This window comes from Embiotoca jacksoni, unplaced genomic scaffold (assembly GCF_022577435.1).
Source record: "Embiotoca jacksoni isolate LCO1_2020_lvr unplaced genomic scaffold, fEmbJac1.0.p SCAF_6, whole genome shotgun sequence".
Classification (NCBI taxonomy): domain Eukaryota; kingdom Metazoa; phylum Chordata; class Actinopteri; family Embiotocidae; genus Embiotoca; species Embiotoca jacksoni.
Genome location: NW_027185414.1, coordinates 7,846,128 through 7,918,216, shown reverse-complemented (window position 1 = coordinate 7,918,216; position 72,089 = coordinate 7,846,128). Strand labels below are relative to the sequence as shown.

Sequence of the window (72,089 nt, the reverse complement as noted above, 5' to 3'; positions counted from 1 at the left end):
AAACCAAACCAATCACCAGGTTAATTTGCTTAATATTTCAGTACTTTCAATAAGTATATACTTTTCGTTGTTATTGAGAGCCACCGTTTCAATGTCTCAACTGGATGACATCACTGCAGGGATACATGAGTAACACTTCTGACCAGACCTAACCAGGGGCTCATTTATAAAACATTGTGTGAGATCCATACTAAAAGTGTTCATGAGCACAAAAGCAGAAAATGGCGTGCGCAAAAAATATTCGGATTTATATAACCGTGCGCACACACACCTTCACGCAATGTTCCCTTTATAAATCACAATCCACCTGTAAATGTGTGCAGGTAGATCAGCCTCACATACCGCCTTCAACACACCCACATTAAACCATAAATGGTCAATGCAAAGCATATTATAAAGGTTGATGAATATAAAACTAGCCATGTGGATCAGTGGTTCTTTGGTGAATCGTGTAAACAACGGAGGAAAACCAGGGAATAGAATTTTTCCGACAGAACTCGAGGTGTTTGTGGACGGGGTGGAGGGTATGAGGCACATATTTGTTCAGTGGTTACAGCTGTGGGGTCATAAACGAAAGAAAATGCATGCTGCTACCATCCAAGTAAGGCAAGAAGGACACTGACTCACTGAGTGGGGTTGTAAGGCAGGCTCTTTGTCGACTGTAGTTGTGTCATCTTCGTATCATGTATTTGGACACAGAAGGAAAACGGATGCAGGGTCCACTTAGTGCAGTTCACAACAAACAACAGCCATTTTTCCTACAGTCTGTATAACAGAAACAAACCCAGACTCATTTGGAAAATCGCACCTTATCTTAAGTTTTACTGTAATGTAAGTCCATAAACAGATCCCAACATACATTTTTTTTAAATAAATATTACTCAGAGGTTGTCATAGGTGTATTGATGGTTTGACAGCAGCACTTCTCCCAGACAGTGGCTGTCAGTCTGTCAGTTGAACTATGCTTTTACAGGTCTGATTAGGTTGACAGTTCTCTCTGATCATTTTCTGTAACGACTGGTGGTGTGGCTTCCTGCACTGAACATGTTTCTACCTTCCCTGCCTGTAAATTAATGTAATGTTACTGGATAGGAAAGGTAGCTGGGGGGCATCGTAGATTATATGTGAAGTTGGAGCTACAATTTTTTCCTTGCCATTAAATGTCAACTATGAGATGTAGGTGTGGAAAAAATTCAAATGAGAAAAATAAACCTAAAGGTAATGAAGGCAAAAATAACTATCTGAATCATTTGTTTGTTGTTCTTTTGATTATGTACCGTATAGCATAATAAAATGAGACGTGCTTGCATAATGTTTAAGATGAGTGCCAAGTTTGATGATGATGATGATGATGATGATGAACCTATACAGCAGAGCATTTTTTGTGTGTTAGAGAGAGGAAGAAAGAGAGCAATAAAAGATAAAGAAAACAAGTCAGACAAAGAGAGTGAGTGCAGGGTGTATATTTTAATTTTTCCTTCCATTTCAGAACAGACTATTGTAAGCCTGATTGGAGTGTTAACAAAGCAGACTGGTTTTTGCTTTTCTCTCTGAGCCATCAGATCAACATGAGAAGGAACAAAAGACCAGGGGACGGCTTTGGTACTTTCTATTCTGCAAGCTATTTCTAGATAGATACATCAAAAAGACATGCAGACAAGCAAGGAGAAAGAGTCAGACAATAGATAGATAGCTAGATTTAAATAGAGTGTGTGCTCAACCAAAAAGTTTTTGTTAGACAGAGAATTATAGCGTATGTAAAACACGTCTTTTCTGCATTCAAAAGGCTGCAAGTCAAGAAACAATTGTGTATTGGCTGACTGCGCATAGTAGTCTACGTTGAGGTTAGATACCAGTCAAGTACTGAAAGACGGCCTGGTGGTCTGGAAACAACAGGATGTTAAAAAGGCGCTGATATTAAATCATTATGGTCAACTTTCCTGTGCAATCAGAGGATCCACTTTAGAATGCCAAACTAATTAGCACCGACGTTTTGGTGAACTTATGGGACTCCACATTGTTGACCAACATCAAGTTGCCTTGACAGTGCTGACCTATCGAGAACTATTGCGGCTTTTTGCTGTGTTGCACCATTTACTATTTTTTAACTCCCTTTGTACAAAAGTTGCCACCAAAAAGCAATGGTTTGTAGACATTATGAAACAGGAGCTGATTTGTCCCGTTAGCAAACAAACTAAGCTTATAGGCTCCTTTTCCCCCCCTTAAATAACTATTTATTGAACAAAATGGGGTGCAAAGGTGAACAGCAGGGGGAGGGGAAAGAAACAGTGCAGTAGAGAGAGCCTATAGTGAACCTGCGGGTGCTATTGGGAGTGATTATAGCACTAGTGCTAAACAGGTCGACTAGAAAATGAATGGTTAGGTCTTCTGCTGCAACAGTTAAACAACTAACCGTGCGAGTGGTCACCACGTCACCAAGAATGTGACTTAGTGAGGTGACAACACTTTACTCAATGATATATTATTACAAATAATAATAACAGCTTACTAAACTGCACATAGGACTACTCTTATTACAAGACAACTATTGCGTTTCCAACATTTGTTTTCGAGGAAATGATAAAACGTTTGAAAGTAGTGCTGCTGGGAAAGTTTCCCTGAGATACTACTAATCCAAGGACAAGAGACTCCTCATCACTGAAGCCTTTTCTCTCACTTAAGTGAAACATGGTTGGAATGTGATAATATATAAAACCCACATTTGTGTGGCTTGTCTATCAGTCACAGACTCAGACTCTGCTCTGTCAGGCTCTTAGAAGCGGTCAAAATCATTTTCTCTGACAGTTCGTATTTTTCAGACAGCCTTTTTGAACTCATCATCTGTGACAGCCATAATTCTTGGCCGTTTCACAGATTTCCTTCCTGGTTCTTTTCTGCAGTAAAGACGATGAACGATGCTCTGAACTTATTTTCAGTCGTCATGCACTCATTACTACCATGAGGAAAACACGTTAGCCTACACAGAGACAGCTGCAGGTTAAAGTGGGCTTACAAAACTATTCTGGGGTTGACCAATATGATAGTATACATTATAATATTAAGAAAATAACCGTAGACCTAATATCTTAATCATTTTTATCAAGACTTTTGGAAAATCCAGTTTGAGGCAGCTTTTTCTGTTATTTCTGTCCGTATAATTAGTAAACATTATCTTAGCAGCCAAACTAAGACAACATGATCATTTTCAATATCTGATATTGTCAGCTTTAATTGTCAGACATTACTTACCACTATTCTTTAGCAGACAACTACTTAACATTCACCAGTAATGTGATTCCACTTTTGAATGTGACAATTAAAATAATGAAAATGTATTGCCGTTATTATCAATAAATATGAGCCTCTGGTCATTTTAGATCAGAGCAGCCCAATTTGGGGTCCAGAACGTTGTTTGTTTTGTCCCACCATGACATTTGACAAGCTCATGCATATTTTCCTGTATCTTAACCCTAACTGTAATGACTACAAACAGGCAATTTTGTGCATCTAGCAATACATACGTTTTATGGAAATATATAGCATAGTGCTGTTAAGCTTCTCCATTAAATTACATTGGTCTATGTCCTCTTTATGAAGATTTATGATATTTTCTTTCTCTCCTGCTAATGCTCATGTGCTATTATTGAGTACTACGTCACTGATTTTGGTTTATTTTTGGCCCGCGGCCCTCCATCCAGATACATTTCTGGCCCTTCTTATGGGCATCTCTGGTTTAGATAAATGAATGATGAATTTCTAGTTGTTTGAAGTTAACTTCAAGCAAAATACTGATTAAAACATTAGTCGGTGGCACAGTTAAACTCTGGTAAAACTAAGAACTGTACTTGTGGTGGATGGCTATATCTACAAGTGACAGGAAAGTAGAGGTGTCAGTGAAAAATGAGTTCTACCCACTCAAATATAAAACTTGGCTATTACCACAACAGCGATCCACTGATTGGGCACATTTGTCATTCTCTTAAAGAGCCAAAATAACATATAATCAGCTTTCAGACACATTTTAGTCAAAACCAAAACTGACTGAACTTTTGCTGGGATCGTTTTTATGTGTCAGTATAAAGACTGATTGATTGAGGCAATAACTCCTCCACCAAGGTTAACCACTCTACATCGGTGCAAAGTTTCCTAAACTCAAACACTCTCTGCGTGTGATTTTAGCTGCATCCCTCAGAGCTCTGTCAGTTTGTGTCTGGAGGTTTGGCTGAGAAAAAAAAAAAGCTGTTTCCAGACGGACAGGGATGATATAGTCACTTCTTCTAGGCCCCCAGTGCTCTAATCGGCTTTGAGAAGAGAGACGGATAGAGGACATCATTGTATGTTGCTTGGTGTTTCAGCCCTCGAGGCCCCATCTCCTGTGTACCAAGGCCAAGCATCTCTCTGGCCTCACACAATTCAGCTTGTGTGAGGCGCGATCTGCTTTGTGCCCCGGGGAGCTAGCCGCTGCTGGAGCTCACCAAAGTTTGTGAAGCATCCAGACTCACAACTTTCATGTCTGGATGTGTCAGTGTCTCAGCAAGATCCAGTATAGCCATCTGTGAAGGGGGGTCCCTTCTTAAGGCTGTTGTCTTTGTTCACCATAAAGATTAGCATTTATTTTTTTCCCTCGTTTCACCTGAATCTAAAAAATGAAGCCCCGGTATTAGAGCACAATTCTCCTGCAGTAAAAGGTCGGCTCTTTTTATTGAATCTACTGAACTGCCCATACCGCTCAAATTAAGTGTCTTATAAAGCCGCCACTTAAATTGTCCTCAAAAGTGTATGCAAAGGTACTGCAGATTCCGCTATTAAAACCTGTATCACCAACTCCTCTGGCTTTTAAAATTTGCACTGGCTTTTAGAAGTACACAATTCAGCTATAATGAGGGAGAAAAATGACTAAGTCAAAGTCCCATTTCACCACCAGAAACAAAAGTCTGCATCCATTATTAATTAGTGATTTTACTGCATTTTGCTCACCAGATTGCCTGTTATGTCACCTCGTATTTAGTAGTACTAGCACTAAATCTGACAAATGTGAGGTTTGCACTTTTCCTCCAATTGCTTAAACAAGATCTGTGTTGTCTTTTTAATAATGCATGCTGTATGAGCTTGTTCAATGTAGAAGAGGTTTCTTTCACGCATGCATTTTTAATATGACCAACCTTGTCTTCGAATGACCCATAGCACTGTCTCATTAGGAATAAGATGTAGTTTCATTAGTTTCACTTTGGCACCTGGGAGACTCACAATATTCACCTCAACTCTTGTTTTAGCCCAAAGTAATAGGAAGGATGTATTTGATCAATAATGCATCATCAAGATAAATGCAGAGCACTCCTGTTGTTTATTTCAATGCATACAAATGCTTTCACTTTTAAGAGCACTTTAATAGTCATATTATGTTAAGTTGAATTATTATCATATCTGTTTCACTAAAAGCATTAGGAGTAGATTACTGCCATTATTAAAGAAACATGTTATCTGTCAAACGTTCTGGTTTTACATGAAAAAACAGAAGCCTGATGATTGAAGAGATTTTACATTTCTGTTGTCATAGAAATTCGCAGATGTTTGATGCAAAGTTCAACTTGTCAGAAGTAGAACTGTGCACAGCACATTGTGCATTAAGTTGTAATTATCAAGTCCCCCATTGTCATTTGTGACACTGTCTCCCACTTCTGCCTGGTTAACCCATTCAACAGTGTGATTGTTTGCAGTTGTGTTCAGATAAAGTGAAACAAGCACAATGTTGTTGTTTTTTTTCCAAATTTCTATGAAAATGGTGGGCACAAGACTTTACTGTCTGAATTATTGTCTGAATTCTATTTATTGTTTTTGAGATTAACTAAAAACAAACCAACATGAAGCATGCAAAATGTTGACATCTCTGCAATTGTTCAACATGTTACAATAATGTGAATACTTTAACTTTTTACTAAATATCAATAATGAATATTAGTAAGGAGGTCATGTTCATGTCTTGTTATTTTTCCTGGAGTTGAATGGATGCTGATATTGATGTCATCTGTATGCATTCAGTGGAGAAACTGGTCTGAGATCTGTTACTATGGGGCAGGAGCTGGAGATGCACAGAGGCAATTAGCTTCTACTGAAAGCAGAAATGGCCTGTTTTTATGTAGGAGGGTGTGTGAACCTTACTTTACTCCAAGGGCAGGATTTCTGGAGGGCTGTCACCTGGCCAGTGTATCTTCAAAACAAGGGCTGGTTTTCTTGCTAAAATGACAACTTTCTATTTCCTCATGCATTAAATACAAAAATTGTGGCACAAATGTATGGAGTTAAGCAATTATAAGTAAGACAACTTATAATATAAATACTTTTTTCAATGAGCTGTATGCAATCTATATCAATGAATGCAAATTAATTTCATTTTTCAAGTATCTTGCCCAACACTAGTACATGCAGACACACTTTGACTGAAAAACATTAACATCAATTTTGCAACATGAGTTTATTAGAAAGTTCTGAATGCGCAGACCTCATGTACACATGCCTGTCTGTGAAAATGTACATCTGGATGTCTCAGTCTGTGTGCATGCGTGCGATTGTGGCAGCACTGCTATTTTGCATGGTAACTCAATTCCAAGGCTGTGGCTGAGCACAGGGTTGTCTTTGGCTGTCACTTCTCATTATATGCTGGTCAGTGAGACAGCTGAGCAGAGGGCAGCGTATGAGCAGTGTGGAGATGGAGGGACTCCTGGTGATGAGTGACAGACTCTGGCATTGAGTGACTCCGTCCTGTTAGGAACCCTGCTGTCTTCATGGGGAGCCTGACCCTCACGTATAAAGGATGAAGAATAATGCTACATATCTCCACCCTCACACGCACACATACATATAGACATACCAGCAGATGCAGAGGTATTGAAATAAGTTGGAATCCATGCAGAGACTTACACAGTCACACATGTGCAGGAAAAGATAGAAGTGGATGTATTCACTTTGCAATAACCTCATGAAGAGACGCACACCTCCAGTGCACACACACAGGCTGACAAACAATCACACCGTTGTCTCCCTGCTATTGATATTCCTCACAGCTGCGGCCTTCATGCACTTACAAGTCATCATAGGCTGCTTTCAGCCACCACATATAATGGAACTCTGCAGCACTTCATTCCTCTATTTCTCTTTTCCCTCTCATGAAGGAATGTGAATGCATATATGAGCGCAGTGGTACATTTAGAAATGCAAAGCAACTCACAATATCAGCCAGAAGTACACATCCAGAGAGTTGTGCATTTAGCAACTCAGCAACACAATAAAGCATCTTTAAACTGAGAGGACCTTCAGCCAGAGAGGTCTGTGATTAATGTAAAGCATATATAAAATTCAGAGGGCGCTATAATAAATGGTCCCTCCTTGGGATTATTAGACAGAAGAAAAACTGGTTTTACTCTGCGTGTCAGCAAGATTCCCTTATAGCCCAATGTCTCTCCACAGAAAAACCATCAGCATCATCACTGAGCAAGCTGTAATACACAGAGGACCGTGAGCAGGAAAGGAAGCGGTGCCTGTCAGAGGTTTGGCTGTTAGTTTAGAAGACTGACAACAAAGTAACAGCAAGAACATTTCAGGCTTTCACATTCACTGCATGATCCAGTTTCGGATAACACTGTGGTGCTGCTCTTAAAATTTAATGATCCCCAATTGGTAAACTGTTACGTGTAGGAGAATTTCAATGAGACAAGGTGGTGGATATTCTAGATGTGGGAAAAAGGGGTCAACAGATTAAAAAAAAAAAGGGATTTCCACATTCTGCTCCTTTTTTATTTTGGCAGCAATCTCTATCAGTGGAAAACAGAGGAGTGAAAAGTTCACCATAACCCTGAGCCCGTTTTACATACATACAAGGGAAATTATGCAGCCATGGTGACAACGATAGCACCCTCTGAAAGGCAACATAATGGTGCAATTCTGTCATGTGGGAAAGTATGTATGGACTTGTGTGTGTCTGTGTGTATGCTGCCATCCTCGGCATTCAAGATTTAATTGTTTTTTTCTTCATTCTTTATAAGAAATGCACCATCGCTCCAAACCCAAACTGGGATCTGTGACAGTGTTGGTTGAGCTTTCAGCCATTTTGCAAAAAACATCTTGATAAGTCACTTAATTTTGCATCTTGCCTTGAAATATGATTTATAAGTAAATAAGCACACTGCCAGTGGGATGGGGTAATGTCAACTTTTTCAATGCCATCTCAGTCGCCTCGAGAGTTTTCAAGAATATCTGCTTTCAAAAATAAATCAAGGCTGCAAGATTAATTTTAAGCAGAACACTGATAAGGTGTTCGTGTTTTATACAGCTGTCATTGTGCAAGTGGCACGGATATTTTTTGTGGCTGAAAAATTTCTCCTCTTCCCTTCATTTCTCCAACCCCCTATCTCTATATCTTCCTTGGCAATCTTTACTGTAGGCAGAGATTAATCAAATTGTGATATATTCCACTCAAGCAAAAAGGCTTTATTTATCAACTTTGGTCAGGTCACAGCAGAAAGGTACGAGCCTTAAAAAATGACTTGATCACAATCTTACTTTCACCACTACACCAACACTTTATACATGAACAAAATTCATTGTGCTACACTGGCTTGGTCATTGAAAGTGACTTGAGAACAGCCAAGAGTTTGATGTTGACTCCATATCAGCTTGTTATCAACGAACCTACATTTTGGATCCTGTTAGAGATAAAAAAAAAAAAAAAATTAGGAAAAGTGCATCTATGTTTTCTTTTTTTTAAAATTATTATTATTATTCTTTTACCTATCCTCGGCTTAAACCATCCCTCAGCACAAACAGTGCCATTCAGCAGACATGCCACAGCCCCGTACTTGTCCTATGCTCCTTGTCATTGTCCATGTTATTCACGCTCTCATTAACACCGTGGATGTAGGCATTAATGTCTGTTCCATGCGTTATGATATTTTACATCTCGAATCCCAAAAGACAACACACAGTGGGGACTAATATTTTTGTCGTTTTTCGCTCTGGTTACCTGCTGAGATACTGTGTATGAGCTTTGCATGTGTGTGACAGAAAAAGAGAGAGAGAGAGAGAGAGAGAGAGAGAGAGAGAGAGAGAGAGAGAGAGAGAGAGAGAGAGTGAGAGACATAACATCAGAGAAAGGTGGTAGCGCATGGCGTGAGACGCATTTTGTTTTCTGCAATTGAGTTTTCTCAGTGAGTAAAGTGTGAAAGAAAAACCCATCTGAGTCAGATTAAAGTTGTTGCTGAGTTAGTCATATAGCCAAAGGTGTGTTGCAACTGTCGCATGCTTAAAAATCGACATTAATAAAGGTAATGAACAAGATAGTGAGATAAGGATGCCTGACCTGTATTCAACGTCACCAGCATGCTATGTATTTGTGGTACTGTGCAGTTTGCATGGCTTATCAGAATCTACAGAATGTACAATGTATAAATAATTCTATGTCATGTTAGTGTGCGTATGTATATGTGCATATGCTATATTTACATATACTGTACAGTTTGCTTGCGTGTGTGGGACCATATGCACTTCTTTGAGCTTGTTTATGTTTGTTCTTCTAAGCCCACCACCATGTCAGCATGTGGCTCAGGATGACAAATCTCCTCTCACTATCTACAGCCATGCAGCTCTCCAACGCGTGGCCGAGACCATGTTTCCCAGCCTCTCTGACACACAGGCAAGCGGCCTGCTTGCTAAACTACCCCTGCTCCCCCAAATGGAGTTCTCATTTTCAAGGGGAACGGCTGCATGGCATAACGCACTTTGTCTTGGGAATTACTTTTTCTCTGCCTGTGTGGCTCTCTGGGATGGACATGGCTGGCTGGCTCTAGGGGAGACAGATGGAGGCCGCTGGCTAGCCTGACACATGTTGAGCGGCTGTGATGAGTCAGTGAAGAGGGGCGGGCGGAATAGGGGGGCATAGCACTCCGTCTATGTGATGTGTTGATGAGAGCGGGGAGAATCGGAGGGTGGCGGCCCCACTGCCTGAATTCTGCTGTACCCAGACTCTGGAGCTTAGCTTCACCAACCCGTTCAGTGAGCGTGATTTGGATAGGAATGACGACATCTCATCACCACTGGGCACTTAGGGAAATCATGAACTCTTAGAATATTTCAAAGAAATTATTTTTAAAATGGATGAAAATCTGAATGAGCCAGTTTGACATGGATGGCCTCCTTTGATCGTTCCTCTGATATTCATGATCTCCTAGTTGATGATCATAACTTCTTTCAAGTAGATCTTGTGCCCATCATTGAACTGGTGCTCCTTGACACCAGGTGAGGATTGTTTCTAGTTCCCCATCTCTTCCCCACAGCTGATACTGTCTTCTTGTCCTTCTACCAGCCTTTAAGGTGTTTTAAGTTTTGCTGTAGATTCGGGGTCCTTATGCTTTAAAGAATATGGTGATGAGATTTTCAGACATTCCTGACAGATTCAGCAGGCTAACTAAGATAGATTGTTGTTTGGTGTTTTTGTCCCTCGTGGTGTGGCTTTTGGACAAGCTCATAAAACACCCATCTCTTGTGACCATAAACCAGTAGGATGCTGTTAATATGCTGTAATTTCAACTGGAGACTGTAAAGATCAGAAGAAACATCAAAGTGGCCAGCCTACAATTTATAACCACTTCTTTTCACAAGACTGAGTTTAGTTGTGACACATTACGTCACATATCCTGAGCCTGAAACAATTGCACTCACTGAATGAAGACTGATATACAGTTAAAAGTGGTTGAAATCTAGTACTAGTAAGTGAACATGCAGTGCACTATGAGCACCAGGATGGTATATTCAGAATAATCAAAATTTTGTATGGAACATTTGACTGGTCATGGCTACATAGCAAAAAAGAAGGGACCACCAACGTATTTTCAAACTGCAGTGGCAAGAGGAAGCCACAGCTGTTAAGTAACTCTACTGCTGTTGGACCGAAGCCATCAGTATGCCTATTGTGTGGAATAAACAGGGGATGGAAAACAGGTTCATTCCTAAAAGATCAAACAAAGCCAGCAGATATGTTGGCGGGTGATTCACTCAAATGCCAGGACTATTTCTGGTAAATGCACAAGGGCTGTGTGCGATTTGAAACAATATACCTGGCTGAAATTTACGTACGATAGAAGTAATAATAATAACTTTATTTCTCTAGCGCTTTTCAAAAACAAGGAACAAAGCGCTTTACATTTTGCAACAGTATAAAATATAATGATAAAATACAACAGAAGTAAAACAGACAAAAAGCAGACAGTCAACCAATAAAATAAAAGAGTGACTTAAAAGAAAACAGTGTGTTAGCGTCCCTGATCACCTCTGGCAGGTCGTTCCATAACTGTAAAAATAAGTGGTGCACTAACACTGAAGTTAGTTACATGTTTACTTACAGACGTACACGAATTGTGACACAGGCAATAAATATCTGTCCTACAAGTCATGGCAGTCCATTTAATAGTTGTTGGAATACTCCACTAACAGACACAAAATGTCAACGTGCTGCTGGTGCTGATCACCAAAGTCAGGAGGCCTCTGGGTATCACAAATTCTAAGTGTAATTATTGATTGTTAAGATTAGGACCAAAGTGAGTGGACCGACTGACTGACCAACATCCAACAGACTGACAAAGTGAATGCTACCACCATACTAGGCATGACTAAAAAAATTTGTATCTGCCTAATTAGATTCATTGTAACACTTTGTAAGACTTTTGCACAGATGTAAGTAATACAATTACCAAACTTATGCTGGTGTAGAGGAGTATATGGCCATACTTTTGTTTGGGCACTCATCATGTAAACTCATCACAAAACAAATATTTCCATGACACAACAGCAAGGCAGAGTGTTAACATTGATGAGGTGACTAAAAATGTAGTTTGAGATCAGGATAAACTGTCCCATTGATTTATTTAATTTTAAATTTTTACATCAGATTTTGATTTCAACTGTACAAATGCTAACTATATGAGAGGAATCTTCCTCTGGTGCCTTGTGCTTGATTCCAGACCATGGCAATGAGAGACAAACTTGGGCTGCCTTGGGCAATGAAACAAGAGTGGCAGTAGGCATCAGGGTCAAGCTGAAAAATTCAGCCCCTGGATCACAGTACATATTCATATTTCCACTGTCACATTTATACGAGCAATCCCATCCTCCTCTGCCTGAACGCATCTTCCTTTTCAGACCCCATAAATATCTGAATCAACTAACAACTCCTCTTGAGGAATTAAAAAGGCATCATTAGCCAGCACCTGAAGCTTGGGTCTGATGTACTGTGAGGATCTTGTCGATGTTGATTAGGAAAAGAGTCTCAAGGGTTGATCTGACCTACAGCAAAGCCATATGTATTGAGGAAACCAGGCGTACATCTAATGTACAACATTTCCCTTTTGGCTAGTGTCAACACTATTGAAGGTGATTTATTTTTGCTGAATTAAAACTGGTGGCTAATTTGTGTTGATACTAATAATATTATGAATAAAAATAGTGATAAAATACAAAGCACAAAACAAAGTTACAAATTGGTGTAATAGTAGAAGCAGGATTCTAATATTTCATGATTGCAATAAGTCACAAAAAAAAAATCAGTCAATGAAAACTAAAATCAAATAGTGGGGTCTTGTTCACAAGTGAGGGTAGGATGGAGCGGGAGATTGACAGGTGAATCGGTGTGGCATCAACTGTAAAGCAGGCGTTGTGAAGGGAGGTGAAAAGGGAGCTGGGCCAGAAGGCAAAGCTTTTGTTTCACCTGTTGATCTACGTTCAGGCCCTCACCTATATTCAAGAGCTTTGAGTAATGACCGAAAGAATGAGATCACGGATAAAAGTGGCCAAATGAGGCAGCCTGGAGTAGACAGCTACTCTTTCATGTCAAAAGGACCCAGTGGAGTTGGTTTGGACATTTAATTAGGATGCCCCCTATAGGAGGATCTGGAAAATGTTACTGAGGAAGGGGGACGTCTGGATCAACTTGCTCAACCTGTCGCCACCACGAACCAACCTCGGGTAAGCGGCAGAAAATGGATGGATGGATGGATGGATGAATGGATAAAATGGAATAAAATATCCAACAATAACATAAGATAGAAGGCAATAGACCAAAGACCAAAATGATAAAATGGTGTGTTAGCATTAATAAATCTTGACAAGTGTTTTAAAAGCTGTTACTAATTTTGCAAGCCTCCTGTGATTGGGCAAGAACCTCCAAAGCTGAGGAACTCTGACTGTAAAAGCCAAGGGGCCTCCTTTCTACATTGCATTTACTAAAAGTGTTCATGCGCACAAAAGCAGAAAACAGCATGTGCAAAAAAATATTCAGATTTATAAAACCGTGCGCACCCACAACTGCACGCAATGATCCCTTTATAAATCACAATCCACCTGGAAATGTGCGCACGAAGATCAGCCTCACATCCCGCCTTCAACACGCCCACATTCAACCATAATTGTTCCATGCAAAGCATATTATATCTATGTCTTGAATTTTTTCAAAGGATGATGATTAGTTTGCAATGTAAATGCGGTGAAAAGGAATGTGTTGGAGTGACAGCGCGTGTGATATAATGAGCGGAATTAATTATGAGATATAGATTTGCTTCTATTATTTACAGATATTTAAGTTGCTCATGGAATAATCATAGGTCACGAGCAAAAATTACCCTGCTTGTTATGATGTTAATGATGAAGTGAAGTGACAGTTAAATGTGTGAGAAGCTTCGTTATACGTATCAAGTTGTCTGTCACATTTCATTTTTATAATCTGGCTTCAATTCACCACCTCACCGTCTGTGTCGCCAATTTTCCCCGTCTCCAAAACGTGCGTACGGATGGGTCAGAGTTTTCTAACAGGTGCGCACTATTTACAATCAAGTTTTGTTTTGTGTGTATGCAACGGTTATAAATGAGGCCCCAGGTACCTTTAGTCTTGCACCGTGACTTTGAAACAGCCAACAGAGCCCTGCTTGCTAACCAGCAAAGAGACGCTAAAACAGGAGTGATTTGAGCTTGTCTTCTGTTTATCTGAAAAAAGGCGATAAGCTGCATTTCATACTAGCAGAAGAAATGACGGCAGTTTTTGGATTAACCATGAATACAATGAATTCACAATGATCTCACTGAGATGATATACAGTGCATCCGGAAAGTATTCACAGCGCTTCACTTTTTACACATTTTGTTATGTTACAGCCTTATTCCAAAATGGATTAAATTCATTTTTTCCCTCAAAATTCGACACGCAATATCCCATAATGACAAAGTGAAAATAGTTTGTTTAAATTTTTTGCAAATCTATTAAAAATAAAGAACGAAAATATAACATGTACATAAATATTCACAGCCTTTGCTCAATACTTTGTTGAAGCATCTTTGGCAGAAATTACAGCCTCAAGTCTTTTTGAGTATGATGCTATAAGCTTGACACACCTATTCTTGGGCAGTTTCTCCCATTCTTCTTTGCAGGACCCCTCAAGCTCCATCAGGTTGGATGGGGAGCGTCGGTGCACAGCCATTTTCAGATCTCTCCAGAGATGTTCAATCGGGTTCAAGTCTGGGCTCTGGCTGGGCCACTCGAGGACATTCACAGAGTTGTCCCGTAGCCACTCCTTTGTTATCTTGGCTGTGTGCTTTGGGTCGTTGTCCTGTTGGAAGATGAACCTTCACCCCAGTCTGAGGTCCAGAGCGCTCTAGAGAAGGTTTTCATCAAGGATGTCTCTGTACATTGCTGCATTCATCTTTCCCTCCATCCTGACTAGTCTCTTAGTTCCTGCCGCTGAAAAACATCCCCACAGCATGATGCTGCCACCACCATGCTTCACTGTAGGGATGGTATTGACCAGGTGATGAGCGGTGCTTGGTTTCCTCCAAACATGATGCTTGGCATTCAGGCCAAAGAGTTCAATCTTTGTTTCATCAGACCAGAGAATTTTGTCTCTCATGGTCTGAGAGTCCTTCAGGTGCCTTTTGGTAAACTCCAGGTGGGCTGTCATGTGCCTTTTACTGAGGAGTGGCTTCCGTCTGGCCACTCTACCATACAGGCCTGCTTGGTGGAGTGCTGCAGAGATGGTTGTCCTTCTGGAAGGTTCTCCTCTCTTCACAGAGCAACGTTGGAGCTCTGTCAGAGTGACCATCGGGTTCTTGGTCACCTCCCTGACTAAGGCCCTTCTCCCCCGATCGCTCAGTTTGGCCGGGCGGCCGACTCTAGGAAGAGTCCTGGTGGTTCCAAACTTCTTCCATTTACGGATGATGGAGGCCACTGTGCTCATTGGGACCTTCAATGCTGCAGACATTTTTCTGTACCCTTCCCCAGATCTGTGCCTTGATACAATCCTGTCTCGGAGGTCTACAGACAATTCTTTGGACTTCATGTCTTGGTTTGTGCTCTGACATGCACTGTCAACTGTGGGACCTTATATAGACAGTGTGTGTCTTTCCAAATCATGTCCAATCAACTGAATTTACCACAGGTGGACTCCAATCAAGTTGTAGAAACATCTCAAGGATGATCAGTGGAAACAGGATGCACCTGAGCTCAATTTTGAGTGTAATGGCAAAGACTGTGAATACTTATGTATGTGAGTTTTTTCATTTTTGATTTTTAATAGATTTGCAAAACTTTCAAAAATATTATTTCACGTTGTCATTATGGGGTATTGTGTGTAGAATTTTGAGGGGAAAAAATGTATTTAATCCATTTTGGAATAAGGCTGTAATATAACAAAATGTGGAAAAAGTGAAGCGCTGTGAATACTTTCCGGATGCACTGTAAAAGCACCTACGACTCTTTCAACAGATACAGAAAATACCTGATATTTGAGATGTTCCTCAACTGTAAAGATATGATTGAACTAATGTTGACCAAATCTTTAAAAAAATCATTGTGGCTTCCTGTCTACAAATGTGAAACATTCAGCCAGAGGCCAATGTGTCATATTTAGCAGTGATCTTTGCATTGAAAAACAAGTGGTTAGACTTTGAACAACCAACAAGAATGATTTAAGTTGTTCTCATTTAGCTAGAAAGAAAATATGAAAGCTGCCTTCAGCACAGTTTTTTTTAATGAGCCATAGATTGGCACATCTTCCATTTATCAATGGTATTGAATTCGATGTTTATGTATGATGCGTCCCACTGGCAGAACAAATGCGGCCGAGAGTCGAGCCTTGGGTAACACCAAGGTGAGTAGAGACCCCGATGCCAACTGCTGAGCTGAGGTGAAGAAGAATTTAATTAAACAACCTGCACCATCAGCTGAAAGTAGAGAATTATTTGTTACTTTTAGAAATGCAGTTTCAATAGCCTGCAGAAATACACAGCAAATAATTTATTTTCATTTTAATGTCTTTTATAGAATAAATCTATCAGCTGTCTTGTCACTGACATTACAAACTTTGTTTTGTAGTTCAAAGCAGTTTGAAGTATAAATAACCAGACTTCATTCCATTGTGTCCATTATAGAAAATGTATAAATGTAAAGAAAGAAAAAAAAACATGGCACATGGTCGACATACTTTTTTCTCTATGTCATCTCGTTTCAGCTTTTTTCATGTTGTCAACAAGGAGCTGGCTCGTTTGTCATAACAGCAGTGAAATGCTATTTTAGAGGTAATGCCTGAATCCCCGCAGGACACGGAGGATTCAGTATGTTGCACAACAAATCAAACAGATATGACAAAAGGAAAATGGCGGCATTTTCTAAATCGCTTCCTTTTCAATCATCTTGTCTCCCAAAATAGCCTACTTTAGAATGCTCTCTTTAATTAAGGCCTGCTTATACAGGTGACAAACACATTAGTAAAAATCTAACATCCCTTTGAGTGAGGAAGACTTGCAAGAGAATACATTTTATCAACTCAAATCTCTAGCAGAGCTTAGTCAAATAATGTTTGCCAAATAGGTAAACAGGTGTGCAAAAAAAAAAAAACAAGTATGGGGAGGAAAAGGGGGAGGACAAAGGGCAACTAGGAAGATGTAGAGGCAGCAGAGATGACCCACATTGGTGCGACTTGTTATGAATTCGCAATGATGCTGCTGGGCTTGTTAGCACACGGCTTGGGAGCCAGGGGTGATGGGAGATGCACAGTCGGCTATCTCCGCTAACCCCTCTGCAATTCTATTACACTTGTTTATAGCTCTTGGCAAACAGCACACCAAAGATACTTTAGCTTCTGAGAGAAGGGCAGGGTTAAAAGGGGACGACTACTTAGCATTTCACAAGGAGACGGAGAGGGCATTCTGAGCAAAGTGAACACGCAGGGGAAGTGAAGAAAGAACAGATTGAAAGATACAGATAAAACTGAGCTGACTGTCACTGTTAAACCACTGATGTATGGTAATAGGACCAAACAGTGCAAAGAACACTATGGGATTAAGTGTTATTATGGATTATGTTTTTTGCTAATCTTTCTGTGAATTGGAACCTTTATGTCCTACCCCTAGCACAATTTGAGCGGATTTGTAAAAATCTCCCTGATCTGCATGAACGCTGAGAATATTTTTGAGTGACATTTTATTTGTTCGTCCAGTTTTTAGTGCCATTTGAGAGACGGCAACTGTCACAGCTAATGTAAATGCAGTCAGTTACTCTGTGCTTTTTGGAAAGCAGAGTGGTGACAGTAGTAGCACCTGCAAATTAGCAGCTCTTGTCACACATACACACACACACACACACACACACACACACACACACACACACACACACACACACACGCAGGGAAAAGTGTTCATGCCTGTGTATGTGCGTGTGCAATCTGTGTTTGACTCAAAACCATCTTAGTCAAGACACTTTGGCTCATCCTCAGTACTTCAAAGGGCTGTTTGAAGGTTTTATGGTTCAGGCAGGATTTGGTTAAAGGCTGGGGTCAGGGATTTAGTTGTGATGGTTAAATTTAAATTAAGGGGAATGCATTATGTCAATAAGGGTCCTCACAAAGATAGAAAGGCATTCACCTGTGTGTGTGTGTGTGTGTGTGTGTGTGTGTGTGTGTGTGTGTGTGTGTGTGTGTGTGTGTGTGTGTGTGTGTGTGTGTGTGTGTGTCTGTGAAAGATAGTGCAACCTGAGCCGCTTGCAGTTTTAAAATGATAGGACCCCTTTGACCATGTTATCTGCATGGCTACTGACCTGCAGGTGTTTACAGGTCTTCCCTTGTGTTTTAAATTAAGGTAATTTCGGTAAACTGCAAATGTTTACAGAAACATTTGCAGTTTAGTGATTGCTTCATCCAATTTTTGGATGATGCAATCACTTTTTCATAGCAGTCCAAAATGTTGCTTACTAAAAACAACAAAGCTTGCACGATGTAATTTTAAATTCAACTGCTGAATAATTTATAAAAACATAGGTTGCATAACCTCATATTGAAGAGAGTTGTATGACCCGCAGCTTAGAATTTATCTGTTATACCATCCCCTTTATCTTCCGGATCAAAGACTGGATCTTTCTTTGACATGATGTACACCTGATGATGTATATTTTTATACCACCTTTCACAGTGCCAAGATAAAACCATTTTCTACTGTTGCTATGAACTTCACCTCTCTCAGCAGCTCATGCCGAACTATAATCAGGGCAAATGAGTCAAACTAATTACAGTATGGAAAATCTGCCATCACAAGAAAAGTTGAACGGATGAAATCCGTACCTACTCGCTCAACTGCCTGACCACCCATGGCTAATGGTTTCTACTGCCACATAGGAGAGAATTGGTTTACTAAACTGTAGTTTTTACTTGATTAACAGTCACCAGCTAAAAAACCAGGAGCACAATCGACATTAAAAAATACGGCGAGATCAACATGTTTGAGAAAAATATAACATTAACATAGATTTCTAGTATAACAATAACTAAATTCACGAGTGATACATCAAGCAGTGACAGTTACTGAAGGAGGAGTGCTGCAGTCAGGCTTTCTGTCCTTAAGGCAGTGAAAGCATATATAATGGAAACCACAGTATGTCTCGGCATGCTGGGCTCATTTCTATTTCCATTGCATCCTCACAGCAGGAGATAACCAGACTGGTCCACAATAAGCAGGGCCAAACCGTGACGGTCCCCGTCCTCAATCGTGCTGTGTTGATGTCACAGTTAACTGATGGGCTCAACATGTGCGTTTATGCTCTTGCGCGGGAGTTAATGGGAGCTGAGCACTTTTTGTTGCTGAATGACAATAAAAGCTTTGCAACGGCCAGTCAGTGAAAGAGTACAAACAGTGGTAGAACGTAACAGTAGTATTTCAGTACTTCAAGTCATGTACTGTGTTTGAGTACAATTTTTAGAGTAAATTGTAAGTTAGGCTGCTTGGTTTCTACTTTCTGTTGCATTCTACTTTTACTTTGCTACAATCCAATACATTTATTTGACAGATGTTGCTACTTATTTTGTTTGTGACATTTTTACATAAAAACCGAAACTTCTGAAAAACAACACATTGCTTAAATCTACACAAGACAAAAAAAAATTATGAACACAGAAGTGTGTCGCTTGGGCTTCTCATCACATTTCATATCAGATCTTATTTTCTACTTCAGAGTAATTCTCCCTCGAAATTGGTCAGATATGTTATTAAATAAATTGATCTAAGCTAAGCTTATCACAATTCTTAAATTCTCACTGGACAAAATTAACAAATATTTTCAGAAAAAACTAAGATTCCGTCCAAAATGAATATATAATTTGTAGAGCATAATCTCATTTTTCCTTTTTCCAAACCCAGTAATCATCTCAAGCCCTTCAATTTTATCTTTATATCTACCCTTTAGAAGGGGTCCCACTCCTCGGCTTAATAGCTATTTTTTGGTTTCCACTGTGACTGTTGGTGTAGCACCTGGGTGTCACATATAGTGCACAGCAGGATTTTCTGTGATATTGATGACAGTAGTTCTGCAAATAAAGATGCACCCGAGGCTACGAATGATTAGAACTTAGTTTCTGTGCATTTTATGAATCAAACAATTTAAAAGCAGAACTGGAGCATGAGAGTGACAAAGCTCACTCAGACACTGAGATCTAAATGTAACAACACTGAAGATACAATTCAAAAGAAGAAGGAATGACTAATGAGGAAATCTCAGAAACTTACCTCTGCTGTCTTGGGACCATCTTGGGATGCCAGAAGAAAAGCACTCTTCCAGGCCTTCAGCTGTTGTGGCCATGGCTGTAGAAAAAGAAAAGAGGTGTCACAACATAAAAAAAACCTAGGGTTCGCTCAATTTTCAGTAACAGTGACCCATGTGTAAGACAGTACAGTAGAAACATATAATAATATAGAAGTGTTTGTAAAAACATCCATACTTGCTGACTACATTTTGTTGTTAATCCTCCTGTACCTTTAACTAAATAGGATTTTGAATGCAAACATTTTGCTTGCAATGAAGCATTTTTACATCACTATGTTAGTGTACTGGTGATTGTGACAGGGATCTGAATATTTCTTCTCCCACTGGATATAAAGCAGCAGAAGGTGACTTAGTCACTGAGGCGAGCAACCAACTTCTCAGTCCTTATTACAACAACAACAACAACAACAACAACTTCTTACAGTATGGTCACTATGATTTCCAACAAACCACTGAAAAAACACCTTCAGAAGAAGTACAAGGTCACCTCTGAGCTTTACAAAATGTCTTTTATACCCGCTTCAGCCAGATTTATTATTACAATTTGCTTCAGACTTCAGTTAAAACTCTTCTGCAGTAAATTTTAAGATGCAGTTTTTTTTTCAAAGCAACATGCACTCAAGCATCTAAAACTTCAGATTAACTTCAATTCTTGCACACATGTTAATCCTTTCACTTTATGAACTGAATAAATGTACTCAAATACCTTTGGTGGCATGTGCATTTATATTTGGATGTGGTTTGATATCCCTTTCATGTGAACAGAACAGTAGCAGTTGCAGGCAAAAAAATCTGTCATTCTCTTTTCGCATTAGTTGTACACACACACACACACACACACACACACACACACACACACGTTCTCTCAGACCCCCCCCTCACCCCCCACCCCCCACCTCAATCATGTCATAACTGCAGTTTTTAGACCAGTTAAATTGGACTCATGCTTCGCTTTACCCCTTGGTTTAATTCTTCTGCAGGTGTGAACACAGTAATCTCGCGCGAGACCCTAAAGAAGAGGTGGCCTCTCCACGGTCCTAAACAAGCATCTGGAGCATTTCATTTGCTGTGATTCACCATCGATCCAAACCAACTACCAGGTGTACTCCACGAGTTAAAAATAAGCATACTCAATACTAGCTCCCTTGTTCTGCTCAGTTCTGTGAAGGTAGCATGTCTTCCATGCAAAGTGTGAAGCAGTAAATATTTGCCATTTCAGCACTCTGCTGGTATTGCCTGCCCAGATAATCACCACGATTATGAACAAATGCCAACTCTGCCAGTGCTGCATGTCAAATTGCATAGCAATGTTTCTCTCAGAAATATGCACTCGTCCAACACAGAACCTTCTTCCTGTATTTACTTTCCTGTTTCTGCCCCCACACACATCTGATCAATGAACATCCTCACGTGGTCGGTTGTGATACATTTTGTTTTGCTTTTTCACTGTGTGAAAAGAAACCAAACCAAGAAAATATTCTCCAGGTTTACAAACTCATCAACTGATTGAGACCACAGCAAACAAACTATAACGGCCCACATTAATCCAAAATAGCCATACCTGTCCTGACTATGACACAGAGCTAATCTGCACAGGTCATCTCAGGCTATGGGCCCCAGTGTAGCTGTGTGCACTGTCCACAATTTTACCACTGGTGAGGAAAGCAAATGAGAAATCAATCAAACACTTAAGCTTCATTTCATTGTGTAAGAGCACTGATCCATCACATGGTGTTCTGATCTGAGACAGCCTCTGCTCCTCTACATGCTGCATGATTGCTAAAAAAAAAAAAAAAAGAAGACACACAAAAATAAAAACACAGACACACGAAAAGACAAACAAACACACACACACACACACACACACACACACACACGCGCGTGTGTGCAGAGGATGTGCAAACTGAAATATCAAAAGGTCAGTAGACAAGCTAGAGGAGAGACTGGTGTCATTGTAAGACAGGCTGGGTCTGAGCTCCCTGTCCCTGAGTGTTTGTCTGTACCAAACCAAGGACATAACTCAAAATCATTTACAAGGCACAATGTCTGTGTTTGGCCATGCATATTTTAGACACCAGATGTGCCTTGCAATTCTTTTGGCTCACAAATCATCATTCAGTCTCAGTCATCATACAGCCCCCAAAAAAATGGACTATGGAATTATGATTTGCAGAGATTACATGAAAACATACTTAAGCCTCTTAGTGAGAGTGTATTATATCAGTGGAAAACATTTGACTATACATACCTTTAAATAAATTATGTCAGACGTGAGCTGACTACCGAGTGTCTCTTAATTAATTCATGAGAATATGTTGAATGTGCATTCAAAAGTGCAATTAATCAACCTTTGACTCGGCTCCATGATTTAATGTGATTTGTTCACACAGCAGTCTTGCCACGTAACAATAAATAGTTAAGGGCATCAGTCCAATACCAAGAACTTTTCTCTGTCTGTCCACCATTTTATTCAGAGCAGAGAAAAAGCAGCATGTCACAACTACACCACAGTGCCACACAATGGCCAGGAGAGGAAAAGCATAATGGGTACAAATGAATTAAAGGGAGGATACCACAAATTGTAGCGCACTCCTTGACACATTAGGAAGAAGGTCATGTTTGTTTGCAAAACTTCTCAAAATAGTGGACATGGTCAGACTGTGTGTCAGACATTTATGCTAATGAACTCCACTTTGAAGTTCAAACATGGGTGCATGAACAATGTTGGGCAATCACAGATTAACACTGCTGGATGAAAAAGGCATGAAGATTGTTCCTGAGCTGATGAACGCGTTTTGTTTGAGCACATGAGAGCTGAATTCCTTGCAGGGGACAGGAGGCTCTGTGTGTTTGCAGCTTTCTGAGCAGTGAAGGGAATCGGGGGGGTATTGAGTACTGAATGAAAGCTAATTAGTGAAGGGAGGAAAGAGTGATGTACTGCTGGAGGAGGGGTGGTCTGCTCTCTTCGGAGTAGCTGGAAAATTGTTCCACATAGATCACTGAAGTAAAATACAATGTTCGGTTTCAACAATAATAAATCATTTTTCTGCATATACATATTACATATTGATATTAGGATATCAAAATCACTTTTGTCCCCCTAGAAGACAGTGAATATGTAAATACAACTTTTCTTTAAAATGTTCTCTTCCAAACCTCAACTTTCTTTCTCCACTGATATCTAATCTCGAACAGAATAAAGTTTAAAGTTAGATGAGAGGATTGATACTTTGTCTTTACGGTAAATCTAAAGCTAACAAACGCCAGTGCTTAGCAAAGTAACAGCTGGCCTGGTTCTGTCTAAAGGACAATAACTTCTTCAAGTCTCAACTGGCCAAGAAACAGAAACACTGCAATGGGCTGGTTCTTTTTACATCTTGTATTTTGTACAAATGAAACAACGATACAAAGTATTAGCTAATCATGTTAGTGGTGCTGGAGAACCTTGTTATCTCTGGCGAACTGTTTCATCTGGTTCCAGAGTTTATTCATTAACTGGGTGCTGGCTGTAGTCGTATATTTACCGTACAGACACGAGAGTGGTATCAATCATGTCTGCAATAAAGTGAATTATCATATACCCAAAATGGATAAATCCTTCTTTAATCTTTTAACTGACCTGTAAAAGCAATAGTTGAGCAGAGAGGATGGCACTTACTGTCATGTGAAGTAAAGAATGTTGAGGTGTTTCCACCAGTGTAAAGTTGAGTAAAAACTGAAGGTAATCAATTACTTTTGGTGATTTTTCTTTTGAATCAGATTGTAACTGCGTTTTATGTAATCGTCTCTACATCTGGGGCTTTTTGTTATATATTAAAGTGACATGAGCGTTCCTGCTCATAAATAGGCCAAAATACTCCTAAATTCATCCAGAGCCATACGTGTTTAGTATGTGCACACAGGGAGTATACAGTACACGGTGTAGATATTGATCATTGTTGCTTGCCTCAATCCACTTTATTATAAACAAAATAAATTCCATGTACGTCCTGTATCAGCAAATGTGAGCCCAGAAATTATAGGGAAGAAAGCCCAAAAAGATCCTAGCTGTATCAAATAAAATATGAAGGCTTAGGGGAAGTAAACATAATGCGAGATAAACAATGCAAGTCAAGTAAAATCTCTCCTGGACTTAACTCTTATCGGACCAAATTACCTATATAGTTTCCCCCGGATAGGAATGCCCATTCTGGTGTTATATGTGTGTATGTGTGTGTGTGTTTGTGGGTATGTGCCCGCATTTGCCTGTGTGTATTATTGTGTTTATGCATCTTTGTGCTTGTTTGTCAGCCTGCGCCCAACTAGAAAAAAAATTATGTTCTATAAAACGTCTCTATAAATGACATAGCACAATAAATCCATGGCAGAAATATTAAGTGGAACCAATATTTTTCTGGACCCATTCCAGATTTCTAGTAAAACTCACAAATCGGGATGACCTTAGCGTTAAAAATATACATTTTATAGGGGAAATAATCCAATTCCCTTCCAATGAAGGCATCACTGCCATGGAGCTATCGGTGTTGTGCACCTGGGCCTTTCCACTGAGAGGTCATTTAGTTTAAATTCTGCCTTTTAGGGAAAGCTCTATTAAATACGACATGAATACCCAAGCAAACAGGTATCGCTGCAGTGTCACAAAGAAGTAATATGAGTGTAAAAAAAAAATGTAAAAGGTGATGCAAACTGTTGCTCTGTTCTGAGGAAGGAGCCTCCCATATGTGCAGAGAGACTGAGCAGTGCGGCCACATAGGAAACATGCTCAAGGACACCTGTTTCATGCAGGTAGCAGTTTGCAAGAGGCATCTTGTCTGTGCTACACTGCACCAGCCATGTAGAAATGCAGGGAAAGGCACAGGATCTCTTTACAGCCCCTTAACTCCACATGGAGCCACGATGTTCTTAAGAATGTGACGACATGTTGAAAATTTGATGAAGTCCTAAGATGACACAATGTAACTGTGTACTTTAAATAAAGGCTAACACTATGAAGCATTTCTTTATTATATTTTTTAAAACCAAACTAGATCATTTATTAATCAAACAAAACATGCAAAAGAGAATTTATTATACTGCAGAATATTCTCCCAATTAGCCTTACAGCATCAGCATAATGTCTATGATCCTCGTAGTAGAAACCACAGAGGACACCAGAACAAATTCATCTGCATGAAAGACCGACCTAACCTGAATACACTCTGCATTTCTCTTTACAGTTATGCTAAGCAACGCACACAGCCTCTGGCTCTCCACGACTGTTATCTGCCAAAACCTTCTAGAAACCGGTGTGTACTGCTCAGAAAGTTGACATTTTGAATTTGCTTTGGAAAACTAATTTCATATTAGGGTGCCTCTGGGGTTATGCAGGGCTGTGTCTTGCCTTGAAAGGAAAAATCCTGATGAAGAGGACAAGGGAGAGAAAAAGTCATGCTGGTCCTCCCTCCCTATTTCTGTGTCTCAGTCAGATGAGGTCATCAAACACCAACCTGCTTTGTATATTAATGATGTAACAGCCAGGGTTCTTTGGACACCCTGTCCCTAGAGACTGCTTGGCTGGCGGCAGAGGAAGACTTCATCTTGATTTAAGAGAGAGATAACACCCTCGACAGAACTGTGACAAAGGCTAGATAGGCAGTGTGAGAGGAGATAGTGAGGGAGTGTCGACGCCAGCAGAGAGGATAAGACAGGAGAGGAGCAACTCTGAGATACACTGTGCCTTTAAAGCCGCAAGCCCCTCCTCCACGGAGCCGAGCAGAAGAGCCGAGTGGTGCTGGCAGGAGCCTGAGCCCCACGATAAACTCTGGCATCAGCTTCCCTTCATCCGGCAGTCAGCGAGGACACAGTGAGGGCGCAGGGGCAGAGAGACGGGGGATGGAGAAAGAGTGACAGAAACGGGGAGGGGGGGGGGGGAAGCGTGAGACAAAAACAGTAAATAGACAAAGAGGGAGAGGCTGTCATAAGAATCACACAGCTCCTTTTTCACAGCAGCAGCAGCAGCAGCAGCTCAGCCGCTCCGTCTGCTGCCTCCAGATGCAGGCGAACGCTGACAGGGATGAAGGGTGGCGTGTTTTCGGCAGCGCAGTTATCTGAGTGATGGTAGCGGCTGCAGCGGCATCACAATCCGAAGCAGGAGCTCTCCTCACCACTCCGGCTCTTAGTCATCTCCAGCCTCCTCTCTCCCTTCTCAGAGTGCTATCAGGGCCATTCATCGTTCCCATCTCATGCCTCCTGCCTCCTGCCGCCTCCCTCTCCTCCTCCTCCTCCTCCTCCTCCACAGCTTCATCCTCCACTTCTACTCCTCCTCTGATGAGCCACAGCCTCAGAGTGAAATAACCCTGCTGATAGAAGCTTCTCCCTCTGTCAAGACAGTAAGTAAGGGGGTGGGGGGTGGGGGGGAGTTTTGTGTGTGTGTGTGTGTGTGTGTGTGTGTGTGTGTGTGTGTGTGTGTGTGTGTGTGTGTGTGTGTGTGTGTGTGTGAGGGAGAGAGAGAGAGTGTGCATGTGAGACAGGGAGAGGAAGAGAGAGGAAAAGCAAGACAGTGAGAAGAGAAGATGTTAGCGTGTGCGACAGAGGGACTTCTAAAGAACCAGCAGGTTGTGTGTAGCTTGAGTGATCATGCTGTGCCTGGACAGTGAGCTCTGGCCATAGCAACAGCAAAGTGATGCACAGGAAAGGTGAGTAGGAGTGTGTCCCGGCTTGTGTGTCTGTGTGTGTGTGAAGGGAGGTAAGGCAAGTGCTGCTGAAGCAAGAGGTGTATTTTAACAGCAGCAAAAAACAACAACTCGTCAACGCAGTTCACTCCTGTCCATCTCGGAGTCCTCTTCACTGTATTGATGTTGCTTTTTTACACTGCTATGATGTAGAGGAAGAGGGGGGGGGGGACCAGAAAGGGAAAGGAGATGACACACGAGAGAATAAGTGATTGCTTTCCTTCCCGTCTGACCAGGTGCCATGTGCGATTGGCCAGCATACCCTGTGGCAGTGGCATCACCCTGGATTTGGCGAGAAGCTCTCCCCCCTGCTTGTTCTCTGAGGCTCCTCTGGGAAGCTGTCATGGGATTTATCTTGTCTTGCTGGATGGCACGAAGCTCTCTGCCTCTCTGAAAAGAGTCCACAGAGAGAACATACACTACACGGATAAGAAGTAAAATAATTATCCAATCACAGCACAAGCAGGCAGACCGGGTTCCCTTAGCAACAACTGAAGGAAGAGGAGAGGATCCTTTTCTCTTTCTGCTCCCTTGGTTTTCGGGCACACCCCTGTGGACTGCTGTGGGTCAGTGTTTTGCGAGAGGACTTGGAGAGCGTTGTTGCGTAAGACAAGCTGCCACCCGAATTCCAAAGGAAAGGTGCTCATTTTGCCTTCCACTCCCCCTTGTTACTGAGTCTCATTGGCACCATGATTTTTTTTGGTTATCCCTCCGCAAATTCTCATCACAAGTCACGTTCCACTGGCTTAGAAATCAAATCATTCTGATCCCACGCCACCTGGAATGAGCTCTGCGTTTGGGTGGGGGGGAGAGATTGGACGCTCTGTGAAAAGACCCACACCTACCTTCTTCCGTTTCATGGACGACAATTGAAGGACAACATGATTAGGTCGTCATCTGCAAAGAAAATGGACGCGAAGCAAAGTTTATTTTGATGTGAGTTTCTACTGAGAATCTGGTTATTTTTCTTTCCCCGGAGGAGGAAACACCACACTGCACAGAGGAATATTCCCTTTTTCAAAGAGGATCTGTCCTTTCTCTCTGTAAAGACAGTAGCCCTTGCTGAGGGACTATATTTAGAAGGCAAATCTTGTCCCCGCTGGCCACCAATGATATAGAACACCATCATTTTGAAAATTGAGCCACTGCTGGGAGTTCTATTTTTCTATCTATGCTGGATAGCTTACCCTGCAAAAGGGTGAACGTGCACCCCTTTTCTGCTTTCACTTTTGTATGTTAGCCTGCTATCCTGTCACTGTGTTTCACAAGTAAAAAATATTGTACAGGACAAGTGGAAGAAGAAAAAAGTATTTACCCTGTATAGACAGGCGTTTTTAATCGCATCTTCTTGGGAACAATTTCAAACATACACACTGACACATGAGTTGGCTCAACACGATTATGTAAGAGTTTCATACCAGCTTTAGCCCATGTATTTTGCCTCGTCTTTTTCCATGGATTTACTGCGTTTGACTTCTCCCATGCTACTTTTCTCTTCGTTTTTGGAAGTGTCTACCAGAAGGCATGGATGTCAGAGCGTGACCCTGTGCCAAGTGTGCGGGCGAGGCAAGGTGTTTTGGCTGCCCAGGTGCTTTTAAGATGTTGAGGTCTCCCTGCGTGGCCGGGGCCCCTGTTCGGATCAGTAGCACTGAGGCTCCCTGTAGCCAAAGACATGGACCCCGACTCGGCTCCCCCACGCCCTCAGCCTGTTGGCCACTGGCCCCACGTCGCCCTGTAAAGGATGTCCCTCAGCAGAGCTCCGGCCCGGGACACCTCTGAGACCCCCAGCCCGAGAGAACGAATCCGCAGCCACATGAAGATGGTGATCGACCAGCTGGACGGCATTCTCAAAGAGCTCAAGGATGTGGCCAAGGAACTCCGGGAGGTGAGAATCTAAATCAGCTTACACATATCAGGCTTTTGAGAGGGGGATTTAGAGGGGAAGGAAAAGACGCAGGCAGGGAGGGAATGTGGGTGCCAGGTGGGTGTGCTTCTCAACTAGGCTGCATTTAATTAAGTGTAAAATTGTAGTCGCAGCATGGAGATTTTGATTAAGATTCCAAAGTGATGAGATCTCACTTTTTTTGGTGTGTTTGTAGTAGGAGGACACTGTTGATTACAACCGTGACGAGGCTGTCTTCCTTTTACAATCAACAAACATTTGCTCATCGGCAAATACAAATGTCCTTCGTGTGTTCAGTGGTGCGTTGTGGGAGGTACAGTAGCTGTGAAGAGCTGTTGAAAAGCAGCAAAGCCAGGCTGACAGGAAATATAGACGCAGGCTTAGATAAGATACAGGATTTAGCGCCGCAATAGTTATATAACCATTTTGTTAAGGATCAGCTGGAGTCTTACTGTATTTTCGCAACTGCCATGGTAACGCTGAACATTTGTGGGTGTGTGTGTATATGAAGTGAAAAAGTCTGAACAAGGATCAGCGGATCAGCAAAGGCAGACACTGTATGTGCACGTATATAGACTTTAAAAAATGTGTGTGATGGCTGATAATCAGAGCACATCAGTTTATGCGTGCGAGTACAAAATCTCTTTGGGATCTTCCCCCTGCAGTGTCCTCAAAGCTGCAAGCTCTTCTTGCAAAGCTCCTCCGCAGAAAGAGATGAAGGCAGATAGGGAGACAGAGACAAATGAAACCTGAGCAAACAGTTTGTGTCTGACCCATCCCACATCCTCCGAGCGCATCACATGATTAGCCTCCCACCTGCTCCTGATCGGGGATGCAGAGGGAGCGCATCTCCGTGTGCGTCTAAATGTGTTGCACGAGGAGGAGCGAAATGGTCAATGTTGGTGTGTGTAATGACCTGAAGGAATAGGAGGGGGAGGGGGGGGGGGGTTAAAAAGGCAGGCTGAAGTCGTCATAACTCACTCCATCACTGCAGAGGAATCCCCCCCACCACCCCACCCCCTTCTCCCTGACTCCCAGCTCGGGCCCACTCACTACGCTCTACTTTATGTACTTGCACAGTTGGAGGTGCAAGGGCATAGCTCGCCGTGCACCTTCCCTCTGGTGAGCAGGAGAAGCCGGCCCCTGCGTGCGGGCGTGATTGATGATTATGGGACAAACTGCAAGTGGAATAATGCTGGATGGAGCTATTTATAAACAAAAACACGGCCTGTGCCTCTGCCAGCTCCAACGCATATTACCGTTCTTATCCCAGACCCCATTAGACAGGGCTCGGCAAAGTGGCTCAAATGTCATTTTTTATTGGGAGAGCACAATCCCACCTATTGAAATGGACTAAGGAATCATATTAGCCGCAGTGGCAGTCATAATGCTGGTATCAATATCTTGCAATTAACTGACCTATGAGATTGCAAACTGTATCAAAGGGAGTTGAAGAAACAAAATCAGTGTAGCGCCATCAGATTCATGGAAGCCTAATGTTCCATAAAATCTCTCATTCTTGGCCACATGAAAGAAACACTGTAATAGATAATAACTGTCACATAAATAAATTATGAATTGCCGTGTGAATGTAGTGAAATAAATAACTCGGTGAAGGAGCAGTAATGACTGATTATCACCCACACTGTCCTTGGGGAATTGGAGATACTGCAGTGCTCCGAGGAGCTGAAGCTGACACTCCAAAACACAAAGCTGCCCAGAAATTAAGAAGTTACGAATGTGTTACTAAACTTAATTCACAGTGCTGCTTTCATCGCTCCAGATCACATATGTACAGTGTCAATGTGCCAACTGATCAAAAGCTGGATCCAGGAAGCGATTAAGGCACCTAATTTTAACACATTATTAGTCACAGCGCAAAAGAATCTGCCTACATTTAATTTTCAAATTCTGTCCGCTGCCTCAGAGGCACATACGTTGCATATTGCAGTGTTCATTTAGATCGTTTAGTCCCTACTGTTATATATCAAATGAATTCATTTCTAAGGGTGTCGTCACAGCCCATAAACCCATAAAAAAAATATCTTCTCCATTTTTCAGCCATTAGAGTCCACTTTCTTTGCTCCATTTAAAAGGAGGTTTTACAAAGTTTACCAGTTTTTTAATTTAATAAATATTTCAAGCACCAAGTAAAAATTTAACAAGGCTCAAGGGGAATCTCACAAGTAGGTGACCAAAATTTTTTTTGAAATACATTTTTTAGATTGATTTGCTAGCCCTTGGCTTGTGAGGCCTCAAGGGGAACCTGTTTTTTTTAAACATGGAGTAGGATGTCCAATATAATTAAAATACTGTGTACTGCTGTAGATTTCGGCTCTTCCAACATGAGATCAATCAAAATCAACTTTTTTATGAACAATTTAGTTTCAAATAACGGAAATTAAGGAGATGAATCACAGCATAGAGTCAACATCATGGTGTAAACTAGGGAAAAAAACAAAAAACAACTGAAAGTATTCACTTGCATTGATTCTACCCCAAAGCAGCTTATTTTCCTCATTAATGCACAAAAACTCTTAAAAAAAAAGAAAAAAGAAGGAGGTCACTGTTGGGTCTTACTTTCTTGCATGCCAGGATTCATCATCTTCATCGCTAAACATCCCTTCCCTGGAGGACATGCACAACTCATCTTAAATACGAGCAAAAAATAGGTTCACCACTTTTTACTAGAGAGTTTGAGTGTCTACGACAACACTCAGCGCAGTCTGACTGAACCCTGTGGTGAACCTACCATGAAACTTTAATCGCTGTTATGTAAATGGTTTTGCCATGGACAGTGTGGCTAGTGACAGGGCATGCAGATAGAACAAAAAATTTGCAAAACTCAGCAAATAGTCAGCATTTTGAGGGAACTTGAGAAAAGTGCATTAATGATTGTTGAATAGAAAGCAATAGAAAGGAAATGTCCACACTTTTTTCTGTCAAATCATCAAAACCCACTTTGAAAGCCACCGGTATGCAACACAATAGATGTAGTTACTCCTCTTTTTCTGAAGGCGTGTTCATAACTAGTTTAAAATTAAAACCAGCAGACACTTGTCTCCCTATGGCATGTGTTTCCATCCCCCCAAGCATTTAGATTAACATATTAGATTATAATATGTGTCTAAAACTATGTAATTACTAATATTATAGTGAACAAATACAATCCAGATACTGTTAGTGCACATAAAACTGGATTATTATAGCAATCACTTTAATGGACGAGTGTCAAGTTATCACTGTTTGCTACCCATTTTGCAGCAGTCTCAGGCAGCAAATATCCTTTACATGTTTAAGAAAAATTGAACACAGAACTGAGGTAGTTTTTCAAGATTGCTCCCTTCAAAAGGCTATTACTGTCAAATGCAGCCTGTCTTACTCGTGAATCCCATTACAGGCTGCATGACAGGTAAAATGAGAAGGTCCTAAAGGAAGGACATTGGAAGGTAATATACTGATAAACTACTCCATTTGTAATAATAATACTGGCAGGAGTGGCAACTCTAGAGGAAATAATTCATTTAGATATCGTGTCAACCTTGGACTTTGTGGAAGTCTGGGGATAAACAAGAGGGGAGGAAATGGCACCAAACAGAATGCAAAGTAACCTCTGAAACCTGAGTTGTTACGTTCTGCTGAAACAGAATTTCAATGAGAAAAGGGCAACTATGGAAACGCAAATGTAGGAGTGCAACCATCTTGGTTATTAGAGAGATTCAGAGTGCTAAATTGAAAGAATTTAATGAAGCGCTAAAGAATAAAAAACAGGAAGGGGGGAAAAGCCGCACTTGCATGGACTGCGGGTGCATAAGGAAGTTGGCAGTGAGTGAGCTACACATCATCATATATGCAACCAAACAGGGACGATGGACTTTTATTATGTGGATGTCGTTATCATGCAGAATGATAGGATGACCAGACAATGCTTCACGTCTGTGCTAATCTCAAGACAAATGAACACAGGAAGGCAACCAGGACTCATAGAATAAAAGTTCTGAGAGAGCTGAATATAAGCTGGACAAAGAGCAATTATCAGTAACAGAGCACAGCGTGTCCAGGAAAGTCAGCCTTTTGGTATTTGTGTACATATGTTAGTGTAATGCTGGAGATTGGCTTCCTATTGGCCTAAAGAAGGAGGACAGAGGCAGCAAAAAAACACCAGTGTCAGGTAAAATGTGTACACTCCAAATGTCAGCTCTTTTAGAAATGAAGTACTGAGTAACAGCTCTATTAATGAGACTGGCTATCAAGCAGTTATAGAATGGAGATTTAAGTGTGTCATGAATGCTTTTGAGTGACAAAAAAAAAAAATCAGTCATCATGTTTTTGCATCAGCCTTCGCTTTTAGGTTGTGCTTGTTTTTGGAGGAGACAACTTGTGCTCAACAAGCTCAGCTCGCCACTAAACGGCAGATGCACGTGCCACAAATGTGTGGTCTACTCAGTTTCTATTCATCACCCAATACCAGCTGCATAATCCCACCGGCCTGGCTGTCAAATCAAGGCATTTGTGCTAAAATAGAGTCTGTCAAAGAAAACTGCCATGTAAATGATCTGATCAGGAGGGCGACTACGTGGCGGTTTTTCATGTCTGAGGCGGGCTTAAATGCTGTGTTGTTGAAGCCCGGTGTGGATGGCGAGGTATCCAAACACCTGGCCCCAGATCAGTCAGCCTTACAGCCAGCCGGGAAACCAGGAAGCCAGTGGTGTCTCCTGAACGATTCTGAAACCAGTTATGACATTTCCCCCCCACCCCACTGAAATAAATCTGTTCCAAACCCAGAGGCAGCCCAAGGGAGACTAAAACCAAAATCAAAGGGCCATTATTTTCTGAAGGGGCCGTATCCTCTCCTCACTCTGTTTCCCCCTGCTGATGCTGCTGCTGAGAGGGGCAGGGAGAAGAGAAAACTGCTTAGCAAGAACACTTCAACATCTAACCGTGAGGGGGGCCTCTTGTAATCACTGTCACTTTCACTCAGGGAGCAGAACAATGTACAGCACACTGGTATAAACACTCTCAGTCCATGAAATTGTTTATCCCATTACAGGGGAATATTTTAGGGATAAGATTTACGGGCATGGCGATGATATTTGGAAATTCCTGTGGGGAAAATGGGTCGCTTTTTTATCTACAAATTCCAGATTTGAGCCCCAATTTGTAGGAAATAGGCCAAATCTTAACCAGAAGAAAAACATGCCTGTGTTCATAAGCACAGAAGTGTTGAAAAATCTAGGAAAACATGTAAATTTCAGACAAAAAAATGTGCTTGTGTGTGCCAACATGCTGGACTAATTCCACTGTAAATAAAAACCAAATTTTAATCCAACTATTCATGGTGACTTCATATGGCTGAACCACAAACTTGGCAGGTGGTTATGCTTCTTTTTGTTTCTCCAAATGAATGCCTCCAATCATAAATTACAATCAGTCACTAAGCTGGGTTTCTGATGGATCATTTTCCTCAAAACAACTGTTTTTTTTTTGTTGTTGTTTTGTTTTTACTTGGCTGCCGGTGTTGTGTGGTTTACTGCCCAGCTGACCACAGCCCAGCGATCTCCACTGAGGACGGCCCAGCCTGTTCTCCACAACAGAATCCATTTACCTCAGATTAAGGCAGGGCTTTGGCCCAGTCTCCCACGTGAACACGTCTACCAGCTGTCCTCGCAGACCCAACAACACTTACTGGGTGCCACTGAAAGCTTAACCACACACAGAGGAAAGTACCCTTCAACATGACATACCTGGGCCAAAGGGTTTCTTCTCATTAAAAGCCATTTTGGAAGAAATGACAAGTGCCCGCCCGCTGTGTCTGTCAATTTGTTCCTCCTTGTCTGACCTCTTTTGTGTGTGGGAAATTAAATTCCTAAATTAAACTTGGTGACGTGCCTCCAGCAGAGTTCTCTTTGCTCAGGAAAACAACATGAACAAGGTACCGCGAGCCTTATCTATTCTTCACCGAATTCAAAACACCCTTCCATCTCCACACCTGTGTTGCTGCCTTGAGCTGAACTCCACACAAATTTGTTCGTTCCTGGAATAAAATCAGGGGCTCAATTATTCTCAGGACTGATGAAATACTGCTTCAGGATTTGAAGTCGAATGTCTGATCATGTCTTGGGCTGTGCTGACTTTGAATAGATTCGAAACCTAGTCACAGTGTTGCTCATGTTTCCTGGTACAAATCCATCACAGTGACCCCACTGACAAGTAGATAAGCTGATACAACTGTGACACATCCCTGCTTTAATAAAAAAAAAAAAAAAAGGGGGATACTTATACATCTTGTGTATTTAGCTGACCAGCATCCAACATCAGATCGTTAATTCCCGGATCCCCATATTAAAAGGTAAGCAGCATCAAGAACTGAAAGGAGATCAAAGCAGGGAGGGAGCGCAGGTAAACAACGGGTTAAGACTTTAGCGGCATCTAACCTTGAGAGCTGTGGAGAGAATAAAAACTGCACAACGCAAAGCATTCCCCTGAGCCTCTTTTACCTAGCTCTGCTGTGGAGCTCCAGCTTCTTTAGGATGCAGGCCCAGCATATTGACTAGGCCATCATGCCTGTAAGACCCACTGGATTAGCTGGCCCTTTGAGTTTTGCCTCCCTCCGCGAACCCTGCACTCAGCACCAACTGTAATGAGGGCTTTAGGTGAGACCTCTGCTGAGGTAAACACTCCAAAAATTGCGCTTGTTGTGCTCATTGATTTTTATCTACTAACACACCTACTGTGGGCCAGTTACAGATAAAGCAGTGATTTTTTTTTTTTTTTTTTTTTTTTTTTTAACCATGCACATTTGTACTTTGTGATTTAGCCACAAACCCTTCTGCCTGTCCCAAGGCAAGGATAGAGCTGAATCGGATGAAAAAGAATGTTAAAGGCAGCGCAAAGAAAGACAGAGGACGTGTGCAAAGAGAGAAAGAGACGGAGAGGGAGAGATGAAGGCCGGATGAAGATAATGGTTTCTCCTGCCGCACAGAATTGCGACAGACTGGGTGGAACAGCTTAGATCAATTGTTGCAATTGTGTGCATTCGTGGGCGTGTTTAGGATTGTTTTGGCCTATCTCTGTGCTGTGAATAAAACCAGTAGGCTGTAGTTAATGGTGTGAAAAATGGCATCTATCGAAGTGCACAAGCAGCCTCCAAGAATAGCTACATCATTTCATTGTGTCAAAGCATACTGTACGCAGAGGGACCGCTTTCTCTCTATTAGGCCGTCAGGCTGACTCTCTCTTACCAGGTGTGGATGCTAATTTTTTTCAAGTGTACAGCGGCACGTAAGGCAGAAAATGAGAAACAGAAATTAATAATGTGATCCATTTTTGAAGAGATGCTATATTTTCCTGTTTCCGTCGCCTGTAAAAGTGCTCAGGGCACCGTGGGCCAACCCACTCACCAGCGGTGCAGCTTAATCCAGCTACAATCTTTGGAACTGCTTTATAACGGAGGGATCATCAGGAGGCTTTTTTTGTCCTTCCTTTTATTTTTAGCCATAGTCTGTAATGCATCATAAATCAACCCAGTTTCGTATGAGATTGTTCAGTTTTTAACCAGCAGAAATAGCTGAACTTAGACGGCTCACAGCTAAGCAGCTCCTTCCTCTTCAAAGGGACTTAAAGTTTACACATACAGTAGCATGTCTACACTGACACATGATGTCAAGCTCAAAATAACATTCAAGTGGTTTCTTAGTGTAATATGAATATTCAGCATTTCTGACATTGGAACCATGGACATTGCATCTGGTAGTTTATTTTGCATGGTGAAAAAACATTTGCCCCCCAAAAAAGGGAAAAAATGGTGAAAGTTACAACAGTATGAGTCACTTATCTCGCTCTAATTCTGCCATGGCATCTGAAATGGTGCATTGGAGGAAGGGAGGGTGGTAAGAACAAGAAAATTAGGAACATGTAGTGTCTTAGCACAATGAAAAATGAGTGTTATGTCTAATTTAGAGTGTAAACCCACAGTGAAATTTTGATGATGTGATTTGATGTTTCATTTTGAGGCTCTTTGGTTCCTAACTGTCACCTGATTTGATCACCTCTATGAAGAGTGAATGATGCGTGGCTTCTTGATTTTCTAGTTAAAGTGAACCACTGAATGGGTAGTAAAATATAATTTTCTATCAGGGCAGAGTAATTTATTCAATAAAGGTGTTTATTGTAAAGTCTGTCACTACTGAAGGGATACAATAAATTGGACTGAAAATAAGTCTTAAATCTGTCGTAGTTAAAACATATAAAGCCTCTGCACAAAGAAACTATCATGGAAGAAATGCATTCATATAAAGTAACATTTAATGTGACTACCTCAACAATCATTGGGTGCTTGTAGTTTGACAGCCGTCTTTGTCATTCACTGTGCGTCTATGAGGGAGGAAAGTGCACTGAAACATTCTGTTAATGTGTTTTTAGAAAACATTTCATGGGATACTGAGCTTCCTGTTTACCTTGTCACAAACCACATTTGTGTTGAGTTCTGATCTCATTATCCCAAAACACAAACGTACAATGATTCTATAAGGAAGTTGTCAGGGTTATGCATTAGCGCAGACTCTGGCTATTTATTACTAAGCACATTTCCCCTAGCAGAAATTATTTGTGTTGTGAAAAACAACACACAGAGGACACAGTAAGGACACACTGCCATGGAAGTCTAGTTTTTTTTTAGGGGTCTATAAATCTTGGCATCATCTTTTGCAGCATCTACTAAATTGTCCTGTCTCTTCACTTATAGCTGTTTTACTTATGCCGTTGTATAAACTCAAATTATTATATACACTGCAAAAATATAGAACTGATCTCTGACACAGAAACTTTGGATATTTCAAGTATAGATTTTTACATATTTACAATTTGAGTAATTAGTTAAAACATTTTTAAACCATACTACATATTACCATACAACATTTTGAAATTGTTTTCCCATAACAGCACAAAGAGACAGACTCAATTTGTCCCTGGAAAACAATTGTGCCAAGGCAGCAGTAAAAACCTCACAAAGAAAGATTCTGTGGAGAAATCGTTGAAGAACTAACACCATATGCATTACACAACAGAAGTCTCACTTTCATTTGTGATAATGGAGTTCATTTTAGAATAAGGAGATAATTATTCAGTAAAACATGTTTTTCCAAGTCTTTATAGCACAATATGGTCCTCAGGTTGCTGTTTTTAACAGTAAAAAGGAGTTGTTTATTTTACTGGTACAAATCACAGCAGCTGAGGTTTACGTTAGACAGTCATACAGAAAAGAATGACTAAAAATAAAACTAGTTAAAATTTTTCATTCAATGTCAACTCTGCAGGAAAATGACGTGATCTTCAAACATGTCCACAGAGGACAACCAGTACGCTTTCTGATGTTTGTTGTTTCTCATGTTTGGACACCTCAACTACATATTCTCCCAATTTGGTAATTGCAAAGACCAATATTGTTTTTTTTCCAAAAGCTTGCCAGGAAGTTGTTTGTTCATGAGGGATGCGATAATGTTTCCTCTCATCCTAGCAAGAGCTTTCATGAAGCTCATGAATAAAATGGTTAGTTTTGGGTTCTTCGTTTGTCTCACATTAGAGAAGCTTCGTTGAAATTTGAATTGGCAGAGCTTGCTAAGGGTCGTGAATACAACCTGAGAGTGAGCACTGCTTTGTGACTTTAGAGGGAATACAGCTTCAGAAGCATTAACCTATCTGTGTGTAAGTTGGTCGGCTTAGGTTGAAATTTAACATCATGGACTCCTGACAACATTTGTGAATTTGACTTTAATTGGTGAAATTTACCAAAAACAATTATATTAGTCCACAATTTTTGAAATAGAGCAGAGAATAGAAACAACTGTGAGCAGGGTCAAATAATGCAGGGATTAGTTGAATATACATAGATTTCTCTGTTTGCAAGATCACTGGCTCTTGGAGGGAAAAAGGCTAATACAGAGGTAATGCATTTTGTCATGTAAGCACCAGAACTGAAACAAAATGACAAAACTTTAGATTCTCTTATTGGGATTTCTTTCAAATCCACCTAATTAATGCCAAGTAGACCAAGATCTATTTAACATTTAAATGCCATTAATTACTTCACTTTGTGAGGAGCTGCCTGTCTGAATATCTAAGGAGGGTGTCTGAGTTTGGCCTGAGGTGTCATTGCTAATTTGCATCGCGGACCTGAGCAGGATCTGTCTCAGTAAATGAGTTTGTTATTTTTGTTTTGACTGATTATGCAAGTGAAGATTTGAATTTTACAAATGAGCAAGACTGGCAAGGCTGACTGAGTCAACGAAAAGTCGACTGACCCAAAGTGATGTATGATGGAAACCATGACTCTGCAGGCAACGTGGTCATCTGAAGTTCAGCAATGAGATATTAATCACCATAAAAACAGTGAATGCTGCAAAGATGCCTCATCGACAGCTGTACTAAACCCTTGAATCACAAAATGTAAGTACTCACAAGGAAAAGGAGCCAAATAAAACAGTGACGCACAGAGCTGCATCAAGGCGTAACACCTGTTCAGCCAGGAAGCTTCTTTGCATACTGGGAGTTGGGTGCATAAACGAGAGGCACGGGATTGTGGGCAACGATTTTAGGTTCTTACATTTATGTGTTCTTTCTTGCTTTTGGATTTCTTTGTGGACTATTTCTTCAATCGTTTTGGCTACGTGGCTCGTTGTTGGCTTGCATGTTGGCCGGTTGGTGTTAGATTTAGTTGGGAATGGTATCCAAAGGGAAGCCATCTATCCAAAATGGAGTGAGGTTTGTGCCATTAGGTGTTGGTGGAGCAGGTGCTGAGGCTGCAGGTGAATAAATTGGCCATGATAACGAGTTAGACTTTCAGTTTGAATTGAGCTCATTTGTGAGAGAAAAATCTTTTTTGTCTTCAGCTCATTATAAGTGGCCTTTGTCATAACGACATGTTTGCACATGTTTCACTGCAGTCACTGTGGTTGTCTGTTGAGTGCAGCACCTTTTAAAGTCTCTGAGTTGTAGTTGTAAAGCTAGAAAAATTAAACCATGTTGTGTGTCTTCAAAGACAGCCCTCAATGTTTCTGGAATCCCCCCCCCCTCCCCTCGCCTCCCCACATCCCCACCCCCCCACCCCCCGTCTCTTTTTCTGTCACTGCTCTGCACTGGCAGCTCACACTCTGCAAGTGGCACGGCATGGATGGCTGCCACCACTGTCATTGTCAATAGCATGACAACACACTATCTAACGCGGGGTAGGGCGAAATGAAAGTGGCACAGCAGAGAGGACAGGCTAATTATTCAGACACACAGCTAAGAGCAGAAGGGGACAGAAGATGTCAACAAACTGTTTGGGTGATTAATATATTTTGTCATCAGCGCAGTCACCTGTGCAGTTGGCACTTTGGCCAAGATGATGAAGATTTCTGACTTTTATGCAAAGCAGCAACGGTTTATATATAATTATGTATAATTTGACTTTATGGTCCGCTGTTATTCTCAAGGATATTTACTGAGGATGGAACTGTAGGTTGATGTGGGCTGCGGGGGAGGGGAGGTCCTGAATTTTTTTTATTATAACTATGACAAAAGCAGATTCCATATATTTTTTGTTCAAAATGATGCTGCTTCTTGTCACATGTAATATTTCAGGGATTCTTGATGGTACTGTATCCTCATTAATATGCATATTTCTCCTCTGTACTTTTTATAGAAAATATATTCTATAATAGTATCCACTGTTGCCATGAGGAGGGTTCAAGAGAACCTACTTCATTTCAATGTGAAACTAGATACTTGTGGGCGATTGCTTGTGGTGTTGCATGGACACGCTGACCTGTGGCTACCTGCCTGTTATTTTGCTCCAGTGAACAGTGATCACAGGTGGGAGGACTGAGAGAAGCCGTTTCTGTCGTCAAATGGCTACATGATTAAAGAACGGGTGATCTGATCGAGGGTCTTAAAATGCTACGAGCCCAGTCATTTTCAAGCAAATGTAAGAACTTGTTGATTGCCCTTGTTCTACAATGTAGAAAACTGAATATTATCACTGAATAAAAAAACAAAAAATATTAGATAATATTATCTTGAGCTGCAGAAAACCGTGTTTACTGGGTGGAGGGACTTAAGGTGTCTCATCTTTAGGTGAACCTAGAGGCAACAGAACAAAGGGTAATCCTGACAGCAATAACTGTAACATTATTAACAGTCGACTGCATGATTTATTTTATTAATCTAAAGATAAGGATCAAAAGAAAAAGCCACTTTAATTAAAAGATTGCACCGATGATGGTCATCTTGATACCTGCAACCCAGCCAGGAGATACAATCTTTAGGTTGATTGAAATTAATATGGTTTGATTTACTGATATATTAGTGGCTCCAGCTTAGCTTCCATACAAACATACATCATGCAATTTATTCAAAAGAGCCTGTATATACACAGTAGTTCATCCGTAACCTCAACCATTTCTTCAGTGCATCCATTATGCAAGTTCAAGTTCGTGCTCGTCCGCACTGACTCACGTGTACAGCCGCAAGTAACGCGCATGCATACGATACATTCAGTTTCGACAAAGCAGAATCCATATTTACAGGCTGTGTGTGGTGAGGGAAGAACGAAACAGCACAAGAGTCTGACAAGTAAAGCCTCTCCACTGTCCTTAATTCAACTGTGACTCGCAGTTTTGTGGCTCCCAGTGAGGGGCAGAGTATTCAGTGGGAATGAGATGGTTGGTAGAGATACTAAGAATGACTTTCCTGACAGGATAAGGTACAGACAGATTTTTATTACATTTTTTAAGTGATAGGTTACTATGACATAAATTGTTGTTGTGTTGATAAATGAGGATGAACAAATCTTACAGCCTGCTATAAATCCATTCCGCTGTCCTTGTAGGGTTTTGTTTTATGTACAAATTTGCAAATTTGTGTTTTTTTAAACGGTCACTGAATACAGTGCGATGATCATTGTGTGGTCCAGTGCGAAGAAATAAGTGTTGCAATTTGTGTGAGTGAGCAAGGACTTAAGGTTAATCATGACTGCAGTGACCCTCACGGAGCTACATTTTCTGGCTCTACCACATAAATCATAGAGCCCAGTCTGCAGCTTGTGGTTTATTACAAATTCTGTGTGCATCTGTGACTTGCCAAAAGGCAAACTATGTGACTAATTGACCTAATGTTTAGAGCCTGTCCTTTTTTTGGCTTACGAGCCATTGACATGGATTAGAAGAAGGAGGGAAGGGAACGATGAAGCAGAGTGGAGCCGCGATGGTGTCCTCCAGAGTGGCTGTCAAGGTCATAGCTGGAATTATAACTCCTAGAATCAGCTGTTCATGTTGCCAAAGAGGGCAGCCTGATGGAGTGCTTTGCCCACAGTCAGGACTTTCAGAGTCAGGTGAGGGTGAAGACACACAGGTCATCCATTGTTGGGTTTGAGTGGGGAGGCTTTTGTCAGCACAAAACAAACAGGACGAGGATACAGAACAGCAGGACGTCCAATGTCGGTCGCAGTCTGCATTGGTGTCCTTGTATGCGTGTGTGTGTGTGTGTGTGTGTGTGTGTGTGTGTGTGTGTGTGTGTGTGTGTGTGTGTGTGTGTGTGTGTGTGTGTGTGTGTGTGTGTAGGGAAAGTATTGAGAGACTGAGAGATGAAGTATAGGAGGAGGCAGTGTGAAAGAGAAGGGAGGAGAGGAGGAGCCGGGGAGAGACCGGGAAAAAGAGGAGAGACAGACAGAGAGAAGGCTTATCTCTTGGCCTGCAGACAACAGTTCTTTTTCAGAGCTGAAGCCACGTGTACAAAACCGGGGGCAGGAGGGGGGAGTGTGTTCCTCCTTAGGGTGCTTGAGCCAGAGGGTCAGCAGTTCATCTCATAATTCTATGGCTGCAGGTCAGTCGCAGATACACGACAATAAAAAAAAACTGGGTCTAGCTATTTAACACCTGTCATTTCGGCATCTGCACTGGGAGCTGACTGGAGCGGCTGTTAGTAAAAGCGTACAGTATTTGCAAGGGTTCACAAAGGAGTATGACAGATTTCTCTTTATCCATCTGTGTGCTTGCTTGTTTGTTTTTCAGTTTAAAGCCCTCATATTTTGCACTGATGCTGGTTTTTCTCGAGTCCTTTGCCCCAAAGAAGCATCAGATCCATCTGTCTTGCGTCACTATTGCTTTGCAGAGTCATTTGTAACAACCAAAAATAGCTTTGGTCTACATTTAGTCAATGACATCTGCTATGACCTAAATGGAGGAAATATTAAATGGGCCGCCGGTAGCTAAATTTGTGGTGGCACACACTTTTTTTTTTTTTAAAGGGATCTGTGTTTTCAGTACGTCTAACTTATGAAAAAAAAACAGGAAGGAAATGAAGGGCAACGCTGATACCTATAAAAACGTCTTGAAAGTCACAATACACCTACTGGAGAGCCATTTGCTTCTTTAATCCAACATTACGTATTTACACGTGGCATCATGCAGAAATGTAATTTCATGGAATATCAGTAAGGAAGAGAAAAATAGGGGCAAATGTGCAGCACACAATGAAGAAACCATTATTGAGGAAGTACAAAAACTAAATTAGTATTTTGATTGAAAACCACAAGAACATTTTTGAACAACAGTGTGGGGGTATTATTCCAATGTACAGTACATGTTTTTACATGGAAAATTAGCTGAAATAATAAATGGAAAATAATATGTTTTTCATCCCACTGTGTGTGTGTGTGTGGGGGGGGGGGGGGTCTTCTAAACATGTAATTTTGATATACAGAAATTAATTTTTTTGGAAGTTTTCCCAATGCCTGGGGAGGAACTTTGATTTAAGGATTTGACTGAGAAAAGCAACAAAATCAACAAAGTGTAATTTGCTTATTTTTTTTGCCTCTTTTTTTTCCCCCCATTTGTTACCACTTGAAGATGTTTAAAATGTTTAAATCAAACTCTTTGGTGATTTTGAACATAACAACATACATACACAAATCCCATAAGGAGAATTGTGTGTTGAGGCACAATAACGTTCCCAAATCAGTAAAGGGAACTCTTGGCAAGCCTGTGAGTGATAGCCACATTTCCCGCACATTTTCTATGTAAATGACAACCTCATTTCTGTACTTATCGCACCACTTTGCTCAGATCAACGTACCCTCTCTTTCTGCTTTGGAAAGAGTCCCACAGTGCTTTGTATCCAGAGCTGAGTTGCCATTATGATGCCCCACTTTGATTCTACAAAAAAATGAATCTCTTCCTTGCAGAGCTTCATTTCTCAATTAATGCTGCTCCAACTGATTGTTTCAGAACTTCAGACAAAGTGTTGAATAGAAACCTATTAACTAAAGATAAGTTTTGTTCTACTTTTTTGTTACTTAAGTCCAGAAAAATAATGTTCTAATCAGCGGGCATCATGTGTCTCTCGAGGACTAAAATAAAAGTGAGAGACGTGCAAGGGATTCTTGTTTCAAAACTTTTCTCAGTTTAGTTTTGTAGACTCAAGCAGGAGACAGCATGACCTTTGCACGTAACGTAGCTGTGAATGTAAATCTCACACAAAGCTCTCCAACTCCACTAATTGATGCCTGCAGCAAAAAGATGAAAAAAAAGAAGAAAATCTGCTGCTTTGACATACCCATGTGAAGATGTAGTGCTCTCATGTGCGAGTGTGCCCCTGAGAAATTTGCACACCGTCAAACACCCTCTCCTCTTCTTGACCAGATGCAGCCCATCCGGACACCTGGAGGAGGGTGACACCATTACCTCTCCCTCAATCTAATTGCATGGACACGGCACTGGCAGTTGGGAAACAGTTCTGAAGCCAGATTCAGCAGGAGAGGTGGCAGGGGCTTGTTGCTCTGAAATTCGCTCTGACAGTCCCGTCCTGATTGACAGATTGCTAAAGGTTGACTGGAGTCTCTGCTCACTGCAGGTAGACAGCGCCGTTTGCCCCGCCTCCACGGGGTTCCGGGGAGGTTGGCTTTGGGATTGGGAAGTGGAGAACAGCTCAGGAAACATTTTGTCTTGGATTTGAATCTGGCTATAACTGTTGGTGGTCAGGCAATTAGATATACACAGTGCAAAACACAGTCTCATGCTGTTCTCAACCCACTCCTGCCTGCCTGCCTCAGCACAATACATATGTATGAGCCTCAGCTCAGAAATAGGAAAGGAATAGTAAACTACCCATAAACTACAGCTATTTTCATTTTTTAATACAGGCTGTCTTCAAAGGTAATAATGTATCCAATCACTGACATGCTTTGATTCTTCTTTATTGACTTAATCCCCGATTGTTAAGTTTATTGACTTGATCCAATGTTCTTTCCATTTGTTTGTACAAACAAATTCATGGTCAAAGTCACCTGACCTGCCATGTTGTTTGCTGCACTGTTTGCAATCTGAGTAATACATTTAAACCAGTTTTATGCACTTACACAGAAAAAAATTTAACAAAAGATCAATAAATGTTACTTTCACTTCACAGATACATTGTTGTTTTTTTTTTAATCAGCAAGCCTAGTAGAGGCAGAGGATACATTATTGATCTCAAACTCTAGGACACGAGCGGATATCCTTGAGGAGTAGCAAACTTTGTTGCAGAACTTATCTTTGGTGAACATCTCGCGAATCAAAAACACAGTCGTATCTGGGGCTTTAAGCAAGAAGATCTGGTGCAACCAAGCCTTACAGTGCATCCTTAGACAAACTAATAATTAAATTACGTCCGAGCCCTGCAATGTCAACAGTTTTGCATTCTAATGAGGTGCACAGAGGTAAATCTGTAGCATATTATCTTACAATTACTGGCTTCAAATGCTCTGGATACTAAAACCTGTGATCCATGAAGATGCATAAATTGGATTTTATTTTCTATTCATGTACATCTCTCAATGTGCATGTCATTCATCTTGGATAGACAAATAAAATGGCAGCAGATAATTTTAGCATGATCATCTTTGCAAAAAAAAAGGGAAAGGAAAGGAAAGAAAGGGAAAACAAACAATTGAAGGTTGCCTCGGGTATCATTTCTTCGAGGGGCATTGAGCCATTAAAGGCACAAACAAGCTTCAAGGAAGGCTGGAAAAAAGGAGCGCTGGCACCGCTAACAACATCGTCACTCAGCCCACCCACCCACTTCTTACCCTCCTTTCACACCGCATTGTCAAGATAACTGTCAGAAGTGTTTCATGCCTCAGAACTGCTGGAGAAATTGTTGGCCTTTGTGGGAGGTGCTGTGTGCTCAAAATATTAAGGACAATAAAGAAAGAAACAATCTGGCAGAGCAGTTCAAATTATCATTTATTTGATATAGGTGCACCAACTCAAAGAAACTCCTTGCAGTGAGACTTTGTTTGGAAGCAGTGGAGAATTTTCCTGACGAGAAATCTGCTGTTAACTTTTGTGACTGCCTGTGGCTGTATTTTCCATCCATTTTATACTTTATTGAATTTCCAGCCTTTATCTGCTATTACTGTATTTAGTGTTGATGATTTCCAATGAAAGAGAAAAAATAGGCTATCGGATTCTCTTAATTCACTGCACACACTCTGGCCCCTGTCATTTAATTAATAGATGGACGCTCTTTCTTTTTTTCACCTTTTCCCGCTCCCCACAAAGCTATCCGTTTAATGCCACTTTCATTACTTGGAGCAGACTGGTGAGTTTTTGAAATCAGTGCTGGCTATCTGGAGGCTAATGAATTCGGTGGACTGCAGATATTGCAGGAGAATCTGCCTTTGCTATCAGAAGACACTTAGTGACATGTTCATAGTTAGAATAGAAAATTGAGGAACTAAAAGCTACAGTTGCTTTGTTAAATACAAGGGTCAATCAAACAGTTCAGAGACTGCTCCTGTTGGGTGTGAGTGCTAAGTTTCAACGTGACGTGAGAGCAGGAGGAAGCTTTAACTTTTGTAAGTAAGTGGACAGAGTTTCTTCACTTGATCCTCATCAGCACCTGAGTTCCACATGTTTTTGTGAGCAATGGTCTGTGCATGGTGATTTCTCCATGCAACTGAAACTTGAGCAGAGAGCGCACATCAAAGTTTGTGTAACATTTTTGGGGAACAGAAAGAAGTAGCAGTGAATCCAGTGAGTTGTGGTGGAGGAGAGCTGAGATTGTGTTGTTTCGGGCAAGAAACTTGTCTGTTTTCAGTGCTTTCAGAGCAGGCACGCTGCCATGATGGAGAACCACTGTGCCAACGAGCCACATTTCAGGTGGTGTGCACGGAATGTTTTCCATCAGGCACCTCAGATCATCACAGTAGAACTCGGTGTTGACAATCTGACCCTGGTAGATAAATTCACAGTGCACAACCCTCTGAATGTCCAAAAAAAACCCACCTGGTTGCTCCTGACCTGATGCACATTTTTCAGACAGTGATGTTCTGCCTCTCTTGAAACGCAAATGTCACTGTAAACACTTGTCCTGGCTCATTGCTTCATTGCTGTAGAGTTTCTGGGGCATTTCAAGTGTCACTGTTGCAGATTTCCTGAGTTTGACACAAAATTAAATGCATGCCTTCTGATTATATCTATAGCAAAATTGCTGTGCGCTAGGAACAGTTCTCACAAAAACTTTCTTAACTCAGGTGCTGACGACGATCAAGCAACAAAACTTGGAGTACTTACTCACGGTGTCTCTGAACTTTTTGATAGACTCTTATGAATTTAACAGTATTTTTTCTTGAATTTATCCCCATTTATTTCTTCATTAGTGGCCAACTCTAAATTGTAAAGCTACCAATGGAGGTATGCTAATATTAATTCTGCATATGAGAGCTCTTGGAAGACATGTTTCCATGTTTATTCATACCATTGATTAAAGTGCCTCCTGAATGTCATGCACCTTGAAATATCAAGTATTTATTAATGAGCCATCTCTGAGCTAAATCCCAGCAATACAGTAGCAGACCTGTGCTGGTGTAAGTGTTGGCCTGAAGCACCCTGCCAATGGCGCTGAGGCATGTCATTAGAAGCACCCTATCCAGCCCAGATACTGGACTGTAGCCAGATTTGTGGCCAGAGTAAAAAAAAAACAACCCACAAACATCAGTTGTCCAGCAGATGTAGAAGCAGCTCAGTTGTGGTCACCTCTGTTCAGAGTTGGTGAGGCCAGTTCTTTGTTTTTTTTACTGGTTAAATTTAGACCAGTGTCCTACGCTGCAGATAGAATACTAATCAGGCCAGTGCGAAGCCAAAGAGAGAGCTGCAAGAAACTCCACTCCTGTATTCCTCCTCCTTTTCCACTGCATTAAAGCTTTCAGGCTTTCAGGACCCTGTACTACTGAAGTAACCCCAACCATAAGTTTAACGGTAGCCCAGAGATATATTGACTATTTCTCATACAATTATGAACAGCTTTTGAAACACCCAAGGCATTTTAGTGACACACTAAAGTCGCTTAATGGGACACTGATTTTCACCACCGGACTATCCAAATAAAGTGTGATCCATTAAATTAATATTTTATCTGCATTTTGATGGGCTCTATCAGAGACTCTGAAAACATTACCAATTATTTATTGTCCTGCTTGCACACTCTGATTTCTTCCCATTTTGTATTAGTTTGCATGAGAATGCTTCTCAAGCCATTTGTTTAACTATTTGAATAATTGAGGAGGTACGGTATATTCACATACATCATTGAAGAGCTGCAGATGGAAAGTCAGCTTTTTGTGTTTCTCGATCAATCATATTTCACTATATAGACTTTTCTAGTTCCATATTTAGAGATGCTGCTGATGTAGACAAACTTTTGAAATACTAAAACAGGCTTTTGTTGTGATGAATGGAAGCTCTTAATGTGTATTAAAATCCTTGTGAATCATAAATAGCATGGCCTAATCTTTGATTTTTAATAACATACAGTAACACATGGATAATTCATTCTGCCCTAAGTGCTTGCATGGGAAGCTTTCCAGGTTACTTGTGAGGCAATATGTCCATGGGACTTTTTGCTGCTCATTACTGACCAAGGTTTCGGTTTAACACCGATAACACAGCTCTACTCCAAAGACTACAGGAAAATCTAGAGTAGCATTTGTGGCTGACCGAGCACACCAACTCCCATCTTGCTCTGTCTTCTTCTTTTCTTTTCTTTTTTTTTTGCTCTGGAAATGAGAGCAGATGCCAAATGAAACCGCTAAACAGAGCAGTGCTGAAATAAGAAATAGCTGTAACCAGGACACACCGAGTGAATATTTAGAGCAATGTACATATTTTAGCTTGCCACTTCATGTCATTCCAGGTCAGAGCGGATCACGGCTGCGCCTGCACTGATTTAACTTGTTGGAGTTGCGCGTGCAAGTAGAAGTACAGTAGGGCAATGCCAAGTAAGCACTGTTGACAATATGTGTTATTTTTCTGAGAGATGGGGCATGGGTTATTAAAGGGCATGGTCTCTGGCTTCTGCTGCCTCTCTTATTATCATGCTCTTTTAGTCCTTGAACTTCCCTGAGTCGATAGAGCCGCTCCAATCTGGGGTCTAAAGTCAGGGGGCTGAGAGGATGGTACCCACGTGTCAGCACACTTGCTGCGGCCTTGGCGAGAGACAGAAGGGTTAGGAAGGGTAGAATAAGGGCGAGACGATGGAGCTACAGACAGAGAAGGAGGGAGATTCGGGGGTGCTTCATCATCTCCAGTGACAACTGCACACAGAGGGAAGCAAAGTACATGTCCACTTACAATCGGCAACCTTATCCTGCGGGCTGCCAGCTAGCGGTCACCTCGCAGACGTCTGGCCAAACCCATCTATTAACCCAGAGGAGCTGGCCACTCTCCAGCTCCAACAACTGCGCTTTTAATTGTGCTTGTGTTCTAGGGGAAGAAGGCAGGCTGGTTTGCAACGATTACATTCTTATTCCAATTACATACGGCTCAAGAGACTCACTCTGACAATAATCCACATACCACTACAAAGAACACCTGGTGTTGTTAAAATGTTATATTCTTTGACATGTTTTAAAAAACTAAAATGTGTAAACATAAAAAAACTATGCTTACTTTTAATGACATTAACCCCCTAACCTCCCACTCCACCCCATCCCCTATACACACGCACACACACACACACACACACACACACACACACACACACACACACACACACCTCAACACACCTCAACTGCTGAATCCTGTCGATGCTGCAGAATTTGCCGGCATGTACATAATACAACAAAACTAATTTCCCTGTCTCCCGCTGTTCTTGAGCCATGAGAAGATGAAAATATTCATTGCTGTTGTCCTGAGCACAGCATAATCATCCAGGATTTATGCTTCTAGCTTGTATCAAATTAATTGTGCATGGAGTAAGGAGGGTGAGAGGATATCTCATAGAAATGGATTTCACCATGTCATCACACAATTGCATAAAGTACAACTCTATTCCTTGTTTTCGTCTCTTTCATCCCAGCAAAGTCCACACAGCTGCTGCCTCCACCGGAATACAGAATTGCAATGCAGATATATGGTGCTGCATTATATATTAGCTAATTTCCAGGCTTGTCACCACGGAATAGAGAGGCGTGGTATGTGCGGAGTTTACATTGAAATGGATAAGCAAGCCAACATGTGACGAAGCCCCAGGATTATCACATTGAAGGCTTTGAAGTCTTCTGCTGGTGCAGTGGTTACTTGTGCATAAACACTTAAGTCGCAAGGTGAAACTTAGCAGGAGTTATTAATGGAGGGCTACTTTTTTTTTTTAAAGGATAGTGAAAAGGGACAACTCCATAAACTTAAGAGACAGTATCACATTCAAAGAATAGACAAACACGCACACAGTACCAACAGGGTTTCAGATGTTACAGTGTGATGTGCGAAGTTTGTTTTTTGTTGCTGTTCTCCCGGTACCAGAAAATCTAAATCTGACAAAAGATGGGTCGAGCCAGTTGAAATTTTCTAATGGCCTTGTTAATTAGTTCTTTATTGTGTGTATTTGTATTTATTTTATTTGCACTCATTCATTGCCATATAGTTACAACCTCATAGTGGGATTGAAAGACTTGAATTGAAGGTTCAATGTAAAGAAGCCACTGGTGATTTAGCCCATCTCTGGGGTGCTGTTTCAGTAGTCAAGCTGATAATGAACCATGTCTTCACACAGTTAATAAGGAAAATAACTTGTTGCTTTGAAATGATAACAGCTTTGTAACCATAACAGGAAAAACAGGGAGTGTTTGTAAGCATGCATAATGCTAAAAATAGAGCTGTTCTGCATAAGTATAATTTTCTTTTGTTGGTGGAAGCTGCAGATCCTGAACCTCTCTTCTCAAATATATAATAAAAAAGTGTATAAGGTGCAATTAGTAGCTGTTTCCTTTGTCTAGATATTCTGATTGAATCTGCATGCTTGTTATTGAAAACTAAAAAAATTCCATTTTACTGCCTTAAATCAAAAATGATTATTGCACTGATGATATCAGGCAAGTGATGTTAAAGACCAATCAAGTTCACTGCAGTTATTAGCAATTAAGGCCTGAGGAAGCAAAGACTCTAGATTGATGTCCATCATCCAAGTCTTTCAAACTGACTAACAAAATCACCCCCCTCCAGAAAGATGCTCCTATGAAGAAGATGACATTGTTTGTCATTGCCTTCCATAACTGTTATATATCTCTGTAGGATAAATTACTTTATTTTACAATGTGACAAGGCTATAGGTTGAGGCCAGGTTGGGTTTTGGCACAAAAACAGCTTGATTAAGGTTGGGGAATGCCTGTGATTTATGTTACAAATATTTTTCTAAGTTTAACATGTACTTTAGTACATTTTGGTATTGATTAAAAATACTTCTTCCTCGTGGTTTGGGTACCTTCACTGCTATGGTTGTAAAAATAGAAACATGGCTTAGAGACAATATTGGTCAAATGAGGTAGAAAACGGAAAAAAAAAGAAAAGAAAAAAAAGAGCACTCTCCTGCATTGTGGTTCAACACTGTCTAGCCTGCCATGAAAGCCTCATAAACTTTATATACTGATCTCGAACTGTACTATATTGTACACAGGTCAAGACATATTATGAGGTTACCTTTGAATGATGAGCTTAAACAAAGGAAAGCGCAAACAGCGCTGACCCAATGAGATTGACCAAGTGATCATGAAGGGATGGATAGTGTTGGAATAAAAGAGTGGATTTATAAGACTGTGCCACATTCATAAGCCCAGAAAAAGGGAGGGGTTGACAGTAAACCCTGTAAATCCATTTGGTTTTTCAGACATGGATGGAGAACAGAACTGACAATAGCTTGAGGGGCCAGTGCTCCATGGAGTGAATACCAGAGCGGAGGAGAGGAAAAATAAATAAAGAATGTGTCACCTAGTGGGAGGAGGCACCAAGGCAGGATCTGTCAGAACACTGCTGCTGTCTGCAGATTAGATCTGGGGCTATTTAAAGAGGGAAAGCATGCCAAAGCTTCCAACGCCAGTGTCCACGCTGCACCCACCGCCACTCTGACATTACTGGCAGCCATCACCTTGTGACAAAAACAAACATGACGCATAAATGATGGCTACAAAGGAGGGTAAGGACAGGGGGGCATTTTCTGCCGCCGTGATGAACTTGATCACCCTGCACGTTCGCTGCATCTGTGTAGATTCACCGTATGAAATCCAAGGTCACACGAGAGAGAATTTGCTTGATGATGTCAGAGATGGAGTCAGAACTACCGTACACATTTTTAAGGGTGATTGTTGGCATTTAAATCAAACTCTATAAGCCTGAGGTTTGATGTACATTTTGCCATCCAAATGATCAGTGTTTTCCATCAGGATCAAAGTAACATGAGCCAGCCTGGCAGACAGTCTGACTTGGCGTGTGCTGTATATGAATCCGTTGTGTGTGTGTGAAACACTGTCTTTTTATTAGGGGTGGGGGACTAGTGAATGATGCATGTGTTTGTGTGGGTGTATGAGTATCTGCCAGAAGATATGAGTTTGGCTGTGTGTATGGGAGTGTGTATGTATATATTGTCATTTTGTGGGTGCCCGTTGTGGGTTTGCGTTCTTTCGCGAGTGCATTCTGTTTGCGTGTGTTTTCTGTCCTCCCACAGCAGATTGATTAGATAGAATGCCGCTGGCGAGGCCCCGCTGTGTGTTTGGTCACATCACTCTGACTCTGTGATGTTTCTCTCCTCAAATAAAGCAACATTAGCCCAGTCATGTTTGCCTCCCAAACATGAGCCAAGGATGATGAAGCTATGTGCATGACCAAACTGCAAGGCTTCATTTACCCCGTGATACCTTCTCCCTTTCCCTGCTCCCTCTCGCTCTAGCTGTCTCACTCTCTTCCTCCAGGCAGCAGCAGACGGACTCTCTGCTACAGACTGAGTCATTCTCAGCCAGTCAGTTATCTCTCCATCCGGCCCTCAGATTTCACCACTCCTTTTGTTGTCATCAATCAAAGCTCCGCTTCCAGAGAGAGAGAGTTAGAAACCCTGAAAGGTGTCAAAACAGTGACCAACTCAGGACTTGCACTTGTAGGTTGGCGCTGCGTTTACGCACTAACACAGAATCCATGGATTATTAATGTAGCCGCTTTTCAAATGTTTCCAGGAACCTTGTCGAATGGTGTGTGAAAAGCGAGGAACTTGCATCAGAAGGCGCCATGGCGAACACCGGTCGTTGCATCATGCAGACTTGCAAACTGGCACAACAGTAGGTTTGGAAGGATGTGATTTGCTGGCAGCCTGAGCGTATAGGAGAGAAGGGTCACGGAGAAACGCAGGTGAAGACAAAGAAGGGACGAAGGCTCAGTCATAGAGATCCTCGCAAATGTTCCTCACAGATGGCTCGACGGAGCCTCCGTTCCATACCTCTACCGACTAATTACATGCTGCGCCTGACTTCACACTTTCTCCTCCCTGCCAAAGCCAACTTTATTGAAAAGATGAATACGCTTTACATAGAACAATACATCTCCATTCTTCACTCTTTCCAATTTGTGTCAACAGCATAGTACAATGGGCCCACTGTTTATGGACTGGCAATTTAAAACGTGAAAGCAAAAGATGAAGTGAGAGGAGAAAAGGATGGAAAATTGCCTCTCCTGTCCTTCACCGTCACCGTACATTGCTTATTTGTCTGTGGTAATTGGCCCTTTTAATGTTCCAGGAGAATTCAGGTAGAGAACCCCACTGTGTTACTGTCTCTGCAGAGCAGAATGTAGCAGGCGGGAAGATATCTGATGGATGAATGATGCATGTTCGAATAAACTGTATTCCTGGTTGGGTAGTCTTGGACTGTCCATTTGCATCGTCCTTACTGTATGCAAGCTTGACAGTCCAGATTGATCTATTGTGTAGTTGCACTTATTTTCCTGTCATCGGGCAGACATTTGGTTTAGTCGAATGCAAATGAGCCTAGCTAAGCGTGATATTTTTCGTGTTTATGCATACTGAAGAAGGTTATCTGGTGGCGTGGCTTTGTCTGGGCAATTACAACCCTTCTCCTACACTGGTGGACAGAACATTCAAAACTGCCGCCAGAAATAGTAGAAACATATTAATAGTGCACTAAAAGACTACCCTAGTTAAACAGGTTTTTGTTTTTCTCTCACTTTGGTGAGATTTGTTTACCAGGCTCCTCTTGCCGGAAGGGTTTGTGTGACTGAGGTAGCGCTTCTCCACACACCACCATGTTTCCCTGCCAACTCTGCAACCTATAATTATCAGGAGACACACACACACACACACACACACACACACACATTAAAACGCAAATCAAGAGAATTGTTGGGAGGGAAATATCATGGGATACTTGCTCTGAGAGGAACATATATGTATTCTTAGCTGATTTCAGGCAAGTAATCAATATGTTTTTGAGCTTATGAGTAATATTTCAATATGTAATTAAAGGAGCTGATCCATGCACATTGACTAATTGTTCTCCCGACGAGATGGCTGATGAAATCCATCCAAAAAAGAGAGCGCAAAAGAGAGACTCTTACGGCGTCTAAATGGGGATCTGTGCCAGAACATCTGGATTTTGATGACTAATTTCACATTCAAAGGCTGCATTTTACACTGGAATTCTGTTAAAGTTCATTCTTTCTCTGAGAGGATAAAACCTTGGATTGAGGAAAAAGGATATGTTAAATGTACAAATAAATACCAGAGAAATGGTGTTTGGATGCAGAGAACATCTATTAGTCAGGCAGTATTTTTGCAGTCCTTGTTCACTTAAGTTTAATTATTTGTGACATTTAAGCTTTGCAATCAAAGTAGTATGTTGCGGTGAGGGTTTTTGTAGCATTCAAAGTATAGTCACTGTGGATCTTATCAAAATGCAGCAAATGTCTGACAAGCTTGCAAGTGCACGACTTTGCTCTGTTAGAGCTCTCAATACGATTCCCTCGCCCAGGGAATGCACGTTCAATAACATAATACCAATGATCAGATTTCAGCCTACTCCCACTCAGAGATGAGACATAATTGCTTTATAGATTACTCCGATCGCCCAGTGAGTGTTGAGGGCTGACTTCCAAAATCATCTGGTGGCAACCTGGAACACACAACCGATTATATCACACCCAAAAGGCGCTGCTGTCTATTTCATAGCTCATCTCACTACTTACTCTAAACACAGCCAAGCTAAAAATAGGAGAAGAGTTCAGATAATGACAAGGAAGGTCGTTGCTGGACTCGCTATCTCCGCAAGGTCTGGCAAGGAGCCGGCTGATTGTTCATTTCTATTGTTAGCCACAGCAGACCGTTAGGAAGAAGTTATCCACACATTACGGGGGAGATGTGTTGACATCTGTCACCCTGATGATTGATTTGCCTGAAGGAGATTCTTCAGTTTGCTAGATTTTGGTTGGTGTTTTACAAGATGCAATGTGTGGGTGGGTGGACAGGAGAGCGTCTATAAATAGAGAAGCCGGTGATGGCGAGGGAGTGATGGAGGCAGGTATATGTGGCAGCCAGATGGTGCCTTGTGGGGAATGTCTCCCAGTGATTTTGTTTGCAAATAGGTCTCTGTAAAGTCACCGGCTCCTCTCCTCCAACTTGCCTGCTGTTATAGGCAGAGCTTTAGGAACTGCCATATCTGATAAAGGTGCTGCCGACTCAAAGATGTCCTGCCGCTCGCCGGAGAGAGAGTGAAAGAGACGCACTGTGACAGGTTTTGTCACTCTTTGAGGCGACCGCCCTACAGATTGTCACAGATAGAAATGGCAGAACCCTGGAAGCAATGACAAATTGTTTTGAGAGGAAGAAGTAGGAGAGAGAGAGTCATGCCAATATCTGTGGCCTACTTCAGCACAGCAGTGGGGAAGGAGGGGAGCGGGCCATCACTCAAGATCTTTGTTTTTGCTTCCCATCACAATATGTGGAGGTGTCGCGACCCTATGTGCATGGGGCCTCTGAATATCATTTACATGTTTGTAACAATTATGTTTCCATCACTACGCACCATTTAACACTTGACTAAACCACCAACATCTACTTTGACTATGTTCATAGGCTAGGATTGTATATCTCATTTGAACACTTGAAGGAAATGCATTAAAAACAAGCTTTGCCTGCACCAAAGAACCAATCTTCCCTTCCTCTGATTCTATCTTCTTTATTGTTTTCACCTTGACTTGACTTGAGGTGTGGTTACAGTATAGATGTATGTGCACAAGTCCACTCTAAAAAAAAAATATACAAGCCAAGAGAGCAATCCTTGATCTGCTCCACTGAGTGAGTGCGATTACGACACTGTGAGCACAGTAACAGAAGCCAGGGTGATTTCACAGAGATACGGGCACATTTTCTGGTTCATAAGTGCTAGCACCACACCAAATAAAACTCATTTGGGTGTGAGAGCTCAAACAAACATTTTACGAGTACACAATTTTCATCTGCAATTATTTTTTTTAATAGAGCAGCCACAGGTTTTTATACCTTCAAGTCTTCACTACTTAGGGTTCTCTTTTCCCATCTGTGGCTCAGGATTTTAAAAAAGCATGTTTTTTTTCATACATTTATGAGGCTTGATCGTATTTTTTATTTATTATTGGAATTGTTTTAAAGTTGAGTACATCTTAAAAAGACAATAACACCTCGGGATAATGCATTGCTGTAAACGGGACCCTATGATAGCATATCCAATACCGTAGGAAGGTAAAATACAGGGCTTATTTTAAACAGCTCACTCCTCCAGACAGTGAGTCACAGTCAAAGGCCTGAGGGTGAAAATGCTTTGTTGATGAGAGGTCAGACCTGTTCAAGCTAACAGATTGGCCACAAGTAAGTACTCAGTGCAGCCACCCAGTGAAAAAAATGTATCTAGGAATAAACAAATCATCAAAGTGTGTATGGCCTATGACAGTTGTAAACCATTACAACCATTGTTCCAACTCATGTTACCTAACTGCAAGGTTAATCTGTGGGTTTGTCATGCAGGTCACTGGTACCTGTAGCTGCTGTGCTGACAGGTCATGTTTCCATGGTACATTTTCTACTATATTAGTTACTTTCATAGCAGCTGAAAAGTTTCTGAAAGCTAAAAATTATGCAACCTTGGCTTGCTGACTAGATGCATCTCAACATGGTCACAGTCTTTTAGTGGGATAATGCAGCATGTGACTAAGCATGAATCATTTCAAGATTATTCCAGGTGAGCAGGAAGAAGGAGGAATGAAACTACCTCTCCACACAAATCCGTCTTTTCCCACTAAGATACAGCGAATCGTCCTCTGCGGCGCGGTTCATGACGAATAATGCTGCTGCAAACATTGGCTGGCTGATAATCGCCAGCCAGCCAAGGTGTAAACCAAAGACAAAGAAGATGGAGCAGAAATGAAACACCAATTGAATATTGCTGAGGTCTAGCATCCCTGCCATAAAGCTGCAAAGAGAAGGTTAAAATAAAAATAAATTGCATAAAGGGTTTATTTTTGAACTCCGCTGTGGTAGATCCGGCTATATTTGTTGGGTAATGATATATGTGTTCGCACAATAAAACAAAATGGGAGCACACTCCCATTAAGATAACCACTGCAGGCCAAGGAAACCTAGAAATGCCAGTGGCATATTGATTGCTCGCTGGGTATTAATAGTAGGGGTAAGCTGCTTCTCTCAGACCCGGACACTTCCTCCAAAGCTGTGGTCAGACAACAATGTGCAGCAATGAAAGAGTTCAAACAAACTGAAAAATAGTACAAGTGCTGAAAAGCTGAAGTCTGACATTTGGAGAGCATTAACGTGTGTAGCATCTATCCTGAAATATTTTTTTTTTCAAAGTTAGATAGATCACTATGTTCATTTACTGCTGTCATGATGTCAGATTTCCATTACATAATTATTGTGTCAAAAAAAAAAAAAAAAAATCACTGTAATGATATTATTGTGATAGAAAATGTTAACAGACTAATAATAATTAAATCGATCAGTCAAATTCATCTTAACATGTATTTACATTTGCCGATGATTTAGTGATGGCTTCATCCAGAGGCCTATATTAGCCCATCTACTGATTCAAACACTGTTAGCTGATGTCTTTGACACCACAGACAAATAAGCAGGAGAGATGCTGTCAAGTCCAACACCAAAATAGCTAAGCTTTAACAACACAACTAAGACTTTAATGTAACATTTATGGTTTCAGGGCCAGCAAAATAACTGCGACTTTATCTGCAAAATCTTTATCCTACAAAATCTGCAGGATGATGGAGACAGAGGTTGGTGAACAGATTGGTGGTGTTGCCCCTTTCACGCTTAAAGGGTAAATGGTCTGCACTGCACCTTTTCACACAATTATTCCCACTCATCCACATTCACACAGTAATGGTGACATGCAAGGTGCCCGCCTGCCATCAGGTGCAATTTGGGATACAGACAGCGGGAGCTGGGATTGAACCGACAACCTTGTAACTGATCACTTCTTGCAGACTAGGGTCTCTAACAGTCTCCATCTTTTTTTATGGAATCTAAGAAACTCTCACACTGGCGAGCTAACTCTTAAAGTGAAAACAGTGTCCAGCTCTCTTCTGTCATCTCCTCTGTTCTGATTTTGTGCAGTGGTGGCCACAGGGCACACACTGCTGTGTATTGAACTAGATGGTCACTAGTGCTGGATTATTTACGATATTATCATATGTGTATTTTTAACATTCAATCAATCATTAATCTTTTTTAAACATCAACGTTTTTGAGAATACCAGTATATTGTGACACTTTTAGTGTCATTATGTTTCGACTCTACGCCTATATTCTTTTAAAATGCTATATAGCCAGTATATAATAAATGTGTCTGGAAAAAAACAAAGATTACCTGTTGTTGTTTATTAATGGCATGCTGACTTTTACATTATTAACAGAGATGTTATATTGACTCGTGTCCTTTAGATTGGTTTAAACTGGCAGGTAAATATTTAGTACAATTGACAGAAACAGCACAGTGGAAAGCAGTCAAAACATGTATCAGTTGTGGCATATAAAAAAAAAGTATGCAATTAACATTGATTACTGATCAATAATCACAGGTATTTTATTATGTGCCAGCTAATTAGCATCATTAACTGTGAGCATAACACAGAGAGCGACAGTAGCACAACCCCCTGAGCCCTGAGCATGTTGGTTGGCTTCCCTGCCCGGTCTAGCCAATAGTGCAGGATTTATTGTTTGTATAGTTGGCATGTTGTTGATGGATATGCTCATCTTATTGGTTGTTTTTGATGGTACTGAATTATGTGTGAGAACCAGCGTGGATCCTGCTGTGCTGATGGAAGAAAGTTACTAGCAGGCAAAGCAGACTCATGGCGGAGGTTTGGATGAAAGCAGGCACATAATTCATACTCAACGTGGCATACTTGAAATAGTATGTGGAGGAGAGCTGCAGATGTGGCCGTTACTGGATTTTTAATGTTGAAGTCGCATGTCATGACATATTAATGATATGTCAGCAAAATTGCTGATAGTAATACCAGTGCATTCTACATACTTAAAATATAAACTTGCACACTTCATCCCACTGATGCATATGTAATGCAGACACTGTCCTCACAGGGAAGCCGGCAGCTCCGCTTGTTAAAATGCTTAAAACAACCTCTGTCCATGTTTTCCTGACAAGTGGTCTTTTGAGGTTACGGGAGTAATGACTGTCCTCTCTCAACAGCAAATGTAGAAGTAGTGTGAAGTTGTTATGCCTCTACAAAAAGGCTTAGGAGGGAATTTGGGGAGGATAATTGACAAAGTGAAGTCCTTTGAGACCACATTTTACACCCTATCTCCTACCAACAGTCAGTGATAGGTTCTGAGGCATCAGAGCAATTCTTCTTTTACTTATTTAACCAGATGGGTAGTGGAACAAAAACTAGTGTGATATGTTTTTAAAATGGTACAGACAAATGATCTATTCTGCTGTTAGGAATGACGACTTGCTTTGATTTTGACGTGTTAACTGCTTAGGACATCAATTATTATGGAAAAGATGATTTAAGTTTGGTTATACTCACCTGGCAGTTTTAGTGTTTCCGCCACTACATTTGTTTTTTTGTAGGCAAAAACATCTGGCAGCTACAGGGGCTGTGCCTTAATTCACTTCTGCATTACGTAGCAATTGTGGTTGCTGCATACAATGACAGTATGAGCAACTGACAGCATGAAGGTGACACTGAACTCGACACAAATTACATCAATAAAAAAAGCAATCTGTGAGGTTGCTGCCTTTACTTACCATGAACTAGAGTGTCTAAGTGTGAGCAGCAACTGCGACTTGTTGACCTAAGAGGCGGTTGTGCCAGTGACTGAAAACTGCCCAGCAGCTGTCATGTATGATACCTGAGTGATAAACAACAAGCTTTTATACATTCACATCTCAGATCCTCCACTAATAGACTGTACATTCACTTCTCCTTTCTTTTTCACCACAAACTGAACTGGTAGATTTGTAGGGAAAACAATACAAACAAAAACAAAAAAAAACATGTTCCCCTCTAATAAAAAAAATTAAGAAATTGCCTTGAGGCAACTTTTTTGGGGTAACTTGATGTGTTATTCCAGATTTTTGGGGGGTGTGCAATCCATTTACAACCCAGGAATTGTGAAATAACACCCAGTACTGCTGCACTGCCGAACCTGTCATTAGGCAATATCATCAGCCCCCAGCCCAGGAAGACATGCTGTGATAAGAGCCATAACAGGAATCTGGGGGGGATTTTTTAATTACAAAAAGAGAGCAGGTGATAGCTTTTGCATGGTAACTCCAGAGATGGATCATTTCTCACTCAATCATAAATAGAGCTCAGTCTTGTTGGCTGAAGAAACCGGCTACAGCTAAATATTTTGCTGAGTGGGTTGCTTCCATTTTCATCCTCACTTAAGATAAAGGCATCGATGGCAATGTGTTCGTGACTGTATGAGTGATAATGTGACTGTGTGAGCGAGGTGCAAATCAACTCTGATGTTATGAAGAGGTTTTATTGTGGGCTATATTTATATTTTGAAAGATAAAAAATGTGTTTCTCTTAGATACAGAAGTGGAACAAAGCTGACAATGAGATCCTAAAAAGCTGCGTAAGTTAAATGTGAAAATAAGTCTGGTGGGGGAAGAGGAGGATGATTTTCCTGCCAATCAGTCTTTTGCCCTCTGCGTGCCTCTTTCATCCATTCTTCAACCTGCTTTTGTTCCTTCATAAAATAACTTTGGAAGTGGACTACAACTGATCGTTAGAAGTCACGACTGTGGCAATGTCCATTAGTTTCAATGACATGAGGACATACTGTATGTCTTTGTGTGTTTGCCGAGCTACAAGTACATTCCCAAGCCCGTTTTCTTTTTTTGCCAGGATAAAATGCTGACTTTTATTTGGCAAGTTTCAAACGAAAATGTGTAAAGGCTGTTTCCTGTGACAAAGAGTGAAGCACATTTGGGAGAGAAACAACCAGGTTCTAAATTGCACCTTATTGTCCAGCTAGATTCTATTACTTTCTTTAGATACTGACCAAAATCAGATTTATAGCTTGGACTACCACTACTGCTACTTGTGTAGGTCAGCCCTACTCCACTACAATACAGGGCCAATAAACAACTCAAACCTCAAGACACATCCAAACCAATTATTCCAAGTAATTGAGTCTGTAATGAGATGTGTGTATATTCATTTTCAGTCAGCATTAACTGTTTCCTTGACTACACACAGCGTCTGACGCAAACAGACTTTGACAGCCAAGAATTATTTTTTTTTTATATTAGGCTTTGATATTTTTATGTACTAACATGTTTCCACCAATTTACTGCCATAGCAAGAATTATGAGGAATTGTTATTGTAACAAATTGAATCAACTGCAGTGAATCTAAATAATAATAATACATTTTCCAACGCAACACCACAAAATGGGATAACCACATAGCCATAGAGCTGCACTGTGTGCGTATCTTTTTTTTCAATTCAGGAAAAACTTCCTGCTTATCTACTTACTAGTTTGGGCTGGAGACAAACTGGCAGCTTGGGGTGTCAGAGTGGGGGATTTACTGCTGGATTGGGCTGAGCCAGCTCCCGTAGTGTTGCATTCTCCCCTCTGCCTGAGAGATTCTCCCCTTTCTTCTCGTGCAGGTCGACTACATTTACCCTTCAACCCAGCACACACATACATAAACACAAACAGCACACACACTTTCGCCACGCTCTGATAAACTACAATCACTTTAGACCTTCACCGGCTTCTCCAGAAAAACACCATGTTGTTAATGAAAACTCTACTGAGTCATTAAAATGGGTCGGTGTGGCCTGGCTGCACTCACATGTGACCAGCATCACCTGACAGTACACAGGCCTAATCCACCTGCTATCTCGGGGAAGCAGACAGACTGAGGAGCCCCGTAGCGTGGCCCTACCATCTTTTTCTGGTCATTACCGGCTCTAGGCCTCTCAACACGGATAGAAGCAATGAAGGAGAACCTCAATAAATGATCAGTTTGCTCTGCCAGCACCGAACACATGCTGCATCTGCTGCCTCCCTGTTGCGGGAAGACAGAGTTCCTATCTTGCTCCCTCACTGATTGTACAACCCATAACCTCTACAGGTCGATAGTACAAACCGTCCAATTTTGCCACATAGCCGGTAGATGAGTCGGTCCAGTCTAATCACTTAAATTTGGCTAAGGAAGTGGTTGATTTCCCAGACCTCAAGGACTGCACCTCTTCTAAAGCCCCAGAGGGATAAATGAAGCCCATTATGCGGTGAAGTTTGTAATGATGCTTTTGATTAGTGAGTTGTCGGAAGGTATTGGCCCTACGCTCATCACAGCGTTGTTTAGCACTTTAAGGCCTCCGTAAAGATGAGTGGGTTTTTTGAGAAAAGATGAAAAAGCAGGAGGCATGTGCCTAATGAAGTCTCAGGCTTATAGCCCCTCTCATGACAGGATAATTACACCAAATGCTTCCAGCGAACACTTCAAAGGACACTTCATCCCTGTGCCAACACCACGCAACACATCTCACCAATCAAGATGGCCTGACCTAAATCAGGTCCCCCTGGCTTGCCTGTAATGTGTTCCACCCACTGATTCAGTGGACCTCTGCAAAGTCAAGCGCATTCAAATCCCGACCTCACTCGATATACTTGACCGGTACAATGAGCATGCTGACATTTCTGCAAGAACATATTGACAGGTTAGTCCCATAGCATGTAGCAGGATGTCACACGCAGTGAGCAGAATGTGCTCTACATACAGAAACATGCAAACACGTGAATACCTAACTCTCCTCATTCAGTCTCATTTGTGCAGCACAGCCCACAGAATCACCAAACATTAGAAGCACATTGATCCAGTTGTATCGACGATGTACTCAAAAATACATGCATTATACATTAAACACTCCATAAAATTGGACTACATTTACTTATGCGCCTGATGCTTTGTGAGCCTACAGATGTGCATATTATCAATCAACCAGACACACTTGTCACTAAAGGTTGTTTACCTGCCACCTGAATCCCACCTGGCAAACCATCAGTTCAGCAGCCCTGTCTTTTCTCATGCATATGCCTCTAAAGGAGAATGATGCAGCATACATTCCTTTGCATTTACTTAAAGTCACCAAGTCTAGAAAATTAGATTCTGAAGTACAGCTGAATTTTTTTTTAAAGCTATGTTAAAGTGATAGTCCAACACAATTATTTGTCCTGGAGGTTGGAAATGGGGATGCAGGTTTCCAGTTTGCTCTGTTTAAAAATCAGGTTGGAATATATGGTCTTACAATTTACTATCCCAGTAATTATACACAACCCTGTTCAGACTTAAAGCAAGCTAGTGCACGACAATACGTGGACTTTTCATACGCCTTTAAGTCTCCTGCTTCATAAATCTGCCCTGAGTTTCCATGTAATGGTCTAACCTTCAAGCTAACCTTTCTCTGCATATAATAATATATATAATACATTTTGCATGTTTTTAACAGACAGCTGTGGGATATTAAGTACGTAACAAAATTCAAAATGCTCCCGAAATGCTGTTTCACCCAATGGAGAATAAGATGTCTGGAAACGATTGCCCATGTTTACGAGTCACTGGACAATTTTTCTTGTGAATCCAGTAAATATGTCCTTTCAGAGTAAGTCGAGGATGATAAATTAGCTTCTGGGGGATAAGATAAACCATATCACTACAATGTGAGTGGCTTGAATGCCTCCCTCTTCTCGTCTTGAGGAGAATTAAATTGAGGGGAAATAAGGATAGGGTGCAGAGGAAGGAGGAACTGCAAAACTGCAGGAGCTAACTGCATTAAAACAATATTTGCGAACACTTTGCTTACAAAGGCAGCATGCGAGGCCATTTTGATAATTGTTGAGACTTCCTAACTGGCATTAATCGCTTCCAGCGCTGGAAGTGCAGCACAGGGGCAAGCTGGAAATCCATTGTGACATGTTGAGAGAGAAATAACACTTAGATGTGTTTGAATGGCTCCGCTGAACATTTCAGATTTTTCCCATGAAAAAAATGCAGAGCCGTGCTAGATGCTGCATAATTAACAAACAAACACTGCAAACTTCTCTCAGTCTGCTCGGAAAATGACTCCTGGAAGAACGGGTGGCACAGGAACAGATGGAGAGAGGCCACTTGAACACAGCGTAATGAAGTGATCCACAGAAAATTCACTCATACAGCGTGCATTTCAAATGAACCCAGTGAGGGTGTTATGTCTCATTTATTTTGGTAACTCGCACCTGATTTAGTTTTTACATATGTGCATTGCTGCACTGCTACAGATGCCAGATTTAAGAGCTGTTTTTATTCGCTGGTAAATACTAGAATATGTAACACAACGTCAATATGGACACCATTTCCACATGGATCATTAGAAACACGTTAAAGATGCACTTTTATATAAGACTTGCAAAGGACTGCAATTTCCATCTGTTCTTTTCCTACAAAAAGCCATCAATGCACATCAAAGCTCACCGTCAACATTAAACATCTGTTTAGAACATGTGGTGAATATTCCCCTCTTCATAAGACACAATTTTACACCTAAATTTCCACATTTGCTAAAATTGACCTCAGCCTAAATTTTTCAGCATCATATGAAACATTAGTAGAGGAATAAGTTATTCCAGTTTTAATGTTCCAGTACATTTTCAATTAGCAATAAGAGAGAACAGACGCTCACTTGGGAAAAAAAAAAAAAAACAGGTACCCACTTGCAATACATAAATCATGATGCCAGGTGGAGTTGAATATTAAAGAAAAGGACCCTTGTAATGATAGTGGACAGTCCTGAATCTATTTCCCAAATCACCACTCCGTCTGAGAGGAGGCTCTTCAAGAGTTTTTACATTACTGACCACCGCTCGGCGTTAGATTATCCTTGCCTGTCTTTTCCACCGCTATAGCTCTCTGTCACAGACAAGGCTCCAAGTGCCCTCTTTCACTCTGACCCTCAATTACCCAGCCCAATCATCTCAGAAAGGTGTTGAGGTACAGTAATAAACCCTCGCCTGATGCCGCCTCTCTTTTAAAGCACCTCTGAGAGCGCTGAAATGACTGAACTCTGTGTTGATCAGGTGCTGTGACCACAGTTGACTCGTGGCTGCCGGCTGATAGTGTGCAGTGAAACAGAAAAAAAAAAAATTACAATACCACTTACTGCTCGGTATGCACTGGATAAACATCATGTGTGCCCGGTGTTTGCTGGGTAGTCATACTTCCATCGTCGATAGATCAGGATCTAAAACAAAGACAAATATTATAGAATATGTTTATTGCTGTAAATTGTGCGTCCACCATTCACACACTGAAAATCATTGTTATAGTCATCATCAGACTTTTTAGTAGCTCCCACTAGATACCATTTACAGTAAAGGAAGTAAGTGAAGTTGTCAGCGGAGCCGTTGAGAGAAAATTAAAGACTGAAGTTAAACTCAAATCCCCAGCACTTGTATCCACCCTTATACTATACATTACTGCTTAACTGTGTTGCAAATGGAGTCTTTTCAGTCACAAGGATATGCCATCGCTGCATCATAAACTTTGTCGAGTGATAGTGCCATAAAGTCTACGGGGGATACACAGCCTGACTCCAGAGGTTTAACACATCTTCAGGCTGCATACTCAGATTTTAACAGAAACAAAGCAAATGAGAAGTCTGAAATATTGTTTAATATAAGCTATTATTTAGTAGGCCTACATCTCAGACATTATTAGAGGTTATCACAAAAGTTGTCAAGAGGACATTGTCTACCCACACAGGTGTTTTCTTTTATTTTGGCTTTTTTGTGCACAGGATCTCTCTTTTATTTTGTAGTTTCACTTTCATTCATACTGCAGTATAACCTCAAAAAGACATGTGGTGAGATGTACAGCTATAATAGGGTTCCTCTGTTAAATGTTTTCATAGTAAAGTGCTATAATTACTTTTGCTTTCTATTTTTTAGTCCTGGAGATTTTTATAAAGCAATTTATTTTTCAAACACACTGTTAATGGCTTGCTCCTGATGTGTTCGTTCATCCTTTGTGCTAAAGCAATCTGCTCATCCAATTCACCCCATACTGTAGCTCCTTCATCACATGTTCTCTGACGGGGGGAGTTCATTGTTGCTGCATTGAGCGTGCGCTATATTGTGACCTAGAAAGACTCAGCAGACCCTTTGAGCTGAGACAGTTATCAAGCTAAATTAACCTCCTACATACTGCAGGGAGGACTCAGGCCAACCGGCAGATGAAGCAGGCAGGAATACATTTTAGGGTCATGATCCACCGCAAAAGTGAAGCAACATTAAGTGGATGTTTGGCAACCAGAGCTCAACTGATAAATCAGCTGGGCGATTTAAACTGCCGATATTGGCCTATCACATATTTATTGATATTGTACGTGTTGGCTGATATCAAAACTTTTTCTGCAGAACATAATGCACAAAAAGACGATTGAGGTGAATTAAAAGTTGACTATGTGTGCTTTAATTTTCATAATCATTCATAAAGATCCATTTCCCATTGAGTTTACTGATTCAGTGAACCAACCTCGGTGTGGATGATATCCTGTCTACATTACATATCTTTGTCACAAGTCTCAATATAGTTTGATACCCACATTTGAGGGCTCTTTGAAAAAAAATGGTGTTAACACATTTTTGTATACGTTACTGTATACATTTCTGTATACACAATAAGCCATAATGTTAAAATCCCTGGCAGGTGAAGCATGAAGTATAATACAACAGCCCAGCAGTACGTCTTCCCTTAAAAAGGATTATTATGGCCAGTTGTTGTTTTTTTATCTGATGGAGAGAGGTGTTGAGTAATTAAATAGTTATTTTTGAGACTGTAATTTGTCAGTCTCTAAAACCTGTCAGTGGTTTTAATGTACAGTATGGCTGATCAGTGTATATATATATATATCCTCCATTATCTTTGCAACACGTTTTACCAGTCTTTGAACGCATCACAGTGTAGTGTTCGTGTTCAACGTGTTTAAATACAAATGATACAATTTATAACAATGACTTACCGCTCTATCCAATAATTACTTAACAACCAATAGTCTGTCTCATTGTAAAGACAGTGTTGTGAAATACTTCTCATAGATAATTTTTTAATGCGCTGATTAAATTAAGTCCCTCACTCAAGTTGTGTAATCAAGTAAACAAAGCTATTTCAGCTCCTTTGGCCCAGAGAAACATCTTACATTAAGAGCTCCATGAGTAAAAGTCTGCAAATCACACAGCAAACAGGCTGAGTAATTCAAGGATTAGAGGATTCATACAACCCAATTCCCTCTGGGCAGTCTGCCAATACACAACTACAGTCCAGGTACTCATGAGGTGTATGATGCCACAGCTGGCAGATCTGCAGAGGAGCTCACTGACAGATGAGCCAATGCCGTGCACGCAGAGGTGTACAGCCAGGTTCAAATGCAGGTGGTTTGACTTAACAGCACAATATATTTCCGAGGTAAGGATTTTATGTTATGGCTGATCGGTTATATAAAATGCAGCGGTGAGGAGAATAACAGAACCTACTCATCCTTCGGACAAATTTCAGACGGAAGGTTTATTTCTTCAGAAAATTTGTCAGTATTCTTATTTTTGTTACGAGGATTTAGCAAGTTTATGTAGGCTCATCAGCATATTTGACACAAATACCATCTAGTGCACAGCTATCATTTGCTCTGTTTGCTGCGGCGGAGACAACCTGAGCTTTTCCGTGAGCACACGAGCAGAACAACACTTATACTTTATCAGTATGTTTGCATTTACAGCCAGACAAGTTGGACAAAGAATGACTGTAATTCCACAAGCAGGAATCAGACTTAGTGCTGTTGATACAAGCACAATCATTTTGTATTCATAAGAGCCAGAAAAAAGCAACCACTGCAAATAATTACAGAGGCAAAGGGGGGAAAAAAGGATCATGTTCCAGAAATCTCAGGGTAAAACTACACTTTCGCTGCTATTCGGCTGCAATTATGTTGCAAACCCATATGTGCACGTTTTAAAAGAACTTTTCAGATCTCAAAACACTGTGCCTAATTGCCGAATAGTTGGGGGAAATGTATCGTTTACAAGCTACGTGGATGTTGAGTGTTTTCATTTCACAATAGATTGTTGTTGAGAGCAGAACATGCTGATTGAAGGTGCTAAAATGTCAAGTGCAGAGGGCTTGGATTTTAGGCGTTGTCAGCAAACCAGTGTGATTTCAGCTGAAGTGCTTTCTATTCAACAAACACTCAACACACTGGCTGCTGATGACAGAGGCACCGAGGTTAATTTTGAGAAAACAATAAATGAAATGCTTTTATGTGATACTTTTCCAAGCAGCAATTGAATATTTGAGTTTGTTTTGTTTGACATGGACAATACAATAGCACTGGAATTAACATAAACATCGAGCATGTAAAGCAGGTTAAGTGTTCGCACTGTGAAGCTATAGGTCTGTGAAGGTTCATCTCATTCATCCTGGTAGCTACAATACAACACAAAAGGAATCAGTCAGTGGATTTAGGACACACAGCTGTTAACACACATCTAAGAGGCTTCTTCACTTTCTGTCTCAGAAACCTCTTTGATGAGTCGCGCCACGTCTTCAATGTTACAACCTCATTCCAGTGGATATTTAATTTTGTCTCGATGTAGCATGAAGCCAATTTACAGCACCTGTCCACAGGAGGCCTAGGTGGAAATAAAAAACAATTTCAAAACCATGAACAAACAATTAAGGATTTATGGATGAAAGTAGTGTAATGGCAAGCTGTAAAGGCAGACAGATCTATTAGCAGCTATGAATAAATCTTAGCTTTTGGTAAACTCGCCTGTGGGGAGGAAAATCAGAGGGATATGAAGCATCTGGAAATTGAATGTATTGTAGTGCCGGGTAAACTGTCACAGAGAAGTATTTTAAAGTGAGTTTACAATTAATACTTTTGGTTTCTTTTACTCTTTTATCAAATTTTTTGTGCAAAAAGCCCTTTGCGTGGATGTTCAATCGGCTATCACTGCAAAGCACGTAATACACACGCCCATCCACTAGAGGGAAGCGTATCAGTGTCACGTCTTTTCACGAGAGATGTATCAGTGTCCCATGCTTGAGGAAAACTAAACGGAAACTCAGGTGGTTAGGATTAGGGAAAAAACACGATTATGATTTAAAAAAAAACAAAACCAAAAAAACTCCTGCACTCAAACCAACCCTCCTACCTTCTTTGTACTTCGTCTCATACCTCTGTGAAATTACAGTCAACTACTTGCCTCAAAATGTTCACATGCATGCTAACATGCAAATATTTAGAAAACAAGGGTGTGTTGCTTTGGGTTTAGCTTGCTATCATTTGCTAAGTCGGACCAATCGTGCATTAAGGAAGCTGAGAATTGGGAAAGTTCCAATTTGGGAATGTCCCACTTTTAAGTTGAGATTGTTCACAAACAGGCAACATGGAAGCCCCCCAAAAATGTGCTCTCTTTCTGCTGTCAGAATACAGCAGAATGACACCCGCGTTATCAGTCGTATAAACCAACACGGACAAAATGGAGCATAGAGGGCCAATAATCCTCCTACTCCTCTTTGCCTACAATTTGCTTGTCTACAATATCTCATTAGTTCTTCCCTCTTGTGCTTTTCCTTCTCGATTACAGGTGGTGGGTCAGATCGATAAACTAACGTCCGACTTTGACTTTGACCTGGAGCCAGATGACTGGACGGTGGCCACAGCCAGCAGCACGTCCAGCAGTGAGCGGGGTTTGGGCGAGGCCTTCAGACTGGACTTCCTCAATGCAGATGTGCTGTCTGACAGCTGGGAGTTCTGCAGTTACCTGGAGGCCGCCGGCACAGCTGCCCGCAGATCTGGTGAGCAGCCAGTGGACCCACGACAGGAGCTGGGCCGTGGGACCATCCCCACCCAGACCCCCACCCCACCCCCCACCACTGCCTCGGTCTACTCTCAGATGAACGGCGGGCTGCCCATCCCCAACGGGCCACGCATTATCACTCCAGACTCATCAAGCGAGGAGGCCAGCAGCTCCACGCACAGCCACAAGACCTCCCGCACCTCCGGCACAAGAGAACGAGTCCGCTTCAGTGACAAAATTCTGTACCACGCGTTGTGCTGTGATGATGACGAGGAGGAGGAGCAGGAGGAGTTACAGGAGGACAAAAGTGGCTGCGCTACGCCAGAAAGCGATACAGAGCCCAGCCTCCTGGTCGGCTCAGTTGCCCCCAGACGTTCTTCCTCTGAGCACTCAATCCTCCATAACTGTCTGGACCCTTCCTACATCTCCTCTCCAGTGAAGGGGACAACAGGAGCTCACACACTACCCAGGAAAGGTCTCTTAAACCCTGGCTGCCGCAAAAAACTGTTACGAAATAGCAGCACACAAACTGTCTCTGACAAGAGCACCCAAACTGTACTGCCCTATATTCCAACCAAACAGAAAACAAAGGACCACTGAGAGAACCCGACGTTTATCATAAATTTCATGAAGAGGACTGTGCATTATTTAATATTAAATACATAGCTCATAGATTAATACACAAATAAATTAATTACTAAATAAATAAATGATATATGGGAAATCACTCGACTACCTAAAGTCATTCTGAGGCTCAGGGAAACCACAATAAAATGAAGCAAAGCAGATCAATAAGATGAAAGTTACTGGTGGACCAAAAGGTTAGTGCCCGTTCTGAGATATACTGAATGGACTCCCTGTGTGTAATCATTCAAAACAATGGCAGAGATTACAAAAGCAATCATTTTTACCAGAACATCTTAAGTGCTCAAAATTGCAAGTATGAAGAGGTGCTTTCCCCTCGTCATATATTAGTGTAAGTCACCAAAAAAAAAAAAAAAAAAAAAAAAAAAAAATGCTTGTTCCTATAATGTGGATACAAATCGTTGCTCATTCTGTACTCTGAATCTGTATAAACATTGTCTTTTTTCATGTTCCAGTAATTTCAAATGTCAAGGGGATTATTGCTTCCAGCAGGGAAATGCATCTAGATGCACATGTCAAGCCTCTTCCTCTCTTTGATGTCAACAGACGACTCAGAGCGAAGAGACAGAAAACGACACTATTTACCTGCCCTTGATTTTCCAAAACACCACATTGTGATCTCTTCTTGGTCTGCTGCCGAGGCTGAAACATTTGAGTGGCAGGCAGAAGAAAAAAATATATAAAGTAATTTCGGAAGGTGCGGTCCACAAAAAGTGAGATTTCCAATTTTTCATCTTCCTCCGAGGCTGCCGGTGACGTCATTAAGGCTTAGGATCCGAGCTAAACAGCAGTCCACACACACACAGAAAAAAAAAGTGCAAAAGGTTTTGTCTCTTCATTCAGTCGCCCAGTGGGGAATTGAACTCAGCAAAGCAGCATTTTATTCACAGGGCTAACGCCAATAACCATTCCTGATCAATATGTTAGAGGGAGGTTGCAGTGAGAGGTCTCTCTGCTGAGCGTGCATGCCACCCTCCTGGGATCTGGGAACAAA

The 72,089-nt window shown here is 41.2% G+C and overlaps 1 protein-coding gene across 3 annotated transcripts; it reads left to right on the top strand.

Annotated features, from left to right (window-relative positions):
- Window positions 1-26,031: 26,031 nt before the first annotated feature.
- On the top strand, window positions 26,032-71,174 carry insyn1 (inhibitory synaptic factor 1). Of its 3 annotated transcripts, none has more exons than XM_069173442.1 (3): window positions 26,394-26,483; window positions 27,062-28,710; window positions 70,238-71,174. In XM_069173442.1, the coding sequence occupies exons 2-3, from the start codon at window positions 28,567-28,569 to the stop codon at window positions 71,048-71,050; spliced, it is 957 nt and encodes a 318-aa protein (XP_069029543.1). In that variant the 5' UTR covers window positions 26,394-26,483; window positions 27,062-28,566; the 3' UTR covers window positions 71,051-71,174. The 3 variants fall into 3 exon arrangements, with proteins under 3 accessions (XP_069029541.1, XP_069029543.1, XP_069029544.1); XM_069173443.1 differs by lacking the exon at window positions 26,394-26,483 and adding an exon at window positions 26,532-26,789; XM_069173440.1 differs by lacking the exon at window positions 27,062-28,710 and having other exon boundaries at window positions 26,032-26,483.
- The last annotated feature ends 915 nt before the right edge of the window (window positions 71,175-72,089 follow it).

Excerpts from the sequence above, each read along its gene's own strand:
- insyn1 (XM_069173440.1), top strand. The coding sequence starts at position 26,337 with ATGCCTCCTGCCTCCTGCCGCCTCCCTCTCCTCCTCCTCCTCCTCCTC. Across the intron at positions 26,484-70,237 it reads CTTCTCCCTCTGTCAAGACA|GTGGTGGGTCAGATCGATAA; the intron begins GTAAGTAAGGGG and ends TCTCGATTACAG.